The sequence below is a fragment of the Lactuca virosa genome, chromosome 2, assembly GCF_052849685.1.
Source record: "Lactuca virosa cultivar CGN04683 chromosome 2, Lactuca_virosa_CGN04683_v6, whole genome shotgun sequence".
Classification (NCBI taxonomy): Eukaryota; Viridiplantae; Streptophyta; class Magnoliopsida; order Asterales; family Asteraceae; genus Lactuca; species Lactuca virosa.
This window is the reverse complement of record NC_136427.1, coordinates 289,075,387-289,147,475: the sequence shown is the minus strand read 5'-3', so window position 1 is coordinate 289,147,475 and position 72,089 is coordinate 289,075,387.

Sequence of the window (72,089 nt, the reverse complement as noted above, 5' to 3'; positions counted from 1 at the left end):
AGGCTGGGTCTTTACGTTAAACGGAGGAGCAATTTCTTGGAAGAGTTCCAAGCAAGAGACAGTGGCTGATTCAACTTGCGAATCAGAGTATATAGCAGCTAGCGAGGCAGCAAAGGAGGCGATATGGCTGAAGATCTTCATTGGAGACCTTGGAGTTGTACCAGCTATTAAAGAGCCAATGGAAATTTTCTGTGATAGTGAAAGTGCAGTTGCCTTAGCCAAGGAACCAAGGGATCACGGGAGATCCAGACACATCGACAGAAAATACCATTTCATCAGACATCGAATAGAAGAAGGACTCCTCGTGGCAAAGAGGGTATCATCGGATGAGAATCTAGCAGATCCCCTCACGAAGGGACTGACTCGGGTTAAGCATCTCCAGCATGCTCGGAGCATAGGGCTGAAGATGATGTTAGATTTAGTAGTTAGATAACCTTGAAATTTGTAAAGTGTAATTGACATTAGATGATGAATAAAAGGTGTTTTATTTATGAGTAAAGTGTTGCTATCTCTTGTCGATCGTTTACTATATTTCTTTTGCATGTTTTGACTTCCAGAATAATTATGTTTGGTATATCATATTATTCGAACCTCCATAGTCGGTCATATGTCGGAAGTAGGTATGAATCAAGACTGTCATGATTGGTTGCAGAGGTCTAAGTTGTTGGACATGGCTACAACACTCATGAGTGCTCATAAGTTCTGAGCATTGGACTCAACCCACGCTCACTGGAATCACTTCATGGAATTTATCTCGAGTGATCGTGAGACGGTAATATCATATAAGTCTTCAAACCTAGAGATATGATTTTTTACTTATGAGTTTTTTACTCCAAAAGTCCTATGAGGACTTCTACCCTTTTGAAATGCACCAAGATCTGATGGAAAGATACCATCAAAGTGCACGACAAGAGAGGTATGAAATCATATGCTCTATCATAACAACCATGATGAAGGACGGGGAATCCGTCACGAGCCACATGCAGAAAATGAAAAGGTATGTGGATCGGTTGCTGAAGCTTAATGTGAACTTCCCTGAGGAGCTTGCAATAGATATCATTTTGCACTCCTTACCATCGTGCTATGATTAATTCCGCATGATATATCACATGAATAAGGAAGAGGTCACACTCAGCAAACTTCAGGGACTCCTCAAGACCGCAGAAACAGGTCTTAAGGGTAAGTCGGTTGTTAACACTCCTACTCCAAACTCCGCCCCGGTTTTGGCAATCGGGAAAGGTAGAGGAAAGAAGAGGAAGAGCTCTTCGAAGGGTACCAAGGCTAGGACCCTTGATGGCTCTTCTTCAAGTGGAACCAAGAAAGGTTTTGTCACTCCTTCTTCTGACCCTAAAGAGGCTGAATGCTTCTATTGCCATGAAAAATCACATTGGAAGCGGAACTGCCCAAAGTACCAGCAAGATGTGAAGGATGGGAAAGTTAAACCCAACCATGCAGGTATTTACACTATCTTATCTAATAACTCACCCCATTCTAACTCTTGGGTCCTTGATACCGGTTGTGGTATTCATATCTGTTCTGATTTGCAGGGACTAAGAAGAAGTGAGAATGTGGAGCATGGAAGAATAAACTTAATCATGGGGAATAGGAAAGCTTTACCTGTCACCAAGATTGGAGTTTATACTTTATCGCTAAGTAGTGGGTTTAGTTTAGATTTGAATAAATGTTGTTATTCGCCAGAAATGGCAAGAAATATTATTTCCTTTCATGCATTGTATAAACAAGGTTTCACCTTTTCATTTGATAATGAAGTTGGTTCGATTAATGCTTTCTTTAATAATGTTCTTTATTTTAAAGCATTACCTTGTGATGGTGTGTATGAAACTGTATCTGTGGTTGATAACTTAGGAAATAATGTATTGTGTATTGATTCTGTTAATGATAATAACTTGGATAAAGCATCATTATGGCATTGTCGTCTTGGACATATAAGCAAGAAACGGATAGGCCAACTCCAAAAGGATGGAGTATCGGAGTCATTTGACCTAAAGTCAGATGATAGTTGCGAATCATGCTTACTTGGAAAAATGACAAAGTCACCCTTCACAGGTTCTTGTGAGAGGGGTGAAGGTTTGTTGGATCTTATACACACGGATGTGTGTGGGCCCTTCAAACATGCCACAAGGGATGCTAATCGTTATTATTTGACTTTTACTGATGATTACAGTAGATATGGATATGTCTACTTAATCAAGCATAAGTCAGAGACTTTTGAGAGGTTTAAAGAGTTTAAACAGGAAGTCGAGAATCAATTGGGCAGGAACATTAAGATGCTTCGATCCGATCGAGGTGGTGAGTATCTTAGTTCAGAGTTCCTCGACTATCTTAGGGAATGTGGGATTGTCTCCCAATTGACACCTCCCAGGACACCGCAGTTGAATGGTGTAGCTGAGAGGCGTAATCGAACCTTGTTGGATATGGTTCGTTCCATGATGAGTCGAGCTTCGCTACCAATCTCATTTTGGGGGTATGCCTTAGAGACTGCCGCCCATATCCTTAATCTAGTTCCCACAAAGAAAGTTTCAAAAACTCCTCATGAGATGTGGACTGGCAAAGTACCCAAACTAGACCACATTAAGATTTGGGGTTGCGAGGCTTTCGTGAGACGCGAGACTCATGATAAGCTCGAACCTCGAAGTGAGAGGTGTATTTTCATCGGCTACCCACATAAATCCTTTGGTTACCTCTTCTACAGACCTAGTGAGAATGTGGTCTTTGTAGCTAGGAGGGCTTTCTTTCGAGAGAGAGAGTTCATAAGCCAAGGAGACAGTGGGAGGCAAGTTGACCTTGAAGAAATTCAAGAGTCAAGTGGTGAAGGAACTTCAAACCCTAGCACTCAACTTGAGGAGGAAACTCCTGTTGAGCCAATTGACAAGTCTGTACCTCTGAGGCGTTCCACAAGGGTTAGGAATGCACCTGAGCATTACTATGAATTCCATATTACTGCGGAAGGTGATACACTTATCAGTGATGAGACACTGATAGGTCTGGATGAACCTAACAGTTACGCGGAAGCCATGGCAGGCCCTGAGTCAGCCAAGTGGAAAGAGGCAATGGACAACGAGATACAGTCCATGTATGACAATCAAGTTTGGAACTTGGTTGAGAATGTACCAGGTCGTAAGACTATAGGGTGCAAATGGATCTTCAAGAAGAAGACCGACGTGGATGGTAATGTACACACTTATAAGGCATGACTGGTTGCAAAGGGTTTCTCACAAACTCCGGGAGTTGATTATGATGAGAGCTTTTCTCCAGTGGCCAAGATTAAGTCTATTAGGGTTCTGTTAGCCATAGCCGCATTTCATGACTATGAAATATGGCAAATGGATGTCAAAACCGCTTTCCTTACTGGAAAGTTGGCTGAGGATGTTTACATGAGTCAGCCAGAGGGTTTTGTCAACACAGAGTACACTAATAGAGTGTGTAAGCTTGAGAAATCCATTTATGGGTTAAAGCAAGCACCTCGCAGATGGAATCTTTGCTTTGATGAGAAAGTCAAGGAATTTGGCTTTTCTAGGAGTGAAGATGAATCTTGTGTATAGTTAGCTTTTTGGTATTGTATGTGGATGACATACTACTCATAGGAAATGACATCCCAACTCTGCAGGAAGTTAAGTCCTGGCTTGGGAAGTGTTTCTCTATGAAGGACCTAGGAGAAGCTGCCTATATTCTAGGGATAAGGATCTTGAGAGACCGGAGTAAAAGACTAATTGGACTTAGTCAGAGTACTTACTTGGATAAGGTGTTGAAGAGATTCGGCATGCAGGACTCCAAGAAAGGAGAGTTACCCATCCAGAGTAATGCCAGATTGAGTAAGACACAAAGCCCTAGTACTGAGGCTGAGATAGCAGAAATGAGTCGAATACCTTATGCTTCGGCTGTAGGATCGATCATGTATGCTATGACGTGTACTCGACCTGATGTAGCCTTTTCTTTGAGCATGGTTAGCAGGTATCAGGGGAACCCTGGCAAGGCACACTGGACTGCGGTAAAGAATATCCCCAAGTACCTACGGAGGACTAAGGACTGGGTCCTTACCCTCGGTGGGAGTGAAGACTTGAGAGTTGTAGGGTATAGTGATGCTAGCTTTCAGACTGATAGGGATAATTTCCGCTCTCAGTCAGGCTGGGTCTTTACGTTAAACGGAGGAGCAATTTCTTGGAAGAGTTCCAAGCAAGAGACAGTGGCTGATTCAACTTGCGAATCAGAGTATATAGCAGCTAGCGAGGCAGCAAAGGAGGCGATATGGATGAAGAACTTCATTGGAGACCTTGGAGTTGTACCAGCTATTAAAGAGCCAATGGAAATTTTCTGTGATAGTGAAAGTGCAGTTGCCTTAGCCAAGGAACCAAGGGATCACGGGAGATCCAGACACATCGACAGAAAATACCATTTCATCAGACATCGAATAGAAGAAGGACTCCTCGTGGCAAAGAGGGTATCCTCGGATGAGAATCCAGCAGATCCCCTCACGAAGGGACTGACTCGGGTTAAGCATCTCCAGCATGCTCGGAGCAGAGGGCTGAAGGATGATATTAGATTTAGTAGTTAGATAACCTTGAAATTTGTAAAGTGTAATTGACATTAGATGATGAATAAAAGGTGTTTTATTTATGAGTAAAGTGTTGCTATCTCTTGTCGATCGTTTACTATATTTCTTTTGCATGTTTTGACTTCCAGAATAATTATGTTTGGTATATCATATTATTCGAACCTCCATAGTCGGTCATATGTCGGAAGTAGGTATGAATCAAGACTGTCATGATTGGTTGCAGAGGTCTAAGTTGTTGGACATGGCTACAACACTCATGAGTGCTCATAAGTTCTGAGCATTGGACTCAACCCACGCTCACTGGAATCACTTCATGGAATTTATCTCGAGTGATCGTGAGACGGTAATATCATATAAGTCTTCAAACCTAGAGATATGATTTGTTACTTATGAGTTGGTTATGCATTGATTGTACGAAAACGCATTGGTAACTCGATGTTATAAAACGTGCTCTTGTGTATAATTCAATGAGTAGTAGAACAAACATATGAGTCGAAGTTTATATGTTCCTTCTTGGATTAGAAGCTGATATCTGGGCCCCTCGATGATTTTGGTTTGACCTATGTACCGGGCCCGGTCAGAACTAAGTTGATGCGTTCAATTAAGTTCTTTGTCAAACAAATCGGAAATCGGGAAACAAACTGCTGGACAATAAGTAAGACATTGTTCCATGTATTTGTCCGGCTGATATCTAGAACAGAGGATTATATGATCACTTATCTTAAATGGCGTATCATCATCTTCTCAGTTCCGAGAGACCTTGAAAGAGCAACGATTGCCGATCGGTTCCTGAAGTATTGCAGTTATAGTTATTAGACTTATCCAAGTGGGAGACTGTTGGATAAGGTGTCTAAGTCCATAACTATTTCTGGTATGTACTTGACCCGACCCGGCATGGTCCATTTGGGTTGCATGGCACCATGCAATTGGATAAACTAAAATGAGAGAAATAACACTTATGGTTTATTAATATATTATAAGTTCTAATATATTAATAATATTATTTAATTAGTTTGATCAAGAATTAATTTAGAATTAATTAAGTGATCAAAAGATAACTAATTTAATATATGGGTAGATTATGTAAATCTTCCATATCTTATATAGTGGGCTAAGAGGCTCCATGGATTATTAAGTTGGGTTCCACCCATAGGATGCTCCATGGATGCTCCATGGGAGTTACAAACCCATGGGTCATGGAAATGAAGAGTCATGACACATTAGGGTTTACATGGTGTAACCCTAGATGTGTCAACACTATATAAGAAACCCATTCTCCACCAAAATCGTGTACACATAAGAAACAAGAGGGCTAGGCCGATTTTAGAAGTGTGTATTCTCTCTAAAGTCATTCCAAAAGCATTTGGTGTTGTGTGAAGCATTTGAGGCATCACACTTGGGGTGCTAGGCTCACAAGGTTTCAACGATCATAAGCAACAACAAGGTAAGTTATTCTATCTTTCATGCAAGTTAAAATTTGTTCCCCATGTATGCTAGATAGGAATATAACCTTGGAATTCAACTTTGCATGATAATTAGACAAACATAGATCCAAGGTTATTAGGGTTGCATGTACACTTAGGAAGTGTTAGAATGCTCAAAACCCATCAGTGGTATCAGAGCCAGGTTCGTTTGTTGTTTTTTTTTTGTGTGCAAACAGCTTGAAAAAAAATTGCTTTTCTGTTTTCTGCTCGTATGAAAGTTTGCACATTTGTTGCTGAAAATGGACTAGAAACATTACCCTAAACTGTTTTGATGTTTGAAAGCTTGTTTTAGATGGTGTAATGTTTATGTGAATCCATTTACAATGGCAATTATTAAAATTACAAGTTTTTTTTTTAAGTGTAATTTTTGATTCTTGAAAGTGTTCATATTCATGTTCTTGAACTTATGAAGATTAGATGATCATAGGAATTGTTTGTAACCTTCATGGTAGTTTAATTCATGATCATAATGTGTTTTAATGGAGTCCATAACTTGTCCTCAAGTTATGGAAAACCAAACGTCTCACTTTTATTAAAGCCATTAAAAGAACACAAGAGTTATAAAAATGAAGAGTCTTCATTTTTATTACTCAATTAATTCATAAGTTATAAGAAATGAAAAGTTTTGGAAGTTTACAAAACTTGCCCTCAAGTTTTGGAACATGTAAAGTCTTGATTAAAACTTTAGTTCCAACCCTTAGAATTTTAAAAGTTAAAATTCAACCCTTATACTTTATAATATTATAAGTTACTAATATATATATGTATAACGTCAAGTCGTCTTACCGCTAGTACGTCTCATTCACGAAGCCGGTCTATAAGGGGGGTATAAGGTTGTTGCCTATAAAATGACAACTTAATTGGTGTCTACTCTCACCCACCGCTTCCTTGATCGGTGGAGGGTCGTTAGCCGAACGGGTAAGACAAGGACTTATAAATTCTCATTAAAAGTATGATGAATATTATAAAGTAACTAAATGCTTTTATTAAATTCCCAATCTTAGTTACTTTAGGAAAATGTGAATAAGGTGCTAATCCATGAAATTACACTTTACACTTTGTTTAAGTCGTTGGTGGAGCGTGTGTGGTTAACCGACATACTAACTTGGACTTAACAAGGTAGGTAAAGGGTGACTTAAGGTTTACCATAGCATCGGTGCAGCGTGTGTGGTTTACCGGCACATCGATTGAGTGATAAACCTTGAGGGTACCAAGTGATTTGCATGGTTACTTCACACCTCGTTTTGTGATCCTCGGTATCCCAGTCACAAAATTTGGAGGGCACACTCGAGATTGAAACATGCCTTTGAAAAGTTCATTGAATCTCAAAAGAATCTAGGAATTTCTAAGAACCAATTAAAAACCTAATATCTATATTTCGTTTTTCATGGTGGAAATTGGTGAATCGTCATTCACCTACCTTTCAAATATGTTATAGCTTGGATTACGGCATACCTCTTCTAAGTTATAATATATTGTGATTGGATTCTAGCCTTAATATTATATTTGGGTGTTTTATTAAGGACTCTCTTAATATCTAAACTAATCTTGTTCTCTTCTTTCATATGTCTTCAAACAATGCTGCTTCTGGCTCTAATCCTAAGGGCTCCTTTACCCTTATGAACTTGTGTTGGAAAGTCACTTTTGATGGATCCAACTTCAATGAATGGATCAGAAATATCAGGATGATTACCCGCTACGAGGACAAAGAATATGTCCTTGACAAGGAGCTTAAGGAGATTGATGAGACAACTGCAACTCCCCAGGAGATCGCTGACTTCCAGGCACATGAAAGGGATGCTACAAAAGTGGCATGCATCATGTTGGCCACCATGACAGCGGAACTCCAAAAGTCCTATGAGGACTTCTATCCTTTTGAAATGCACCAAGATCTGATGGAAAGATACCATCAAAGTGCACGACAAGAGAGGTATGAAATCATATGCTCTATCATAACAACCATGATGAAGGACGGGGAATCCGTCACGAGCCACATGCAGAAAATGAAAAGGTATGTGGATCGGTTGCTGAAGCTTAATGTGAACTTCCCTGAGGAGCTTGCAATAGATATCATTTTGCACTCCTTACCATCGTGCTATGATCAATTCCGCATGATATATCACATGAATAAGGAAGAGGTCACACTCAGCAAACTTCAGGGACTCCTCAAGACCGCAGAAACAGGTCTTAAGGGTAAGTCGGTTGTTAACACTCCTACTCCAAACTCCGCCCCGGTTTTGGCAATCGGGAAAGGTAGAGGAAAGAAGAGGAAGAGCTCTTCGAAGGGTACCAAGGCTAGGACCCTTGATGGCTCTTCTTCAAGTGGAACCAAGAAAGGTTTTGTCACTCCTTCTTCTGACCCTAAAGAGGCTGAATGCTTCTATTGCCATGAAAAGTCACATTGGAAGCGGAACTGCCCAAAGTACCAGCAAGATGTGAAGGATGGGAAAGTTAAACCCAACCATGCAGGTATTTACACTATCTTATCTAATAACTCACCCCATTCTAACTCTTGGGTCCTTGATACCGGTTGTGGTATTCATATCTGTTCTGATTTGCAGGGACTAAGAAGAAGTGAGAATGTGGAGCATGGAAGAATAAACTTAATCATGGGGAATAGGAAAGCTTTACCTGTCACCAAGATTGGAGTTTATACTTTATCGCTAAGTAGTGGGTTTAGTTTAGATTTGAATAAATGTTGTTATTCGCCAGAAATGGCAAGAAATATTATTTCCTTTCATGCATTGTATAAACAAGGTTTCACCTTTTCATTTGATAATGAAGTTGGTTCGATTAATGCTTTCTTTAATAATGTTCTTTATTTTAAAGCATTACCTTGTGATGGTGTGTATGAAACTGTATCTGTGGTTGATAACTTAGGAAATAATGTATTGTGTATTGATTCTGTTAATGATAATAACTTGGATAAAGCATCATTATGGCATTGTCGTCTTGGACATATAAGCAAGAAACGGATAGGCCAACTCCAAAAGGATGGAGTATCGGAGTCATTTGACCTAAAGTCAGATGATAGTTGCGAATCATGCTTACTTGGAAAAATGACAAAGTCACCCTTCACAGGTTCTTGTGAGAGGGGTGAAGGTTTGTTGGATCTTATACACACGGATGTGTGTGGGCCCTTCAAACATGCCACAAGGGATGCTAATCGTTATTATTTGACTTTTACTGATGATTACAGTAGATATGGATATGTCTACTTAATCAAGCATAAGTCAGAGACTTTTGAGAGGTTTAAAGAGTTTAAACAGGAAGTCGAGAATCAATTGGGCAGGAACATTAAGATGCTTCGATCCGATCGAGGTGGTGAGTATCTTAGTTCAGAGTTCCTCGACTATCTTAGGGAATATGGGATTGTCTCACAATTGACACCTCCCAGGACACCGCAGTTGAATGGTGTAGCTGAGAGGCGTAATCGAACCTTGTTGGATATGGTTCGTTCCATGATGAGTCGAGCTTCGCTACCAATCTCATTTTGGGGGTATGCCTTAGAGACTGCCGCCCATATCCTTAATCTAGTTCCCACAAAGAAAGTTGCCAAAACTCCTCATGAGATGTGGACTGGCAATGTACCCAAACTAGACCACATTAAGATTTGGGGTTGCGAGGCTTTCGTGAGACGCGAGACTCATGATAAGCTCGAACCTCGAAGTGAGAGGTGTATTTTCATCGGCTACCCACAGAAATCCTTTGGTTACCTCTTCTACAGACCTAGTGAGAATGTGGTCTTTGTAGCTAGGAGGGCTTTCTTTCGAGAGAGAGAGAGTTCATAAGCCAAGGAGACAGTGGGAGGCAAGTTGACCTTGAAGAAATTCAAGAGTCAAGTGGTGAAGGAACTTCAAACCCTAGCACTCAACTTGAGGAGGAAACTCCTGTTGAGCCAATTGACAAGTCTGTACCTCTGAGGCGTTCCACAAGGGTTAGGAATGCACCTGAGCATTACTATGAATTCCATATTACTGCGGAAGGTGATACACTTATCAGTGATGAGACACTGATAGGTCTGGATGAACCTAACAGTTACGCGGAAGCCATGGCAGGCCCTGAGTCAGCCAAGTGGAAAGAGGCAATGGACAACGAGATACAGTCCATGTATGACAATCAAGTTTGGAACTTGGTTGAGAATGTACCAGGTCGTAAGACTAGAGGGTGCAAATGGATCTTCAAGAAGAAGACCGACGTGGATGGTAATGTACACACTTATAAGGCACGACTGGTTGCAAAGGGTTTCTCACAAACTCCGGGAGTTGATTATGATGAGACCTTTTCTCCAGTGGCCAAGATTAAGTCTATTAGGGTTCTGTTAGCCATAGCCGCATTTCATGACTATGAAATATGGCAAATGGATGTCAAAACCGCTTTCCTTAATGGAAAGTTGGATGAGGATGTTTACATGAGTCAGCCAGAGGGTTTTGTCAACACAGAGTACCCTAATAGAGTGTGTAAGCTTGAGAAATCCATTTATGGGTTAAAGCAAGCACCTCGCAGATGGAATCTTTGCTTTGATGAGAAAGTCAAGGAATTTGGCTTTTCTAGGAGTGAAGATGAATCTTGTGTATAGTTAGCTTTTTGGTATTGTATGTGGATGACATACTACTCATAGGAAATGACATCCCAACTCTGCAGGAAGTTAAGTCCTGGCTTGGGAAGTGTTTCTCTATGAAGGACCTAGGAGAAGCTGCCTATATTCTAGGGATAAGGATCTTGAGAGACCGGAGTAAAAGACTAATTGGACTTAGTCAAAGTACTTACTTGGATAAGGTGTTGAAGAGATTCGGCATGCAGGACTCCAAGAATGGAGAGTTACCCATCCAGAGTAATGCCAGATTGAGTAAGACACAAAGCCCTAGTACTGAGGCTGAGATAGCATAAATGAGTCGAATACCTTATGCTTCGGCTGTAGGATCGATCATGTATGCTATGACGTGTACTCGACCTGATGTAGCCTTTTCTTTGAGCATGGTTAGCAGGTATCAGGGGAACCCTGGCAAGGCACACTGGACTACGGTAAAGAATATCCTCAAGTACCTACGGAGGACTAAGGACTGGGTCCTTACCCTCGGTGGGAGTGAAGACTTGAGAGTTGTAGGGTATAGTGATGCTAGCTTTCAGACTGATAGGGATAATTTCCGCTCTCAGTCAGGCTGGGTCTTTACGTTAAACGGAGGAGCAATTTCTTGGAAGAGTTCCAAGCAAGAGACAGTGGCTGATTCAACTTGCGAATCAGAGTATATAGCAGCTAGCGAGGCAGCAAAGGAGGCGATATGGCTGAAGAACTTCATTGGAGACCTTGGAGTTGTACCAGCTATTAAAGAGCCAATGGAAATTTTCTGTGATAGTGAAAGTGCAGTTGCCTTAGCCAAGGAACCAAGGGATCACGGGAGATCCAGACACATCGACAGAAAATACCATTTCATCAGACATCGAATAGAAGAAGGACTCCTCGTGTCAAAGAGGGTATCATCGGATGAGAATCCAACAGATCCCCTCACGAAGGGACTGACTCGGGTTAAGCATCTCCAGCATGCTCGGAGCATAGGGCTGAAGGATGATATTAGATTTAGTAGTTAGATAACCTTGAAATTTGTAAAGTGTAATTGACATTAGATGATGAATAAAAGGTGTTTTATTTATGAGTAAAGTGTTGCTATCTCTTGTCGATCGTTTACTATATTTCTTTTGCATGTTTTGACTTCCAGAATAATTATGTTTGGTATATCATATTATTCGAACCTCCATAGTCGGTCATATGTCGGAAGTAGGTATGAATCAAGACTGTCATGATTGGTTGCAGAGGTCTAAGTTGTTGGACATGCCTACAACACTCATGAGTGCTCATAAGTTCTGAGCATTGGACTCAACCCACGCTCACTGGAATCACTTCATGGAATTTATCTCGAGTGATCGTGAGACGGTAATATCATATAAGTCTTCAAACCTAGAGATATGATTTGTTACTTATGAGTTGGTTATGCATTGATTGTACGAAAACGCATTGGTAACTCGATGTTATAAAACGTGCTCTTGTGTATAATTCAATGAGTAGTAGAACAAACATATGAGTCGAAGTTTATATGTTCCTTCTTGGATTAGAAGCTGATATCTGGGCCCCTCGATGATTTTGTTTTGACCTATGTACCGGGCCCGGTCAGAACTAAGTTGATGCGTTCAATTAAGTTCTTTGTCAAACAAATCGGAAATCGGGAAACAAACTGTTGGACAATAAGTAAGACATTGTTCCATGTATTTGTCCGGCTGATATCTAGAACAGAGGATTATATGATCACTTATCTTAAATGGCGTATCATCATCTTCTCAGTTCCGAGAGACCTTGTAAGAGCTACGATTGCCGATCAGTTCCTGAAGTATTGCAGTTATAGTTATTAGACTTATCCAAGTGGGAGACTGTTGGATAAGGTGTCTAAGTCCATAACTATTTCTGGTATGTACTTGACCCGACCCGGCATGGTCCATTTGGGTTGCATGGCACCATGCAATTGGATAAACTAAAATGAGAGAAATAACACTTATGGTTTATTAATATACTATAAGTTCTAATATATTAATAATATTATTTAATTAGTTTGATCAAGAATTAATTTAGAATTAATTAAGTGATCAAAAGATAACTAATTAAATATATGGGTAGATTATGTAAATCTTCCATATCTTATATAGTGGGCTAAAAGGCTCCATGGATTATCAAGTTGGGTTCCACCCATAGGATGCTCCATGGATGCTCCATGGGAGTTACAAACCCATGGGTCATGGAAATGAAGAGTCATGACACATTAGGGTTTACATGGTGTAACCCTAGATGTGTCAACACTATATAAGAAACCCATTCTCCACCAAAATCGTGTACACATAAGAAACAAGAGGGCTAGGCCGATTTTAGAAGTGTGTATTCTCTCTAAAGCCAATCCAAAAGCATTTGGTGTTGTGTGAAGCATTTGAGGCATCACACTTGGGGTGCTAGGCTCACAAGGTTTCAACGATCATAAGCAACAACAAGGTGAGTTATTCTATCTTTCATGCAAGTTAAAATTTGTTCCCCATGTATGCTAGATAGGAATATAACCTTGGAATTCAACTTTGCATGATAATTAGACAAACATAGATCCAAGGTTATTAGGGTTGCATATACACTTAGGAAGTGTTAGAATGCTTCAAACCCATCAAAAGGTTCTATTAATGCTTTTCTTAATGGTGTTTTCTATTTTGAAGCATTGCCTTGTAATGGAATATATGAAACTGTGATGGTTGTAGACAATTTAGGAAATGATGTTTTGTATATCAATTCTTCCAATGATTTGGATAAAGCATGCTTGTGGCATTGTCGTCTTGGACATGTCAACAAGAAACGCATAGCCCAACTCCAAAAGGATGGAGTGTTGGAGTCATTCAACCTTAGAGATGATGACGTGTGCGAGTCTTGTTTACTTGGAAAGATGACCAAGTCACCCTTCACTGGATCTTATGAAAGGGTGAGGGTTTATTGGATCTCATACATACAGATGTGTGTGGGCCCTTTAGATCCACCATAAGGGATGTGAGCCGCTTCTATGTGACTTTCACTGATGATTATAGCAGATATGGCTATATCTACTTAATCAAGCATAAGTCAAAGACCTTTGAAAAGTTCAAAGAGTTTAAGAAGGAAGTGGAGAATCAGTTGGGCAGGAAAATTAAGATGCTTCAATCTGATCGAGGTGGAGAGTACCTTAGTCTTGAATTCCACAACTACCTCAAGGAATGCGGAATCGTTTCACAATTGACGCCACCTAGGACACCACAGTTGAATGGTGTAGCTGAGAGGCGTAATCGAACCTTGCTAGACATGGTTCATTCCATGATGAGTCGTGCTTCACTACCTATCTCATTCTCGAGGTATGCCTTAGAGACTGCCGCCCATATCCTTAACTTAGTCCCTACAAAGAAGGTTGCCAAAACACCTCAAGATATATGGACAGGGAAAGCCCCCTTGTTGGCACATATCAAGGTTTAGGGTTGCGAGGCTTTCATAAGACGAAAGACTCACGACAAGCTCGAACCTCGTAGTGAGCGATGTATTTTTATCGGTTACCCGCAGAAGTCTTTTGGATATCTCTTCTATAGACCAAGTGACAATGTTGTCTTCGTTGCGAGGAGAGGGGTTTTCCGAGAGCGAGAACTCATAAGCCAATGAGACATTGGGAGGCAAATCTATCTTGAAGAGATTCAAGAATCGAACGATGAAGGAACCTCTAACACTGGCGCTCAACCTGAGGAGGAAACTCCTGATTGACGAGTCCTTACCTCTTAGACGTTCCAGTAGACTTAGTGTTCCACCTGTGTTATATGGTTTTCATATAACAAGTGAAGGTGATACGTTTATTAGTGACAGTACACAAATAAATTTGGATGAACCTAACAACTACAAAGAAGCCATGGCAGGCCCGGAGTCTGCGAAATGGAAAGAGGCTATGGATAGCGAGATTCAGTCCATGTATGACAACCAAGTCTGGGATTTGGTTGACAATGTGCCAGGTCGTAAGACGGTCGGGTGCAAATAGATCTTCAAGAAGAGGACCGACATAGATGGGAAGGTACACACTTATAAAGCGCGATTGGTTGCGAAGGGATTTACTCAAACTCCAGTAGTTTACTATGATGATACCTTCTCACCAGTTGCGAAGATAAAGTCTATTAGGGTGATGCTAGCCATTGCTGCATTTCATGACTATGAAATACGGCAAATGGATGTCAAAACCGCTTTCCTTAATGGGAAGTTGGCTGAGGATGTTTACATGAGTCAGCCAGAGGGTTTTGTCGATGTGAAGCATCCTAGTAGAGTGTGTAAGCTTGAGAAATCCATCTATGGATTGAAGCAAGCATCTCGCAGATGGAATCTTTGTTTCGATGAGAAAGTCAAAGAGTTTGGTTTTCTGCGAAGCGAGGATGAGTCATTTGTATATGTCAAATCCAGTGGGAGTATAGTTAGCTTTCTAGTATTGTATGTCGATGACATACTACTCAGAGGAAACGACATCCCGACCCTGAAGGAAGTTAAGTCCTAGCTTGGGAAGTGTTTCGCTATGAAGGACCTCGGAGAGGTTGCCTATATTCTGGGAATATGGATAGTGAGAAACAGGAGTAAGAGACTAATAGGACTTAGTCAGAATACTTACTTGGATAAAGTACTAAATCATTTTAGTATGGAGAATTCTAAGAAAGGGGAGTTACCAATCCAAAGCAACGCCAAACTGAGTAAGTCTCAGAGCCCGAGTACAGAGACCGAGATAGTAGAGATGAGTCGAATACCTTACGCTTCCGCAGTTGGCTCAATCATGTATGATATGACTTGTACTCGCCATGATGTGGCCTTCTCTTTGAGCATGGACAGTAGATATCAGGGGAACCCTGGCAGAGCACATTGGACCGCAGTCAAGAATATTCTTAAGTACCTTCGGAGGACCAAGGAATGGTTTCTAGTCCTCGGTGGGAGTGATGACTTAAGGGTGCGAGGGTATAGTGATGCCAGTTTTCAGACAGACCGAGATAATTATCGATCTCAGTCAGGCTGGGTCTTTACCCTAAATGGAGGAGCAGTGACTTGGAAAAGTTCCAAGCAGGAGACCGTAGCTGATTCAACGTGTGAATCAGAGTATATAGCGGCGAGCGAAGCGTCAAAGGAGGCGATATGGTTGAAGAACTTCATTGGAGACCGTGGAGTTGTGCCAGCCATAAAGGAGCCTATGGAGATATTATGCGATAATGAAGGAGCGGTTGCCTTGACCAAGGAACCGAGGGATCATGGCAGATCTCGACATATCGACAGGAAATATCACTTTATTAGACATCGGGTAGAAGAGGGACTCCTCGTAGTGAAGAGGGTATCGTCAGAGGATAACCCAGCAGATCCCCTTACGAAGGGACTGAGTGGGGTTAAGCACTTGCAGCACGCTTGGAGCATTGGGCTGAAGGACGATATTAATTTAGATTAGATAGCTTTGAAACGTGTAATAGATAAACTGAAATTAACATTTGATGATTAAATAAAGGTGTATTACTTATAAGTAAAGTCACTGTCTTATGTTAATCATTTACCTATTGTTTCACTTTGCATGTTTTTGACTTCTTGAATAATAAGATTATTCGAACAGTCCACAGTCGCTCATACTTTGGAAGTAGGTATGAAAGAAGACTGTCATGAACTGGTTTGTAGACTGTCTAAAGTGTATTAGACATAGCAAAAGTTTGCTACAACGTTCATGAGTGCTTATGAACTAAGATTTGAGCATTGGATTAAACCCACGTTTGATGGTATCGCTTCATGGAATTAATCGTGAGTGATCACAAGACGATAATATCATATAGTCTTTAAACCTAGATATATGGTTTATTGTTTACAAGTTAGTTGTGCATTGATAATGCGTAAACGTATAAGTAACTTGATGTTATAAAACACATTGTTGTGCATGATTTGATGAGTGAATAGTAAATGCATATAAGTCGAAGTTTATCTGTTCCTTTTATCCTATGAGGCTAAAAGCGATATCTGGGCCCCTCGATGATTTGGTTTGACTTATGTGTCGGGCCCGGTCAGGACTGAATTGATGTGTTCAATTGAGTTCTATGTCAGACGAATCAAAGATCGAGAAACAAACTGATGGACAATAAGTATGACTATGTTCCACGTATTTGTCCGCATGATATCTAGAACGGAGGATTATACGATCCCTTATCTAAAGGACAGGTTACTGATGAGATCAGAGTTCGATAACGTCTTTGAGAGCTATGATTGCTAATCGGATCCTAAAGTCGTACTTGCATTTATAGTTACTAGACTTATCCAAGTGGGAGACCGTTGGATTAGTGTCTAAGCCTGTAACTATATTTGGTATGTACTTGACCCGGTTGTGCATGGTCCTTTTGGGTTGCCTTTACCGAAGCAGCTGGACAGGATGATTTATGGAGAGAGAGAGAGAGGTTATTATGGTTTATTAATATATTATATGAATAATATATTAAAAGAGAAATCATATAGTTTAATTAATATTGGTCAATAATTAATTAAGAATTAATTTTGTGGCTAAAAGAGATTAATTAAATAAAGGGGGACTGGAACTGTCAATTATAAGATAATTGATTTTGGGTTGTGAATCCTTATGGAATTAAGGGGGCGAAATCTAAAGTGGAAGCCCACTCTAATTTCGTCCAAGGGGCCTTATTCCAGAAGGTTATTGAAGCTGCATAGGGCCTAAGTTATCCAATTAGGGTTTTGACTGAAACCCTAGCAGCTCAACTATTTAAGGAACCCCTAGGGCTACAGATTTCGGCCATTTGAGAAACCCTAGAGTTACTATAGCCGAAATTGTGCCTCCTCCTCCCTCTCTTCTAGATCATCTTCTTGCTTTGGTGTTTGTAAGCCATTAGAGGTATTACACTTGTGATACTAAGCTCTTGAAGATTGAAGATTCTTGCAACTATTGAAAGGTATCATCTCAACTTGTTTTATTATAGATCTCGATTTTCATAGTATGCTAGTTTAGGGTTTGCAAGCTTTGAATGAATTGCATGTACAATAGAGAAACCTAGATCCAAAGCTTTAGGGTTTTGCATGTGCACATAGGATGTTCTTTTGCTCAAAACCCATCAAATATATTTTGGGAATTAATTAACAGTTTAATCAGGAATGTTCCAGAACCCTTATGGAATTAGGATTAGATGAAAATCACTCCATCTCACATTGGAAAAGTAGTGAATTTCTTGGTTAGATCCTTATCCCAGATGGGAAGGAGTACAAAACCTAGGAAGGCAACCAAGGCTATAAATAAGGCCTTAGGGATTTCATTCTTCCTTGTACCTTAGCTTGAAGTTTCGCCAACCCTTCTTCCTCCTCCCATAGGTACGATTTCTAACCTCTTAGGGTTTGTGAAATTGACCATTCTCTTAGTTATTTTTTATTCCACTCTTTGGTGTCATTGGGTGTGATACCATTAGAGGGATTCTGTTTTGGGTCCTCTCATCCAAGCAAATACGTGGAGGACGAGATCACAAGCATGGAGATCAAGGGCTAAGAGAGGTATGTTTTTTCTTATTTGTATTTACGTTTCATATGGTAGATGTAATTACTATGAAACCATAGATCCTAGGGTGCATGTATACTTAGGTACATCGTAGTTTTGATTTTTTTCGCTACCTAGTTTAGAGTGTATTTGATGCGTAGAAAACCCAACAGTAACACTATTGAAGCAACATACTATTAAACAACTAATAAACCCTAGTAGACATCAAATTCCTAATTAGAGATACATACCTTTTTGTTGATTCAAATCAAACTAATCAAAGTCTTCTTGTCTCTTTGGAAAGCTTAGCTCCAATAGTGTGCGAGCCTCTAATGGTTCACACCCAAAATACAAGAAACCCTAGGATTGAAGGAGAGAGGGGAGAGAGTAGGAGAATTTTGTTCTCTCATTTTAGGTATGAGAGAGCCACGAAAATTAGGTGCCCAAGGGTCCTATTTATAGTCTATGTAACTTAGGGATAAATCAAGATTTGAATGACTAAATAATAGATTTAATCCCAATCCAAATCCCTTCCTAATATACTATCAGGAGGCTTCTTGAAACCCTAAAAGAGCTCCCAAAATGTCCATATGATGGACTATTCTAGAATTGCCTCTTTTGTTCAACTATTGAACGATTACAATTCACCCCTTGCATCTTTAATTAATTTAAATTAACCCCGGATTAATTCCAGATTAATTTTGATTAATCATTAATCAATTATCACATATTTCTAATTAATTTATTACTCATATAAAAAATTAACAAATCATTAACTAAAATTTTCTAATTAATATATTTATCACATAATATATTAACAAAATCTTTTATCTCTCTCATTTGATCAATACAAACCATTTTCTGGTTATGAGGGCAGCCCAAAAAGGATTTTACTTTTATTCATCAACACTATACCAATTGAATATTTTAGTTAGGAGCTTAGACACTTAATCCAACAGTACTAACAATTGGATATTTAATGATCATTATTAATTATTAAATTATTTTCTTGATACTTTGACAATTCGATAGGTAGTTGACAATATTAAAATTTCAGACAAATGAACACTAAAATCTCTTCCCCTGATTACAGATTAATGAATAAGGAATTTATCAAACTAGACCGCTTTGAAGGTCAAAACTACATTCGCTATGCTGACAAGGTTAAGTTTACGTTTGTTGTGGTTAAGATTATGTCACACCCCCGAACCGATAAAACGGCGGAAACGTTTGAGGGCGGATGACGTCATGTACAGTATCATAACAATTGTATAATAGAGATCAAAGCATTACAACCATTATATTGATAAAAAGTATTTACATTGTGTTTGAATCATTGTTTGACTCCAAAAGCATACAACAAAATATAAGACGTAACAATACTAAGCTCTGTCTTCACAAAACCTGTGTGGGTACCTGTCTACTGATTTACTGAGAATACAAGTGGTTTTGAAAAAGAGTGTCAACATTTAAGTTGGTGAGTTCATAAGCATTTTGTATAAGAAAGTGTGTCTTTGTTTCTTGAAAATGGTAGTGTGTTCTTCCAGAAAATCCAATATTTTCTTTTAGATGTAATGTAGTCTTAAACACCCTAAGACTGAAAATGTATAAGTATTATTGTACTCTGAAGTAATATAACGTAGTTTTATATCTTTATAAAACCATTTGTATGCATGTTTCCAGAAATGTAAATTGTATTGTACTAGAGAATAGTGTACTGTAGTTGTATCTGTGTAAAGCATTTTGAATGTAAACTGTATTGTACTAGAGAATAGTGTACTGTAGTTTTATATAAATAAAACTATTTGAAGATATGTATTTATTCGTAAACCAAACGTATTGATAATACCCCTTGTGAGTTATTATAACCATGCTAATGACCTAGATGGTCTGCTACGCTGTTCTTCAGACGTCGGAATGGTACGACATTTGTCACCCCAGACCTGCCGGTCTAACTGTAGTTAACAGTTTAGGTGCGGGATTGTCAGTCCCGCATAGATTTATACACAAGTGTCACGCTCTCCCTCTAGGAGAGTGTGGTTATAATACAGGGATTATAGTATGTATTGTGGTAAGTACGGTGAAGGAATGTGTCACAAAGCCGCATTAACGTTTTACGTGTAGTATAATGAAAAGTCATTTTGTAATGTAAAAGTATTATCCTTCCTTAGTAGTTACGTAGTGTAAAAATAATTATGCCTTTAAATAATAATTTTTGGTATTGTATCCCGACTTGGTAAAATAGAGTGTATGTCCCATAAACTATACCTATTATAGTTTATAAAAATGTTCGTTGAAATAATGAATCTTTTGTACGCTATTATCAATTTACCATGATAATAATATGAAATGAAATAATTATATGTATGTTTATATAATTATACCCTTTTTGTTCGACATGTTACAAAAGGGATAAAGTTTTATTGTAATCAAATTTGTTCCCATATGTATATTTATATTTTGTAAAAAAAATAAATGTAACGATCTGTATATTAACATAATTTTTCTTGTGTTATACTTGTATTCCCCCCTCCCCTAAAACATAGGAAAAATCCTGAAAACTGTAGGGGTATTAACTCACCTCGGGTGTGTTCTTGGTTAGATAACGAAATGATAGGAATGTTCTTCAAGTTAGAACACGCGAAGATAATTGTATCCTAATAGTCTCTAACGCATAATAACATGTATAAATTAGTTGAACTAATATATAAGTGTTATAAAAACACTAGATTAAATAGGGGGACTTACAATGTTTTCAGAGAATCAAACTATTTAAAATAGTTTTTCTGGGAAAATTTGATGAGTTCCTGGGAATATCTTGATGATGTTCTTGGAAAGCTTGAAGATTTGAAGACGTATGTATGGGTTTTGAGAGAAAATTTGGAAGGTTTTTGAAGTGAAAATGAGACTTATGCTTGAGGATTTCGGTTATACATATACACACACACACACACACACATATATATATATATATATATATATATATATATATATATTAAGGTAAAAGTGATGTGATATATGCATTGGAATGTGTATTTTATCATCTTGAATAGTGTGTCACCGTTTAAAATCAAGGTTTTCGGCCTATCCTAACCGAAATCATAAGTGATTTCGGTCCAAGCTTCAACCAAGATCAAGGTCTTCGGTCCAAAGGAGATTTCGGTCCAAGTGGTTCTCGGTCTAGGTGGGTCCTCGATAAGGGTTCTTGGTGGAGTGGTTCTCGGCCTAAGAGAGTTCTCGGTTATGCCTTTGACTTCGGTCCTAATTGTTCACAAATGAGGTTTTCGGTATTGGTGGTTTTTGATTCCAAAAACCGAAAACCTTAAAAGAAATATTAATTTTCCTTATTTAATTTAAACTATTTATTTGGAAATTTTTAACATTGTCTTTTGTTGGCACAATTGACTTTTTGTTTGACTTTCTTTGACTTTTATTGACCCGAAATAATCGGTTGTTACAGATTAAATTTAATTTGTACCCTAGATTTCTCCTATGCTATCTAACGATGTATTTAAAGCGGAAAATTAAGGAACCAACCCTAAAAGAAAATTCAAATATGGAAAAATATTAGGTCTCTACACATAAAGTTTGAGGGCTTATGCCTCAACTACATCAAGAACTTCTTATCTGACCGCTTCTGTGATCTATATACGCCGATCATGGATCATAGAGAGCTCTGAAGAGATTTGGATCTAAAGTACGAGGCACATGAGGAAGGTACTAACAAGTTCCTTGTGTCCAAGTACTTAGAGTGCCAAATAGTCGATACAAGGCCAATCTTGGAGTAGCTACATAAACTCCATATCTTAGTCAACAAGATGACCATGTTTTCCATCTCTCTCTCAAAGCTCTTCCAACTTGGTGTGATTATGTGTAACGCCCGTGTTTCTAGGGCTAGGCATTAATGTTGTTGTACTAGTCTAGGTTAACCTTTGTAAACTCATTTTGAAATAATAAGAACGTGTTAATTGAGTATTATGTGTTTTGTGCTTAATTGTGTGTCTTAATTTAATTAAGAATAAAAATAAGCGTCAAAATGAAATGTTAGATAAAGCCGATATCTATGGATAATGTAGTAGTAGTTGAAACGAGGTTTCCGAATATATAAAGAATGCTGAAATCCGAGTTATAACGAAGAAGTTATGACCTGTCGAAGTTTCGCGACGGAACCGGCACAACGCTGCATGACGTAAAATGTGAAATTGCGATAGAGTGACTTTTAGCCTTAGTGATCTAAACGAAAGTCGTAGAATACGTTAAACCGAGAGCGTGCATAAAAGAATGCCCAAATCTGACTTCGTATGAGGAAGTTATGATTTTTCTAAGTTTCGACTTAGCAGTATGCAGCCCGAAGTTCGAATATGAGATCGAGTGATTTCTAGCCGAAACAATCTAAACGAGAATCGAAGATCTCGTCAATAGTAGTGCAACGGTAAAAAGACAGACGAAAACGGACGTCGGATGAAGAAGTTATGATTTTATAACGAAGTTTTCCTGTCTCGGCCTACTAAAAATAATATAATAAAAATAAATTCAAAATTAGCCGACAGAGTCTAAATGAAAGTTGTAGAGCGTAGTCTCACCTACGCGTGGATATAAAGAACGTCGAAAACGGAGTTCGTATGAGGAAGATATGAATTTTTGAAGTTTATTAAATAATTAAAGTATTAAATTTAATTATAAAACCCAATATTATCTGAAGGGGAGAGTCACCGGACTTATCCGGGTTACGCCCAGCGTAGAGCTGTATGCCCAGCGTACAGCGAAGTATGACCCGCCTCGCACTCGAGTACTCCGAAATATGTAAGCAGTGACGATCCGAGGCGTACGCCCCGCGTAGCTGAGCATTACGCTGAGGCTTCAGCCTCTATAAAAGGCATGCGAGGGCAGCCGAGATCTTTTGCTCCATTCTTCATTTCTCTCTCATTTTTACCTCGTTTTTCGTGCCAGAATTATCCCGAAGCCCCGGTATCATTCCCGAGCCCCGAAGCAAGTTCCGAAGTCCCGAAGATCCCGAGAAGTAAAGTTTCCGAGCCGAAACTCTGCCCGCGAGAAGCCCGGTTTTCAAGAAAAACATCCCGGTTTTATCGGAAAAGTTTATTTTAAGAGACGAGGTGCTGTCCGATCATTTTCTTATCATGTGAGTGTATATTCGTTTTCTTCTAACACATAGATATGAAGTATTCTTTATAAAATACGTGCTACATGTTTATATATTATTTGTTTATTTGAACTATTTGTTGAATGAATGTTTTGTACAGGCTTTAAGCTGTATATAAATGTATATATTTTATCTACTGATATGTTGGGTAGAACATGGGTAGACAGTTGGTGTGTGAAGAAATAAAATGATGAGAGGCCTCGATGTCGTTGTTGATCTAGTCATCTAGCGGAGTATGGATGACGACCACAGACTCATTCTAGACAGTCCAGTGGAACACTAGCAGGCTCATAACCTGTAGGTGTTGTGAACGATGTGTTCACCGGTGTACTCTATCCCCCTCATGGTTGCCTTTAGGACATCTATTGCTAAGGAAGCCCCTTTGCAGTAATGTCCGTCCCCATGAAAATCCTAGATTAGGTCCCTTGTAATAGTTGTTGTTTTAGGGACATAAAGTGAGGATAACGGGAATGGATAATCGGGTTATTGTTGGTTGGTGAAATTAAATATAATTATTTATTGTGGGTTGAAAACCCTATATGCTCACCAGGCTCCCAAGTCTGACCCACTCAGTTTCTTTATATTACAGGTAGTGGCGCAAGGGCATAAGTTGGATGACATTGCCAAGATATTTTTTTGGATTATAGACATGTTGTTATATGTAATTGTTGAAAGGTCAATTTTGTATTGTTTATGCTTTTGGTCTGTATCGGAACATGAAACCGGTATTTTCTGGCCGTGATTTTGGGGATGTCACAGTTGGTATCAGAGCATTAGTTTAAGCGAACTAGGAAATTGTAGGATTTCTAAACTTAAACTTAGAATGCTAAGCGATGATTTTGAGGTGCGAGCACTAGTTTATTTTAGGAAAATTGCCTAAAATGCTTTTATGTGCTAAATGTTATATGTTTGCCATATATGATATTAGTTGTTCGGATCTATTGTCTGTTGCCGACCGGATCTGGAAACCTTATGTGTTTAGGATTCTAAGCGTGCGTCGACGATATTAGAACTAGCATATAAACGTTTCGGAGTGATTTGGATAATTATCTATCGTGAAGAAGGATCTAAATTCACCTTGTTCGGTGTATAGATCAACGATGGCAAGAACAAGAAGTGGCGCTGGAAACGCAAACGAAAACAGGAATCGACCACCTGTAATCGAGCAAATACCTGTTGTAGCTGCTGCACCTGAGCCGGTGACGATGGATGGTGTGCAATTGATGATTCAGACAATGTTGGATCGTCAGATGGAAGAAACTAGACGTCTGCTACAACGAAATCATGAAGAACTTTCAATCCAAGTTGAGGAGCCCGAAGTGAATGGAGGTCCGTCGGAAGGTGGAAACTTCAGTGGTACCATTGGTCAAGCCAACCCACCAATTGTTACACAAGATAATCGTGATGGAGGAAATGATGGAAGAGGATGTAAATACAAGGATTTTATGGCATCTAAGCCACCGTGTCTATCCGGAAGCCCGACGCCGGTGCAAGTTATAGACTGGATCTTCGAAATGGAGACAATGTTTGAGAGTTGCGAATTCAGCAACAAGCAGAAGACCGCTCTTGCGATCCCTTTGTTGAAATCTGGCGTGTTGAGTTGGTGGAAGTTGTTAGCTAACTCGATGCCCAAGGGAGAAGCGAGCAAGATGTCTTGGGAAGACTTTGTGGAACAACTGAAACTGCAATACTGCTCCGAGCAGGACCTTCTGGAAATCAATAATGAGTTTCAGAATTTGAAAAAGGGAAAAATGAGCGTTACCGAATACGCTGCAAGTTTCACAGAAAAGATGAAGCTTATCCCATACCTAGTTCCAACAGAACTCTCAAAGGTCAATAAGTTTGTCCTCGGACTACCAGCGGACTATGGTCCAATGGTTAAGCAAGCAACCACATTGAAAGCCGCCATCTGGGCTGCTAAGAATGTTGAGACTCAGATCAGGGAGAAGGGTCTGGAGAGATCAGAGGTTGGTGAGAAGAGAAAGTTGGATGGGCCTTCAGGGTCCAACAAGAAAAAGAAATTCTCGAAGTCTAGCTCGAGAGGAGGAGGAGGCGAAGCGAAGTGGTGCGACAAATGCAAAAAGAAGCATCATGGGAAATGTGATGGGGAAGTCACATGCTTTAAATGTGGAAAGCCAGGGCACTATGCCAACGAATGCACCCTCACCAAGAAAGTTTGTTATGGGTGTGGGGAGGAGGGGCACATCTCGAGGGATTGTCCGAAAAAGAAGGAGGCAGCAAAACCCAACATTCCGCCAAAGCCGAAGGCGAGAGCCTTCCAGATGACACTGGAAGCTGCTAAAGAAGAAGTTGATGTCGCTTCAGGTACCTTTCTCGTAAACAATTTGCCTGCCCAAATTTTATTTGATTCTGGAGCCAACTACTCCTTTATTTTGCATGAATTTGGTAGAAAGCTAGCTTTGCCTATTGATAGACTAGATAATGCTTTATTAGTCGAAGTTGCTAGTGGCAAGTTTGTACCTGTTAGCCATCGTATGAAAAACATCTTAATCGACCTGAATGGGAATAAGTTCCACGAGGAATTTTTGCCTATCGAACTAAACGGTTTCGACATCGTGCTGCGAATGGATTGGCTTAGCGCCAATGACGCCGAGATATTGTGCCGAAAGAAGATAGTAAAAGTAAACCCGCCAGGGAAGGAGTCATTTATGGTGTACGGGGACAAACGCAGGGTAAGTTGTGGAATCATTTCGCTAATGAAAGCCAGAAAGTGTTTAGCCAAAGGATGTACATCATATTTGGCATTCGTGATTGACGCAAAGAAGGAGAAAAAAGAGATGAAGAGCATTCCTGTCGTGTGTGAGTATCCGGAAGTATTTCCCGAAGATCTTCCTGGATTACCGCCTGATCGACAAGTAGAATTCCGTATCGACTTGTTACCAGGAACGACGCCAATAGCAAAATCACCTTACCGATTAGCACCAACGGAGATGAAGGAGCTGATGATGCAACTTCAGGAGTTATTGGACAAAGGTTTCATAAGACCTAGTTCATCACCCTGGGGAGCTCCGGTGTTATTCGTGAAAAAGAAAGACGGGAGTATGAGAATGTGCATCGATTACAGAGAGCTGAACAAGGCAACAATAAAGAATAGATATCTGTTGCCAAGGATTGATGACCTGTTCGATCAACTACAAGGCTCAAGTTATTTTTCAAAGATCGACCTAAGGTCAGGATATCATCAGCTGAAGGTAAGAGAGCAGGATATAGAGAAGACTGCATTCAGAACATGATATGGACACTACGAGTTTTTGGTTATGTCGTTCGGACTAACCAATGCTCCAGCAGCATTCATGGATTTAATGAACAGGGTTTGTAATCCGTTCGTCGATAAATCTGTGATAGTGTTCATAGACGACATTCTGATTTACTCGAAAAGCCAAGAGGAGCATGGCAGACACTTGCGAGAAGTGTTAGAAGTCTTGAAGAAAGAGAAGTTGTATGCTAAGTTCTCCAAATGTGATTTTTGGATTCGAGAAGTCCAATTCTTGGGTCACGTGGTCAACCAAGAAGGGATAATGGTTGATCCAGCAAAGATTGAAGTTGTGATGAAGTGGGAACAACCAAAAAGTCCCACGGAGGTCCGAAGCTTTTTAGGATTAGCCGGATACTACCGAAGGTTCATCCAAGGCTTTTCTTCGATCGCTACTCCGTTAACAGCTTTGACTCACAAAGGAGCTACTTACGCTTGGAGTGATAAACACAAAGAAGCATTCGAGTTGCTAAAGAAGAAGCTGTATGAAGCACCGATTCTTTCTCTACCCGATGGAGTTGAAGACTTAGCTGTCTATAGCGATGTGTCTGGTGTTGGGTTAGGTTGTGTTTTAACCCAAAAAGAAAAGGTGATAGCATATGCGTCTCGACAGCTGAAAGAGCATGAAAAGAACTACCCCACTCATGATTTGGAGTTGGCAGCGGTAGAATTTGCTCTGAAAATATGGAGGCATTACCTCTATGGCTCGAAGTGCAAACTTTTCACTGATCATAAGAGTCTCCAATATCTCTTTAATCAGAAAGAATTGAATATGAGGCAAAGACGCTGGCTAGAATTACTTAAGGACTACGACTGCGAGATACTTTACCACCCCGGTAAAGCCAATGTTGTCGCTGATGCTCTCAGTCGGAAGGTCAATCTTGAAAGAAAAAGGCCAAGAGCGTTGCGAATAGAAGTTGTCTCGACAATTGTGGAGAGTATAAAGAAAGCTCAAGCAGAAGCTTCAGAGAAGAATGACCGGAAGGAGGAACGTTTGGGCAAAACGTTGGTGTTCGGTACAAACGGTCATGGACTGAAGGTATTCCAAGATTGTATTTGGGTACCCAAGTTAGGAGGAATAAGAGATCTTCTGATGGAAGAAGCTCACAAAACCATGTACTCAATTCATCCGGGCAGCACTAAAATGTATAGGGACCTAAAACCCTATTACTGGTGGCCGACGATGAAGCTCGACATTGCGAAGTATGTGGCGGAGTGTGTGACCTGTGCGAGAGTCAAAGCACAACATCAGAAACCATACGGGAGTTTAGAACCTTTACCTGTGCCTATGGGTAAATGGGAAGACATTGCTATGGATTTTGTCACTAAACTACCCAGGACAAAGAGTGGTCACGACATGATTTGGGTGTCGTTGATCGATTCACTAAGAGTGCGCGTTTCATAGCAGCCAATGAAAAATGGTCTATGGATAAGCTTGCGAATTCTTACGTGAAGGAAATTGTGAGGCTTCACGGTGTTCCGTTAACGATTGTATCAGATTGTGACAGCCGTTTCACCTCAAGATTTTGGAGAAGTCTACAAGAGGAATTGGGTACCAAGTTATGTTTGAGTACAGCTTACCATCCACAGACTGATGGTCAGAGCGAAAGAACGATACAAACACTTGAAGATATGCTGAGAGCATGTACCTTGGAATTCCAAGGTAACTGGGATGAACATTTACCTTTGGTAGAATTTTCCTACAATAATAGTTTCCACTCGAGCATAAAGATGGCACCTTATCAAGCCTTGTACGGACAAAAGTGTCGTACGCCGTCTTGTTGGCTTGAGGCTGGGGAAAAGTAGTTTATGGGACCGGAGATAGTCCATCAAACTGCTGAAAAGTTGAAAATAATTAAGGAGAGAATGTTAGCAGCTCAGGATCGTCCAAAGAGCTATGCTGACAAGAAAAGAAGACCGATGACTTTTGAAGTTGGAAATTCGGTTTTGCTTAAAGTCTCGCCGTGGAAGGGACTTATAAGATTTGGTAAAAGGGGAAAATTAAGTCCAAGATTCATTGGACCGTTCAAAGTTCTTCAGAGGATTGGGAATCAAGCATACAAGCTCGAACTACCAGAAGAACTGAGTGGAATTTATAACACTTTTCATGTGTGTTATTTGAGGAAGTTCACGGGAGAAATTCCCGACATGATTCCACTTTCTGGGTTGAGAATTGATGAGAACAAAAGGTTAGTTGAAGAACCGGAGGCAATCGTTGACCGAAAGACTAAGAATTTACGACGTATGATGGTCAAATAAGTGCTTGTCCGTTGGAAACATGCGAATGGGCCAAATCTCACCTGGGAAACGGAGAGTGACATGATGAGTCGCTATCCGCATTTGTTTGTTGATGTGTGATTCCAGGGACAGAATCATTCTAAGGTGGGGAGAGTTGTAACACCCGTGTTTTTAGGGCTAGGCATTAATGTTGTTGTAATAGTCTAGGTTAACCTTTGTAAACTCATTTTGAAATAATAAGAACGTGTTAATTGAGTATTATGTGTTTTGTGCTTAATTGTGTGTCTTCATTTAATTAAGAATAAAAATAAGCGTCAAAATGAAATATTAGATAAAGCCGATATCTATGGATAATGTAGTAGTAGTTGAAACGAGGTTTCCGAATATATAAAGAATGCTGAAATCCGAGTTATAACGAAGAAGTTATGACCTGTCGAAGTTTCGCGAAGGAACCGGCACAACGTTGCGTGACGTAAAATGTGAAATTGCGATAGAGTGACTTTTAGCCTTAGTGATCTAAATGAAAGTCGTAGAATACGTTAAACCAAGAGCGTGCATAAAAAGAATGCCCAAATCTGACTTCGTATGAGGAAGTTATAATTTTTCTAAGTTTCGACTTAGCAGTATGCAGCCCGAAGTTCGAATATGAGATCGAGTGATTTCTAGCCGAAACAATCTAAACGAGAATCGAAGATCTCGTCAATAGTAGTGCAACGGTAAAAAGACAGACGAAAACGGACGTCGGATAAAGAAGTTATGATTTTATAACGAAGTTTTCCTGTCCCGGCCTACTAAAAATAATATAATAAAAATAAATTCAAAATTAGCCGACGGAGTCTAAATGAAAGTTGTAGAGCGTAGTCTCACCTACGCGTAGATATAAAGAACGTTGAAAACGGAGTTCGTATGAGGAAGATATGAATTTTTGAAGTTTATTAAATAATTAAAGAATTAAATTTAATTATAAAACCCGATATTATTCGAAGGGGAGAGTCACTGGACTTATCCGGGATACGCCCAGCGTACAGCGAAGCATGACCCGCCTCCCACTCGAGTATTCCGAAATACGTAAGCAGTGATGATCCAAGGCATACGCCCCGCGTAGCTGAGCATTACGCCCAACGTAATGTGAGGCTTCAGCCTCTATAAAAGGCATGCGAGGGCAGCCGAGATCTTTTGCTCCATTATTCATTTCTCTCTCATTTTTACCTCGTTTTTCGTGCCAGAATTATCCCGAAGCCCCAGTATCATTCCCGAGCCCCGAAGCAAGTTCCGAAGTCCCGAAGATCCCGAGAAGTAAAGTTTCCAAGCCGAAACTCTGCCCGCGAGAAGCCCGGTTTTCAAGAAAAACATCCCGGTTTTATCGGAAAAGTTTATTTTAAGAGACGAGGTGCTGTCCGATTATTTTCTTATCATGTGACTGTGTATTCGTTTTCTTCTAACACATAGATATGAAGTATTCTTTATAAAATACGTGCTACATGTTTATATATTATTTGTTTATTTGAACTATTTGTTGAATGAATGTTTTGTACAGGCTTTAAGCTGTATATAAATGTATATATTTTATCTACTGATATGTTGGGTAGAACATGGGTAGACAGTTGGTGTGTGAAGAAATAAAATGATGAGAGGCCTCGATGTCGTTGTTGATCTAGTCATCTAGCGGAGTATGGATGACGACCACGGACTCATTCTAGACAGTCCAGTGGAACACTAGCAGGCTCATAACCTGTAGGTGTTGTGAATGATGTGTTCACCGGTGTACTCTATCCCCCTCATAGTTGCCTTTAGGACATCTATTGCTAAGGAAGCCCCTTTGCAGTAATGTCCGTCCCGATGAAAATCCTAGATTAGGTCCCTTGTAATAGTTGTTTTAGGGACATAAAGTGAGGATAACGGGAATGGATAATCGGGTTATTGTTGGTTGGTGAAATTAAATATAATTATTTATTGTGGGTTGAAAACTCTATATGCTCACCAGGCTCCCAAGCCTGACCCACTCAGTTTCTTTGTATTACAGGTAGTGGCGCAAGGGCATAAGTTGGATGACATTGTCAAGATATTTTTTTGGATTATAGACCTGTTGTTATATGTAATTGTTGCAAGGTCTATTTTGTATTGTTTATGCTTTTGGTCTGTATCGTAACATGACATCCCGAGATTTTGTTATATAATGAAAAATACATTTCTTTATGAAATGCTTTGATAAATGCATATCATATTTTGTTTTGGGAACAAATTCCGCAACTCTTTTAATCAAAGGATTACTCTGATTTTATTTAAAAGCATAAATGAAACCGGTCTTTTCTGGCCGTGATTTTGGGGATGTCACAGTTGGTATCAGAGCATTAGTTTAAGCAAACTAGGAAGTTGTAGGATTTCTAGACTTAAACTTAGAATGCTAAGCGATGATTTTGAGGTGCGAGCACTAGTTTGTTTTAGGAAAATTGCCTAAAATGCTTTTATGTGCTAAATGTTATATGTTTGCCATATATGATATTATTTGTTCGGATCTATGGTCTGTTGCCGACCGGATCTGGAAACCTTATGTGTTTAGGATTCTAAGCGTGCGTCGACGATATTAGAACTAGCATATAAACGTTTCGGAGTGATTTGGATAATTATCTATCGTGAAGAAGGATCTAAATTCACCTTGTTCGGTGTATAGATAACCGATGGCAAGAACAAGAAGTGGCGCTGGAAACGCAAACGAAAACAGGAATCGACCACCTGTAATCGAGCAAATACCTGTTGTAGCTGCTGCACCTGAGCCGGTGAGGATGGCTGGTGTGCAATTAATGATTCAGACGATGTTGGATCGTCAGATGGAAGAAACTAGACGTCTGCTACAACAAAATCGTGAAGAACTTTCAATCCAAGTTGAGGAGCCCGAAGTGAATGGAGGGCCGTCGGAAGGTGGAAACTTCAGTGGTACCATTGGTCAAGCCAACCCACCAATTGTTAGACAAGATAATCGTGATGGAGGAAATGATGGAAGAGGATGTAAATACAAGGATTTTATGGCATCTAAGCCACCGTGTCTATCCGGAAGCCCGACGCCGGTGCAAGTTATGGACTGGATCTCCGAAATGGAGACAATGTTTGAGAGTTTGCAGCAACAAGCAGAAGACCGCTCTTGCGATCCCTTTGTTGAAATCTGGCATGTTGAGTTGGTGGAAGTTGTTAGCTAACTCGATGCCCAAGGGAGAAGCGAGCAAGATGTCTTGGGAAGACTTTGTGGAACAACTGAAACTGCAATACTGCTCCGAGCAGGACCTTCTGGAAATCAATAATGAGTTTCAGAATTTGAAAAAGGGAAAAATGAGCGTTACCGAATACGCTGCAAGTTTCACAGAAAAGATGAAGCTTATCCCATACCTAGTTCCAACAGAACTCTCAAAGGTCAATAAGTTTGCCCTCGGACTACCAGCGGACTATGGTCCAATGGTTAAGCAAGCAACCACATTGAAAGCCGCCATCTGGGCTGCTAAGAATGTTGAGACTCAGATCAGGGAGAAGGGTCTGGAGAGATCAGAGGTTGGTGAGAAGAGAAAGTTGGATGGGCCTTCAGGGTCCAACAAGAAAAAGAAATTCTCGAAGTCTAGCTCGAGAGGAGGAGGAGGCGAAGCGAAGTGGTGCGACAAATGCAAAAAGAAGGATCATGGGAAATGTGATGGGGAAGTCACATGCTTTAAATGTGGAAAGCCAGGGCACTATGCCAACGAATGCACCCTCACCAAGAAAGTTTGTTATGGGTGTGGGGAGGAGGGGCACATCTCGAGGGATTGTCCGAAAAAGAAGGAGGCAGCAAAACCCAACATTCCGCCAAAGCCGAAGGCGAGAGCCTTCCAGATGACACTGGAAGCTGCTAAAGAAGAAGCTCATGTCGCTTCAGGTACCTTTCTCGTAAACAATTTGCCTGCCCAAATTTTATTTGATTATGGAGCCAACTACTCCTTTATTTTGCATGAATTTGGTAAGAAAGCTAGCTTTGCCTGTTGATAGACTAGATAATGCTTTATTAGTCGAAGTTGCTAGTGGCAAGTTTGTACCTGTTAGCCATCGTATGAAAAACATCTTAATCGACCTGAATGGGAATAAGTTCCACGAGGAATTTTTGCCTATCGAACTAAACGGTTTCGACATCGTGCTGGGAATGGATTGGCTTAGCGCCAATGACGCCGAGATATTGTGCCGAAAGAAGATAGTAAAAGTAAACCCGCCAGGGAAGGAGTCATTTATGGTGTACGGGGACAAACGCAGGGTAAGTTGTGGAATCATTTCGCTAATGAAAGCCAGAAAGTGTTTAGCCAAAGGATGTACATCATATTTGGCATTCGTGATTGACGCAAAGAAGGAGAAAAAGAGATGAAGAGCATTCCTGTCGTGTGTGAGTATCCGGAAGTATTTCCCGAAGATCTTCCTGGATTACCGCCTGATCGACAAGTAGAATTCCGTATCGACTTGTTACCAGGAACGACGCCAATAGCAAAAGCACCTTACCGATTAGCACCAACGGAGATGAAGGAGCTGATGATGCAACTTCAGGAGTTATTGGACAAAGGTTTCATAAGACCTAGTTCATCACCCTGGGGAGCTCCGGTGTTATTCGTGAAAAAGAAAGACGGGAGTATGAGAATGTGCATCGATTACAGAGAGCTAAACAAGGCAACAATAAAGAATAGATATCTGTTGCCAAGGATTGATGACCTGTTCGATCAACTACAAGGCTCAAGTTATTTTTCAAAGATCGACCTAAGGTCAGGATATCATCAGCTGAAGGTAAGAGAGCAGGATATAGAGAAGACTGCATTCAGAACACGATATGGACACTACGAGTTTTTGGTTATGTCGTTCGGACTAACCAATGCTCCAGCAGCATTCATGGATTTAATGAACAGGGTTTGTAATCCGTTCCTCGATAAATCTGTGATAGTGTTCATAGACGACATTCTGATTTACTCGAAAAGCCAAGAGGAGCATGGCAGACACTTGCGAGAAGTGTTAGAAGTCTTGAAGAAAGAGAAGTTGTATGCTAAGTTCTCCAAATGTGATTTTTGGATTCGAGAAGTCCAATTCTTGGGTCACGTGGTCAACCAAGAAGGGATAATGGTTGATCCAGCAAAGATTGAAGTTGTGATGAAGTGGGAACAACCAAAAAGTCCCACGGAGGTCCGAAGCTTTTTAGGATTAGCCGGATACTACCGAAGGTTCATCCAAGGCTTTTCTTCGATCGCTACTCCATTAACAGCTTTGACTCACAAAGGAGCTACTTACGCTTGGAGTGATAAACACAAAGAAGCATTCGAGTTGCTAAAGAAGAAGCTGTATGAAGCACCGATTCTTTCTCTACCCGATGGAGTTGAAGACTTAGCTGTCTATAGCGATGCGTCTGGTGTTGGGTTAGGTTGTGTTTTAACCCAAAAAGAAAAGGTGATAGCATATGCGTCTCGACAGCTGAAAGAGCATGAAAAGAACTACCCCACTCATGATTTGGAGTTGGCAGTGGTAGTATTTGCTCTAAAAATATGGAGGCATTACCTCTATGGCTCGAAGTGCAAACTTTTCACTGATCATAAGAGTCTCCAATATCTCTTTAATCAGAAAGAATTGAATATGAGGCAAAGACGCTGGCTAGAATTACTTAAGGACTACGACTGCGAGATACTTTACCACCCCGGTAAAGCCAATGTTGTCGCTGATGCTCTCAGTCGGAAGGTCAATCTTGAAAGAAAAAGGCCAAGAGCGTTGAGAATAGAAGTTGTCTCGACAATTGTGGAGAGTATAAAGAAAGCTCAAGCAGAAGCTTCAGAGAAGAATGACCGGAAGGAGGAACGTTTGGGCAAAACGTTGGTGTTCGGTACAAACGGTCATGGACTGAAGGTATTCCAAGATCGTATTTGGGTACCCAAGTCAGGAGGAATAAGAGATCTTCTAATGGAAGAAGCTCACAAAACCATGTACTCAATTCATCCGGGCAGCACTAAAATGTATAGGGACCTAAAACCCTATTACTGGTGGCCGACGATGAAGCTCGACATTGCGAAGTATGTGGCGGAGTGTGTGACCTGTGCGAGAGTCAAAGCACAACATCAGAAACCATACGGGAGTTTAGAACCTTTACCTGTGCCTATGGGTAAATGGGAAGACATTGCTATGGATTTTGTCACTAAACTACCCAGGACAAAGAGTGGTCACGACATGATTTGGGTGGTCGTTGATCGATTCACTAAGAGTGCGCGTTTCATAGCAGCCAATAAAAAATGGTCTATGGATAAGCTTGCGAATTCTTACGTGAAGGAAATTGTGAGGCTTCACGGTGTTCCGTTAACGATTATATCAGATCGTGACAGCCGTTTCACCTCAAGATTTTGGAGAAGTCTACAAGAGGAATTGGGTACCAAGTTATGTTTGAGTACAGCTTACCCTCCACAGACTGATGGTCAGAGCGAAAGAACGATACAAACACTTGAAGATATGCTGAGAGCATGTACCTTGGAATTCCAAGGTAACTGGGATGAACATTTACCTTTGGTAGAATTTTCCTACAATAATAGTTTCCACTCGAGCATAAAAATGGCACCTTATCAAGCCTTGTACGGACAAAAGTGTCGTACGCCGTCTTGTTGGCTTGAGGCTGGGGAAAAGCAGTTTATGGGACCGGAGATAGTCCATCAAACTGCTGAAAAGTTGAAAATAATTAAGGAGAGAATGTTAGCAGCTCAGGATCGTCCAAAGAGCTATGCTAACAAGAAAAGAAGACCGATGACTTTTGAAGTTGGAAATTCGGTTTTGCTTAAAGTCTCGCCGTGGAAGGGACTTATAAGATTTGGTAAAAGGGGAAAATTAAGTCCAAGATTCATTGGACCGTTCAAAGTTCTTCAGAGGATTGGGAATCAAGCATACAAGCTCGAACTACCAGAAGAACTGAGTGGAATTCATAACACTTTTCATGTGTGTTATTTGAGGAAGTTCACGGGAGAAGTTCCCGACATGATTCCACTTTCTGGGTTGAGAATTGATGAGAACAAAAGGTTAGTTGAAGAACCGGAGGCAATCGTTGACCGAAAGACTAAGAAGTTACGACGTATGATGGTCAAATTAGTGATTGTCCGGTGGAAACATACGAATGGGCCAAATCTCACCTGGGAAACGGAGAGTGACATGATGAGTCGTTATCCACATTTGTTTGTTGATGTGTGATTCCGGGGACGGAATCATTCTAAGGTGGGGAGAGTTGTAACGCCCGTGTTTCTAGGGCTAGGCATTAATGTTGTTGTAATAGTCTAGGTTAACCTTTGTAAACTCATTTTAAAATAATAAGAACGTGTTAATTGAGTATTATGTGTTTTGTGCTTAATTGTGTGTCTTAATTTAATTAAGAATAAAAATAAGCATCAAAATGAAATGTTATATAAAGCCGATATCTATGGATAATGTAGTAGTAGTTGAAACGAGGTTTCCGAATATATAAAGAATGCTGAAATCCGAGTTATAACAAAGAAGTTATGACCTGTCGAAGTTTCGCGACGGAACCGGCACAACGCTGCATGACGTAAAATGTGAAATTGCGATAGAGTGACTTTTAGCCTTAGTGATCTAAACGAAAGTCGTAGAATACGTTAAACCAAGAGCGTGCATAAAAAGAATGCCCAAATCTGACTTCGTATGAGGAAGTTATGATTTTTCTAAGTTTCGACTTAGCAGTATGCAGCCCGAAGTTCGAATATGAGATCGAGTGATTTCTAGCCGAAACAATCTAAACGAGAATCGAAGATCTCGTCAATAGTAGTGCAACGGTAAAAAGACAGACGAAAACGGACGTCGGATAAAGAAGTTATGATTTTATAATGAAGTTTTCCTGTCCCGGCCTACTAAAAATAATATAATAAAAATAAAGTCAAAATTAGCCGACGGAGTCTAAATGAAAAGTTGTAGAGTGTAGTCTCACCTACGCGTGGATATAAAGAATATCGAAAACGGAGTTCGTATGAGGAAGATATGAATTTTTGAAGTTTATTAAATAATTAAACTATTAAATTTAATTATAAAACCCGATATTATCCGAAGGGGAGAGTCACCGGACTTATCCGGGTTACGCCCAGCGTAGAGCTGTACGCCCAGCGTACAGCGAAGCATGACCCGCCTCGCACTCGAGTACTCCGAAATACGTAAGCAGTGACGATCCAAGGCGTACGCCCCGCGTAGCTGAGCATTACGCCCAGCGTAATGCGAGGCTTCAGCCTCTATAAAAGGCATGCGAGGGCAGCCGAGATCTTTTGCTCCATTCTTCATTTCTCTCTCATTTTTACCTTGTTTTTCGTGCCAGAATTATCCCGAAGCCCCGGTATCATTCCCGAGCCCCGAAGCAAGTTCCGAAGTCCCGAAGATCCCGAGAAGTAAAGTTTCCGAGCCGAAACTCTGCCCGCGAGAAGCCCGGTTTTCAAGAAAAACATCTCGGTTTTATCGGAAAAGTTTATTTTAAGAGACGAGGTGCTGTCCGATCATTTTCTTATCATGTGAGTGTATATTCGTTTTCTTCTAACACATAGATATGAAGTATTCTTTATAAAATACGTGCTACATGTTTATATATTATTTGTTTATTTGAACTATTTGTTGAATGAATGTTTTGTACAGGCTTTAAGCTGTATATAAATGTATATATTTTATCTACTGATATGTTGGGTAGAACATGGGTAGACAGTTGGTGTGTGAAGAAATAAAATGATGAGAGGCCTCGATGTCGTTGTTGATCTAGTCATCTAGCGGAGTATGGATGACGACCACAGACTCATTCTAGACAGTCCAGTGGAACACTAGCAGGCTCATAACCTGTAGGTGTTGTGAACGATGTGTTCACCGGTGTACTCTATCCCCCTCATGGTTGCCTTTAGGACATCTATTGCTAAGGAAGCCCCTTTGCAGTAATGTCCGTCCCCATGAAAATCCTAGATTAGGTCCCTTGTAATGGTTGTTGTTTTAGGGACATAAAGTGAGGATAACGGGAATGGATAATCGGGTTATTGTTGGTTGGTGAAATTAAATATAATTATTTATTGTGGGTTGAAAACCCTATATGCTCACCAGGCTCCCAAGCCTGACCCACTCAGTTTCTTTGTATTACAGGTAGCGGCGCAAGGGCATTAGTTTAAGCGAACTAGGAAATTGTAGGATTTCTAGACTTAAACTTAGAATGCTAAGCGATGATTTTGGGGTGCGAGCACTAGTTTATTTTAGGAAAATTGCCTAAAATGCTTTTATGTGCTAAATGTTATATGTTTGCCATATATGATATTATTTGTTCGGATCTATGGTCTGTTGCCAACCGGATCTAGAAACCTTATGTGTTTAGGATTCTAAGCGTGCGTCGACGATATTAGAACTAGCATATAAACGTTTCAGAGTGATTTGGATAATTATCTATCGTGAAGAAGGATCTAAATTCACCTTGTTCGGTGTATAGATCAACGATGGCAAGAACAAGAAGTGGCGCTGGAAACGCAAACGAAAACAGGAATCGACCACCTGTAATCGAGCAAATACCTGTTGTAGCTGCTGCACCTGAGCCGATGACGATGGCTGGTGTGCAATTGATGATTCAGACGATGTTGGATCGTCAGATGGAAGAAACTAGACGTCTGCTACAACAAAATCGTGAAGAACTTTCAATCCAAGTTGAGGAGCCCGAAGTGAATGGAGGGCCGTCGGAAGGTGGAAACTTCAGTGGTACCATTGGTCAAGCCAACCCACCAATTGTTAGACAAGATAATCGTGATGGAGGAAATGATGGAAGAGGATGTAAATACAAGGATTTTATGGCATCTAAGCCATCGTGTCTATCCGGAAGCCCGACGCCGGTGCAAGTTATGGACTGGATCTCCGAAATGGAGACAATGTTTGAGAGTTTGCAGCAACAAGCAGAAGACTGCTCTTGCGATCCCTTTGTTGAAATCTGGCATGTTGAGTTGGTGGAAGTTGTTAGCTAACTCGATGCCCAAGGGAGAAGCGAGCAAGATGTCTTGGGAAGACTTTGTGGAACAACTGAAACTGCAATACTGCTCCGAGCAGGACCTTCTGGAAATCAATAATGAGTTTCAGAATTTGAAAAAGGGAAAAATGAGCGTTACCGAATACGCTGCAAGTTTCACAGAAAAGATGAAGCTTATCCCATACCTAGTTCCAACAGAACTCTCAAAGGTCAATAAGTTTGCCCTCGGACTACCAGCGGACTATGGTCCAATGGTTAAGCAAGCAACCACATTGAAAGCCGCCATCTGGGCTGCTAAGAATGTTGAGACTCAGATCAGGGAGAAGGGTCTGGAGAGATCAAAGGTTGGTGAGAAGAGAAAGTTGGATGGGCCTTCAGGGTCCAACAAGAAAAAGAAATTCTCGAAGTCTAGCTCGAGAGGAGGAGGAGGCGAAGCGAAGTGGTGCGACAAATGCAAAAAGAAGCATCATGGGAAATGTGATGGGGAAGTCACATGCTTTAAATGTGGAAAGCCAGGGCACTATGCCAACGAATGCACCCTCACCAAGAAAGTTTGTTATGGGTGTGGGGAGGAGGGGCACATCTCGAGGGATTGTCCGAAAAAGAAGGAGGCAGCAAAACCCAACATTCCGCCAAAGCCGAAGGCGAGAGCCTTCCAGATGACACTGGAAGCTGCTAAAGAAGAAGTTGATGTCGCTTCAGGTACCTTTCTCGTAAACAATTTGCCTGCCCAAATTTTATTTGATTCTGGAGCCAACTACTCCTTTATTTTGCATGAATTTGGTAGAAAGCTAGCTTTGCCTATTGATAGACTAGATAATGCTTTATTAGTCGAAGTTGCTAGTGGCAAGTTTGTACCTGTTAGCCATCGTATGAAAAACATCTTAATCGACCTGAATGGGAATAAGTTCCACGAGGAATTTTTTCCTATCGAACTAAACGGTTTCGACATCGTGCTGCGAATGGATTGGCTTAGCGCCAATGACGCCGAGATATTGTGCCGAAAGAAGATAGTAAAAGTAAACCCGCCAGGGAAGGAGTCATTTATGGTGTACGGGGACAAACGCATGGTAAGTTGTGGAATCATTTCGCTAATGAAAGCTAGAAAGTGTTTAGCCAAAGGATGTACATCATATTTGGCATTCGTGATTGACGCAAAGAAGGAGAAAAAAGAGATGAAGAGCATTCCTGTCGTGTGTGAGTATCCGGAAGTATTTCCCGAAGATCTTCCTGGATTACCGCCTGATCGACAAGTAGAATTCCGTATCGACTTGTTACCAGGAACGACGCCAATAGCAAAATCACCTTACCGATTAGCACCAACGGAGATGAAGGAGCTGATGATGCAACTTCAGGAGTTATTGGACAAAGGTTTCATAAGACCTAGTTCATCACCCTGGGGAGCTCCGGTGTTATTCGTGAAAAAGAAAGACGGGAGTATGAGAATGTGCATCGATTACAGAGAGCTGAACAAGGCAACAATAAAGAATAGATATCTGTTGCCAAGGATTGATGACCTGTTCGATCAACTACAAGGCTCAAGTTATTTTTCAAAGATCGACCTAAGGTCAGGATATCATCAGCTGAAGGTAAGAGAGCAGGATATAGAGAAGACTGCATTCAGAACATGATATGGACACTACGAGTTTTTGGTTATGTCGTTCGGACTAACCAATGCTCCAGCAGCATTCATGGATTTAATGAACAGGGTTTGTAATCCGTTCCTCGATAAATCTGTGATAGTGTTCATAGACGACATTCTGATTTACTCGAAAAGCCAAGAGGAGCATGGCAGACACTTGCGAGAAGTGTTAGAAGTCTTGAAGAAAGAGAAGTTGTATGCTAAGTTCTCCAAATGTGATTTTTGGATTCGAGAAGTCCAATTCTTGGGTCACGTGGTCAACCAAGAAGGGATAATGGTTTATCCAGCAAAGATTGAAGTTGTGATGAAGTGGGAACAACCAAAAAGTCCCACGGAGGTCCGAAGCTTTTTAGGATTAGCCGGATACTACCGAAGGTTCATCCAAGGCTTTTCTTCGATCGCTACTCCATTAACAGCTTTGACTCACAAAGGAGCTACTTACGCTTGGAGTGATAAACACAAAGAAGCATTCGAGTTGCTAAAGAAGAAGCTGTATGAAGCACCGATTCTTTCTCTACCCGATGGAGTTGAAGACTTAGCTGTCTATAGCGATGCGTCTGGTGTTGGGTTAGGTTGTGTTTTAACCCAAAAAGAAAAGGTGATAGCATATGCGTCTCGACAGCTGAAAGAGCATGAAAAGAACTACCCCACTCATGATTTGGAGTTGGCAGCGGTAGTATTTGCTCTGAAAATATGGAGGCATTACCTCTATGGCTCGAAGTGCAAACTTTTCACTGATCATAAGAGTCTCCAATATCTCTTTAATCAGAAAGAATTGAATATGAGGCAAAGACGCTGGCTAGAATTACTTAAGGACTACGACTGCGAGATACTTTACCACCCCGGTAAAGCCAATGTTGTCGCTGATGCTCTCAGTCGGAAGGTCAATCTTGAAAGAAAAAGGCCAAGAGCGTTGAGAATAGAAGTTGTCTCGACAATTGTGGAGAGTATAAAGAAAGCTCAAGCAGAAGCTTCAGAGAAGAATGACCGGAAGGAGGAACGTTTGGGCAAAACGTTGGTGTTCGGTACAAACGGTCATGGACTGAAGGTATTCCAAGATTGTATTTGGGTACCCAAGTTAGGAGGAATAAGAGATCTTCTGATGGAAGAAGCTCACAAAACCATGTACTCAATTCATCCGGGCAGCACTAAAATGTATAGGGACCTAAAACCCTATTACTGGTGGCCGACGATGAAGCTCGACATTGCGAAGTATGTGGCGGAGTGTGTGACCTGTGCGAGAGTCAAAGCACAACATCAGAAACCATACGGGAGTTTAGAACCTTTACCTGTGCCTATGGGTAAATGGGAAGACATTGCTATGGATTTTGTCACTAAACTACCCAGGACAAAGAGTGGTCACGACATGATTTGGGTGTCGTTGATCGATTCACTAAGAGTGCGCGTTTCATAGCAGCCAATGAAAAATGGTCTATGGATAAGCTTGCGAATTCTTACGTGAAGGAAATTGTGAGGCTTCACGGTGTTCCGTTAACGATTGTATCAGATCGTGACAGCCGTTTCACCTCAAGATTTTGGAGAAGTCTACAAGAGGAATTGGGTACCAAGTTATGTTTGAGTACAGCTTACCATCCACAGACTGATGGTCAGAGCGAAAGAACGATACAAACACTTGAAGATATGCTGAGAGCATGTACCTTGGAATTCCAAGGTAACTGGGATGAACATTTACCTTTGGTAGAATTTTCCTACAATAATAGTTTCCACTCGAGCATAAAGATGGCACCTTATCAAGCCTTGTACGGACAAAAGTGTCGTACGCCGTCTTGTTGGCTTGAGGCTGGGGAAAAGCAGTTTATGGGACCGGAGATAGTCCATCAAACTGCTGAAAAGTTGAAAATAATTAAGGAGAGAATGTTAGCAGCTCAGGATCGTCCAAAGAGCTATGCTGACAAGAAAAGAAGACCGATGACTTTTGAAGTTGGAAATTCGGTTTTGCTTAAAGTCTCGCCGTGGAAGGGACTTATAAGATTTGGTAAAAGGGGAAAATTAAGTCCAAGATTCATTGGACCGTTCAAAGTTCTTCAGAGGATTGGGAATCAAGCATACAAGCTCGAACTACCAAAAGAACTGAGTGGAATTAATAACACTTTTCATGTGTGTTATTTGAGGAAGTTCACGGGAGAAATTCCCGACATGATTCCACTTTCTGGGTTGAGAATTGATGAGAACAAAAGGTTAGTTGAAGAACCAGAGGCAATCGTTGACCGAAAGACTAAGAATTTACGACGTATGATGGTCAAATAAGTGCTTGTCCGTTGGAAACATGCGAATGGGCCAAATCTCACCTGGGAAACGGAGAGTGACATGATGAGTCGCTATCCGCATTTGTTTGTTGATGTGTGATTCCGGGGACAGAATCATTCTAAGGTGGGGAGAGTTGTAACACCCGTGTTTTTAGGGCTAGGCATTAATGTTGTTGTAATAGTCTAGGTTAACCTTTGTAAACTCATTTTGAAATAATAAGAACGTGTTAATTGAGTATTATGTGTTTTGTGCTTAATTGTGTGTCTTCATTTAATTAAGAATAAAAATAAGCGTCAAAATGAAATATTAGATAAAGCCGATATCTATGGATAATGTAGTAGTAGTTGAAACGAGGTTTCCGAATATATAAAGAATGCTGAAATCCGAGTTATAACGAAGAAGTTATGACCTGTCGAAGTTTCGCGAAGGAACCGGCACAACGTTGCGTGACGTAAAATGTGAAATTGCGATAGAGTGACTTTTAGCCTTAGTGATCTAAATGAAAGTCGTAGAATACGTTAAACCAAGAGCGTGCATAAAAAGAATGCCCAAATCTGACTTCGTATGAGGAAGTTATAATTTTTCTAAGTTTCGACTTAGCAGTATGCAGCCCGAAGTTCGAATATGAGATCGAGTGATTTCTAGCCGAAACAATCTAAACGAGAATCGAAGATCTCGTCAATAGTAGTGCAACGGTAAAAAGACAGACGAAAACGGACGTCGGATAAAGAAGTTATGATTTTATAACGAAGTTTTCCTGTCCCGGCCTACTAAAAATAATATAATAAAAATAAATTCAAAATTAGCCGACGGAGTCTAAATGAAAGTTGTAGAGCGTAGTCTCACCTACGCGTAGATATAAAGAACGTTGAAAACGGAGTTCGTATGAGGAAGATATGAATTTTTGAAGTTTATTAAATAATTAAAGAATTAAATTTAATTATAAAACCCGATATTATTCGAAGGGGAGAGTCATTGGACTTATCCGGGATACGCCCAGCGTACAGCGAAGCATGACCCGCCTCCCACTCGAGTATTCCAAAATACGTAAGCAGTGACGATCCAAGGCATACGCCCCGCGTAGCTGAGCATTACGCCCAACGTAATGCGAGGCTTCAGCCTCTATAAAAGGCATGCGAGGGCAGCCGAGATCTTTTGCTCCATTATTCATTTCTCTCTCATTTTTACCTCGTTTTTCGTGCCAGAATTATCCCGAAGCCCCTGTATCATTCCCGAGCCCCGAAGCAAGTTCCGAAGTCCCGAAGATCCCGAGAAGTAAAGTTTCCAAGCCGAAACTCTGCCCGCGAGAAGCCCGGTTTTCAAGAAAAACATCCCGGTTTTATCGGAAAAGTTTATTTTAAGAGACGAGGTGCTGTCCGATTATTTTCTTATCATGTGACTGTGTATTCGTTTTCTTCTAACACATAGATATGAAGTATTCTTTATAAAATACGTGCTACATGTTTATATATTATTTGTTTATTTGAACTATTTGTTGAATGAATGTTTTGTACAGGCTTTAAGCTGTATATAAATGTATATATTTTATCTACTGATATGTTGGGTAGAACATGGGTAGACAGTTGGTGTGTGAAGAAATAAAATGATGAGAGGCCTCGATGTCGTTGTTGATCTAGTCATCTAGCGGAGTATGGATGACGACCACGGACTCATTCTAGACAGTCCAGTGGAACACTAGCAGGCTCATAACCTGTAGGTGTTGTGAACGATGTGTTCACCGGTGTACTCTATCCCCCTCATAGTTGCCTTTAGGACATCTATTGCTAAGGAAGCCCCTTTGCAGTAATGTCCGTCCCGATGAAAATCCTAGATTAGGTCCCTTGTAATAGTTGTTTTAGGGACATAAAGTGAGGATAACGGGAATGGATAATCGGGTTATTGTTGGTTGGTGAAATTAAATATAATTATTTATTGTGGGTTGAAAACTCTATATGCTCACCAGGCTCCCAAGCCTGACCCACTCAGTTTCTTTGTATTACAGGTAGTGGCGCAAGGGCATAAGTTGGATGACATTGTCAAGATATTTTTTTGGATTATAGACCTGTTGTTATATGTAATTGTTGCAAGGTCTATTTTGTATTGTTTATGCTTTTGGTCTGTATCGTAACATGACATCCCGAGATTTTGTTATATAATGAAAAATACATTTCTTTATGAAATGCTTTGATAAATGCATATCATATTTTGTTTTGGGAACAAATTCCGCAACTCTTTTAATCAAAGGATTACTCTGATTTTATTTAAAAGCATAAATGAAACCGGTCTTTTCTGGCCGTGATTTTGGGGATGTCACAGTTGGTATCAGAGCATTAGTTTAAGCAAACTAGGAAGTTGTAGGATTTCTAGACTTAAACTTAGAATGCTAAGCGATGATTTTGAGGTGCGAGCACTAGTTTGTTTTAGGAAAATTGCCTAAAATGCTTTTATGTGCTAAATGTTATATGTTTGCCATATATGATATTATTTGTTCGGATCTATGGTCTGTTGCCGACCGGATCTGGAAACCTTATGTGTTTAGGATTCTAAGCGTGCGTCGACGATATTAGAACTAGCATATAAACGTTTCGGAGTGATTTGGATAATTATCTATCGTGAAGAAGGATCTAAATTCACCTTGTTCGGTGTATAGATAACCGATGGCAAGAACAAGAAGTGGCGCTGGAAACGCAAACGAAAACAGGAATCGACCACCTGTAATCGAGCAAATACCTGTTGTAGCTGCTGCACCTGAGCCGGTGAGGATGGCTGGTGTGCAATTAATGATTCAGACGATGTTGGATCGTCAGATGGAAGAAACTAGACGTCTGCTACAACAAAATCGTGAAGAACTTTCAATCCAAGTTGAGGAGCCCGAAGTGAATGGAGGGCCGTCGGAAGGTGGAAACTTCAGTGGTACCATTGGTCAAGCCAACCCACCAATTGTTAGACAAGATAATCGTGATGGAGGAAATGATGGAAGAGGATGTAAATACAAGGATTTTATGGCATCTAAGCCACCGTGTGTATCCGGAAGCCCGACGCCGGTGCAAGTTATGGACTGGATCTCCGAAATGGAGACAATGTTTGAGAGTTTGCAGCAACAAGCAGAAGACCGCTCTTGCGATCCCTTTGTTGAAATCTGGCATGTTGAGTTGGTGGAAGTTGTTAGCTAACTCGATGCCCAAGGGAGAAGCGAGCAAGATGTCTTGGGAAGACTTTGTGGAACAACTGAAACTGCAATACTGCTCCGAGCAGGACCTTCTGGAAATCAATAATGAGTTTCAGAATTTGAAAAAGGGAAAAATGAGCGTTACCGAATACGCTGCAAGTTTCACAGAAAAGATGAAGCTTATCCCATACCTAGTTCCAACAGAACTCTCAAAGGTCAATAAGTTTGCCCTCGGACTACCAGCGGACTATGGTCCAATGGTTAAGCAAGCAACCACATTGAAAGCCGCCATCTGGGCTGCTAAGAATGTTGAGACTCAGATCAGGGAGAAGGGTCTGGAGAGATCAGAGGTTGGTGAGAAGAGAAAGTTGGATGGGCCTTCAGGGTCCAACAAGAAAAAGAAATTCTCGAAGTCTAGCTCGAGAGGAGGAGGAGGCGAAGCGAAGTGGTGCGACAAATGCAAAAAGAAGTATCATGGGAAATGTGATGGGGAAGTCACATGCTTTAAATGTGGAAAGCCAGGGCACTATGCCAACGAATGCACCCTCACCAAGAAAGTTTGTTATGGGTGTGGGGAGGAGGGGCACATCTCGAGGGATTGTCCGAAAAAGAAGGAGGCAGCAAAACCCAACATTCCGCCAAAGCCGAAGGCGAGAGCCTTCCAGATGACACTGGAAGCTGCTAAAGAAGAAGCTCATGTCGCTTCAGGTACCTTTCTCGTAAACAATTTGCCTGCCCAAATTTTATTTGATTATGGAGCCAACTACTCCTTTATTTTGCATGAATTTGGTAAGAAAGCTAGCTTTGCCTGTTGATAGACTAGATAATGCTTTATTAGTCGAAGTTGCTAGTGGCAAGTTTGTACCTGTTAGCCATCGTATGAAAAACATCTTAATCGACCTGAATGGGAATAAGTTCCACGAGGAATTTTTGCCTATCGAACTAAACGGTTTCGACATCGTGCTGGGAATGGATTGGCTTAGCGCCAATGACGCCGAGATATTGTGCCGAAAGAAGATAGTAAAAGTAAACCCGCCAGGGAAGGAGTCATTTATGGTGTACGGGGACAAACGCAGGGTAAGTTGTGGAATCATTTCGCTAATGAAAGCCAGAAAGTGTTTAGCCAAAGGATGTACATCATATTTGGCATTCGTGATTGACGCAAAGAAGGAGAAAAAGAGATGAAGAGCATTCCTGTCGTGTGTGAGTATCCGGAAGTATTTCCCAAAGATCTTCCTGGATTACCGCCTGATCGACAAGTAGAATTCCGTATCGACTTGTTACCAGGAACGACGCCAATAGCAAAAGCACCTTACCGATTAGCACCAACGGAGATGAAGGAGCTGATGATGCAACTTCAGGAGTTATTGGACAAAGGTTTCATAAGACCTAGTTCATCACCCTGGGGAGCTCCGGTGTTATTCGTGAAAAAGAAAGACGGGAGTATGAGAATGTGCATCGATTACAGAGAGCTAAACAAGGCAACAATAAAGAATAAATATCTGTTGCCAAGGATTGATGACCTGTTCGATCAACTACAAGGCTCAAGTTATTTTTCAAAGATCGACCTAAGGTCAGGATATCATCAGCTGAAGGTAAGAGAGCAGGATATAGAGAAGACTGCATTCAGAACACGATATGGACACTACGAGTTTTTGGTTATGTCGTTCGGACTAACCAATGCTCCAGCACTATTCATGGATTTAATGAACAGGGTTTGTAATCCGTTCCTCGATAAATCTGTGATAGTGTTCATAGACGACATTCTGATTTACTCAAAAAGCCAAGAGGAGCATGGCAGACACTTGCGAGAAGTGTTAGAAGTCTTGAAGAAAGAGAAGTTGTATGCTAAGTTCTCCAAATGTGATTTTTGGATTCGAGAAGTCCAATTCTTGGGTCACGTGGTCAACCAAGAAGGGATAATGGTTGATCCAGCAAAGATTGAAGTTGTGATGAAGTGGGAACAACCAAAAAGTCCCACGGAGGTCCGAAGCTTTTTAGGATTAGCCGGATACTACCGAAGGTTCATCCAAGGCTTTTCTTCGATCGCTACTCCATTAACAGCTTTGACTCACAAAGGAGCTACTTACGCTTGGAGTGATAAACACAAAGAAGCATTCGAGTTGCTAAAGAAGAAGCTGTATGAAGCACCGATTCTTTCTCTACCCGATGGAGTTGAAGACTTAGCTGTCTATAGCGATGCGTCTGGTGTTGGGTTAGGTTGTGTTTTAACCCAAAAAGAAAAGGTGATAGCATATGCGTCTCGACAGCTGAAAGAGCATGAAAAGAACTACCCCACTCATGATTTGGAGTTGGCAGTGGTAGTATTTGCTCTGAAAATATGGAGGCATTACCTCTATGGCTCGAAGTGCAAACTTTTCACTGATCATAAGAGTCTCCAATATCTCTTTAATCAGAAAGAATTGAATATGAGGCAAAGACGCTGGCTAGAATTACTTAAGGACTACGATTGCGAGATACTTTACCACCCCGGTAAAGCCAATGTTGTCGCTGATGCTCTCAGTCGGAAGGTCAATCTTGAAAGAAAAAGGCCAAGAGCGTTGAGAATAGAAGTTGTCTCGACAATTGTGGAGAGTATAAAGAAAGCTCAAGCAGAAGCTTCAGAGAAGAATGACCGGAAGGAGGAACGTTTGGGCAAAACGTTGGTGTTCGGTACAAACGGTCATGGACTGAAGGTATTCCAAGATCGTATTTGGGTACCCAAGTCAGGAGGAATAAGAGATCTTCTAATGGAAGAAGCTCACAAAACCATGTACTCAATTCATCCGGGCAGCACTAAAATGTATAGGGACCTAAAACCCTATTACTGGTGGCCGACGATGAAGCTCGACATTGCGAAGTATGTGGCGGAGTGTGTGACCTGTGCGAGAGTCAAAGCACAACATCAGAAACCCTACGGGAGTTTAGAACCTTTACCTGTGTCTATGCGTAAATGGGAAGACATTGTTATGGATTTTGTCACTAAACTACCCAGGACAAAGAGTGGTCACGACATGATTTGGGTGGTCGTTGATCGATTCACTAAGAGTGCGCGTTTCATAGCAGCCAATAAAAAATGGTCTATGGATAAGCTTGCGAATTCTTACGTGAAGGAAATTGTGAGGCTTCACGGTGTTCCGTTAACGATTGTATCAGATCGTGACAGCCGTTTCACCTCAAGATTTTGGAGAAGTCTACAAGAGGAATTGGGTACCAAGTTATGTTTGAGTACAGCTTACCATCCACATACTGATGGTCAGAGCGAAAGAACGATACAAACACTTGAAGATATGCTGAGAGCATGTACCTTGGAATTCCAAGGTAACTGGGATGAACATTTACCTTTGGTAGAATTTTCCTACAATAATAGTTTCCACTCGAGCATAAAAATGGCACCTTATCAAGCCTTGTACGGACAAAAGTGTCGTACGCCGTCTTGTTGGCTTGAGGCTGGGGAAAAGCAGTTTATGGGACCGGAGATAGTCCATCAAACTGCTGAAAAGTTGAAAATAATTAAGGAGAGAATGTTAGCAGCTCAGGATCGTCCAAAGAGCTATGCTGACAAGAAAAGAAGACCGATGACTTTTGAAGTTGGAAATTCGGTTTTGCTTAAAGTCTCGCCGTGGAAGGGACTTATAAGATTTGGTAAAAGGGGAAAATTAAGTCCATTCATTGGACCGTTCAAAGTTCTTCAGAGGATTGGGAATCAAGCATACAAGCTCGAACTACCAGAAGAACTGAGTGGAATTCATAACACTTTTCATGTGTGTTATTTGAGGAAGTTCACGGGAGAAGTTCCCGACATGATTCCACTTTCTGGGTTGAGAATTGATGAGAACAAAAGGTTAGTTGAAGAACCGGAGGCAATCGTTGACCGAAAGACTAAGAAGTTACGACGTATGATGGTCAAATTAGTGATTGTCCGGTGGAAACATACGAATGGGCCAAATCTCACCTGGGAAACGGAGAGTGACATGATGAGTCGCTATCCACATTTGTTTGTTGATGTGTGATTCCGGGGACGGAATCATTCTAAGGTGGGGAGAGTTGTAACGCCCGTGTTTCTAGGGCTAGGCATTAATGTTGTTGTAATAGTCTAGGTTAACCTTTGTAAACTCATTTTAAAATAATAAGAACGTGTTAATTGAGTATTATGTGTTTTGTGCTTAATTGTGTGTCTTAATTTAATTAAGAATAAAAATAAGCATCAAAATGAAATGTTATATAAAGCCGATATCTATGGATAATGTAGTAGTAGTTGAAACGAGGTTTCCGAATATATAAAGAATGCTGAAATCCAAGTTATAACAAAGAAGTTATGACCTGTCGAAGTTTCGCGACGGAACCGGCACAACGCTGCATGACGTAAAATGTGAAATTGCGATAGAGTGACTTTTAGCCTTAGTGATCTAAACGAAAGTCGTAGAATACGTTAAACCAAGAGCGTGCATAAAAAGAATGCCCAAATCTGACTTCGTATGAGGAAGTTATGATTTTTCTAAGTTTCGACTTAGCAGTATGCAGCCCGAAGTTCGAATATGAGATCGAGTGATTTCTAGCCGAAACAATCTAAACGAGAATCGAAGATCTCGTCAATAGTAGTGCAACGGTAAAAAGACAGACGAAAACGGACGTCGGATAAAGAAGTTATGATTTTATAATGAAGTTTTCCTGTCCCGGCCTACTAAAAATAATATAATAAAAATAAAGTCAAAATTAGCCGACGGAGTCTAAATGAAAAGTTGTAGAGTGTAGTCTCACCTACGCGTGGATATAAAGAATATCGAAAACGGAGTTCGTATGAGGAAGATATGAATTTTTGAAGTTTATTAAATAATTAAACTATTAAATTTAATTATAAAACCCGATATTATCCGAAGGGGAGAGTCACCGGACTTATCCGGGTTACGCCCAGCGTAGAGCTGTACGCCCAGCGTACAGCGAAGCATGACCCGCCTCGCACTCGAGTACTCCGAAATACGTAAGCAGTGACGATCCAAGGCGTACGCCCCGCGTAGCTGAGCATTACGCCCAGCGTAATGCGAGGCTTCAGCCTCTATAAAAGGCATGCGAGGGCAGCCGAGATCTTTTGCTCCATTCTTCATTTCTCTCTCATTTTTACCTTGTTTTTCGTGCCAGAATTATCCCGAAGCCCCGGTATCATTCCCGAGCCCCGAAGCAAGTTCCGAAGTCCCGAAGATCCCGAGAAGTAAAGTTTCCGAGCCGAAACTCTGCCCGCGAGAAGCCCGGTTTTCAAGAAAAACATCCCGGTTTTATCGGAAAAGTTTATTTTAAGAGACGAGGTGCTGTCCGATCATTTTCTTATCATGTGAGTGTATATTCGTTTTCTTCTAACACATAGATATGAAGTATTCTTTATAAAATACGTGCTACATGTTTATATATTATTTGTTTATTTGAACTATTTGTTGAATGAATGTTTTGTACAGGCTTTAAGCTGTATATAAATGTATATATTTTATCTACTGATATGTTAGGTAGAACATGGGTAGACAGTTGGTGTGTGAAGAAATAAAATGATGAGAGGCCTCGATGTCGTTGTTGATCTAGTCATCTAGCGGAGTATGGATGACGACCACAGACTCATTCTAGACAGTCCAGTGGAACACTAGCAGGCTCATAACCTGTAGGTGTTGTGAACGATGTGTTCACCGGTGTACTCTATCCCCCTCATGGTTGCCTTTAGGACATCTATTGCTAAGGAAGCCCCTTTGCAGTAATGTCCGTCCCCATGAAAATCCTAGATTAGGTCCCTTGTAATAGTTGTTGTTTTAGGGACATAAAGTGAGGATAACGGGAATGGATAATCGGGTTATTGTTGGTTGGTGAAATTAAATATAATTATTTATTGTGGGTTGAAAACCCTATATGCTCACCAGGCTCCCAAGTCTGACCCACTCAGTTTCTTTATATTACAGGTAGTGGCGCAAGGGCATAAGTTGGATGACATTGCCAAGATATTTTTTTGGATTATAGACATGTTGTTATATGTAATTGTTGAAAGGTCAATTTTGTATTGTTTATGCTTTTGGTCTGTATCGGAACATGAAACCGGTATTTTCTGGCCGTGATTTTGGGGATGTCACAGTTGGTATCAGAGCATTAGTTTAAGCGAACTAGGAAATTGTAGGATTTCTAAACTTAAACTTAGAATGCTAAGCGATGATTTTGAGGTGCGAGCACTAGTTTATTTTAGGAAAATTGCCTAAAATGCTTTTATGTGCTAAATGTTATATGTTTGCCATATATGATATTAGTTGTTCGGATCTATGGTCTGTTGCCGACCGGATCTGGAAACCTTATGTGTTTAGGATTCTAAGCGTGCGTCGACGATATTAGAACTAGCATATAAACGTTTCGGAGTGATTTGGATAATTATCTATCGTGAAGAAGGATCTAAATTCACCTTGTTCGGTGTATAGATCAACGATGGCAAGAACAAGAAGTGGCGCTGGAAACGCAAACGAAAACAGGAATCGACCACCTGTAATCGAGCAAATACCTGTTGTAGCTGCTGCACCTGAGCCGGTGACGATGGATGGTGTGCAATTGATGATTCAGACAATGTTGGATCGTCAGATGGAAGAAACTAGACGTCTGCTACAACGAAATCATGAAGAACTTTCAATCCAAGTTGAGGAGCCCGAAGTGAATGGAGGTCCGTCGGAAGGTGGAAACTTCAGTGGTACCATTGGTCAAGCCAACCCACCAATTGTTACACAAGATAATCGTGATGGAGGAAATGATGGAAGAGGATGTAAATACAAGGATTTTATGGCATCTAAGCCACCGTGTCTATCCGGAAGCCCGACGCCGGTGCAAGTTATAGACTGGATCTTCGAAATGGAGACAATGTTTGAGAGTTGCGAATTCAGCAACAAGCAGAAGACCGCTCTTGCGATCCCTTTGTTGAAATCTGGCGTGTTGAGTTGGTGGAAGTTGTTAGCTAACTCGATGCCCAAGGGAGAAGCGAGCAAGATGTCTTGGGAAGACTTTGTGGAACAACTGAAACTGCAATACTGCTCCGAGCAGGACCTTCTGGAAATCAATAATGAGTTTCAGAATTTGAAAAAGGGAAAAATGAGCGTTACCGAATACGCTGCAAGTTTCACAGAAAAGATGAAGCTTATCCCATACCTAGTTCCAACAGAACTCTCAAAGGTCAATAAGTTTGTCCTCGGACTACCAGCGGACTATGGTCCAATGGTTAAGCAAGCAACCACATTGAAAGCCGCCATCTGGGCTGCTAAGAATGTTGAGACTCAGATCAGGGAGAAGGGTCTGGAGAGATCAGAGGTTGGTGAGAAGAGAAAGTTGGATGGGCCTTCAGGGTCCAACAAGAAAAAGAAATTCTCGAAGTCTAGCTCGAGAGGAGGAGGAGGCGAAGCGAAGTGGTGCGACAAATGCAAAAAGAAGCATCATGGGAAATGTGATGGGGAAGTCACATGCTTTAAATGTGGAAAGCCAGGGCACTATGCCAACGAATGCACCCTCACCAAGAAAGTTTGTTATGGGTGTGGGGAGGAGGGGCACATCTCGAGGGATTGTCCGAAAAAGAAGGAGGCAGCAAAACCCAACATTCCGCCAAAGCCGAAGGCGAGAGCCTTCCAGATGACACTGGAAGCTGCTAAAGAAGAAGCTCATGTCGCTTCAGGTACCTTTCTCGTAAACAATTTGCCTGCCCAAATTTTATTTGATTCTGGAGCCAACTACTCCTTTATTTTGCATGAATTTGGTAGAAAGCTAGCTTTGCCTGTTGATAGACTAGATAATGCTTTATTAGTCGAAGTTGCTAGTGGCAAGTTTGTACCTGTTAGCCATCGTATGAAAAACATCTTAATCGACCTGAATGGGAATAAGTTCCACGAGGAATTTTTGCCTATCGAACTAAACGGTTTCGACATCGTGCTGGGAATGGATTGGCTTAGCGCCAATGACGCCGAGATATTGTGCCGAAAGAAGATAGTAAAAGTAAACCCGCCAGGGAAGGAGTCATTTATGGTGTACGGGGACAAACGCAGGGTAAGTTCTGGAATCATTTTGCTAATGAATGCCAGAAAGTGTTTAGCCAAAGGATGTACATCATATTTGGCATTCGTGATTGACGCAAAGAAGGAGAAAAAGGAGATGAAGAGCATTCCTGTCGTGTGTGAGTATCCGGAAGTATTTCCCGAAGATCTTCCTGGATTACCGCCTGATCGACAAGTAGAATTCCGTATCGACTTGTTACCAGGAACGACGCCAATAGCAAAAGCACCTTACCGATTAGCACCAACGGAGATGAAGGAGCTGATGATGCAACTTCAGGAGTTATTGGACAAAGGTTTCATAAGACCTAGTTCATCACCCTGGGGAGCTCCGGTGTTATTCGTGAAAAATAAAGACGGGAGTATGAGAATGTGCATCGATTACAGAGAGCTGAACAAGGCAACAATAAAGAATAGATATCCGTTGTCAAGGATTGATGACCTGTTCGATCAACTACAAGGCTCAAGTTATTTTTCAAAGATCGACCTAAGGTCAGGATATCATCAGCTGAAGGTAAGAGAGCAGGATATAGAGAAGACTGCATTCAGAACACGATATGGACACTACGAGTTTTTGGTTATGTCGTTCGGACTAACCAATGCTCCAGCAGCATTCATGGATTTAATGAACAGGGTTTGTAATCCGTTCCTCGATAAATCTGTGATAGTGTTCATAGACGAGATTCTGATTTACTCGAAAAACCAAGAGGAGCATGGCAGACACTTGCGAGAAGTGTTAGAAGTCTTGAAGAAAGAGAAGTTGTATGCTAAGTTCTCCAAATGTGATTTTTGGATTCGAGAAGTCCAATTCTTGGGTCACGTGGTCAACCAAGAAGGGATAATGGTTGATCCAGCAAAGATTGAAGTTGTGATGAAGTGGGAACAACCAAAAAGTCCCACGGAGGTCCGAAGCTTTTTAGGATTAGTCGGATACTACCGAAGGTTTATCCAAGGCTTTTCTTCGATCGCGACTCCATTAATAGCTTTGACTCACAAAGGAGCTACTTACGCTTGGAGTGATAAACACAAAGAAGCATTCGAGTTGCTAAAGAAGAAGTTGTATGAAGCACCGATTCTTTCTCTACCTGATGGAGTTGAAGACTTCGCTGTCTATAGCGATGCGTCTGGTGTTAGGTTGGGTTGTGTTTTAACCCAAAAAGAAAAGGTGATAGCATATGCGTCTCGACAGCTGAAAGAGCTTGAAAAGAACTACCCCACTCATGATTTGGAGTTGGCAGCGGTAGTATTTGCTCTAAAAATATGGAGGCATTACCTCTATGGCTCGAAGTGCAAACTTTTCACTGATCATAAGAGTCTCCAATATCTCTTTAATCAGAAAGAATTGAATATGAGGCAAAGACGCTGGCTAGAATTACTTAAGGACTACGACTGCGAGATACTTTACAACCCCGGTAAAGCCAATGTTGTCGCTGATGCTCTTAGTCGGAAGGTCAATCTTGAAAGAAAAAGGCCAAGAGCGTTGAGAATAGAAGTTGTCTCGACAATTGTGGAGAGTATAAAGAAAGCTCAAGCAGAAGCTTCAGAGAAGAATGACCGGAAGGAGGAACGTTTGGGCAAAACGTTGGTGTTCGGTACAAACGATCATGGACTGAAGGTATTCCAAGATCGTATTTGGGTACCCAAGTCAGGAGGAATAAGAGATCTTCTGATGGAAGAAGCTCACAAAACCATGTACTCAATTCATCCGGGCAGCACTAAAATGTATAGGGACCTAAAACCCTATTACTGGTGGCCGACGATGAAGCTCGACATTGCGAAGTATGTGGCGGAGTGTGTGACCTGTGCGAGAGTCAAAGCACAACATCAGAAACCATACGAGAGTTTAGAACCTTTACCTGTGCCTATGGGTAAATGGGAAGACATTGCTATGGATTTTGTCACTAAACTACCCAGGACAAAGAGTGGTCACGACATGATTTGGGTGGTCATTGATCGATTCACTAAGAGTGCGCGTTTCATAGCAGCCAATGAAAAATGGTCTATGGATAAGCTTGCGAATTCTTACGTGAAGGAAATTGTGAGGCTTCACGGTGTTCCGTTAACGATTGTATCAGATCGTGACAGCCGTTTCACCTCAAGATTTTGGAGAAGTCTACAAGAGGAATTAGGTACCAAGTTATGTTTAAGTATAGCTTACCATCCACAGACTGATGGTCAGAGCGAAAGAACGATACAAACACTTGAAGATATGCTGAGAGCATGTACCTTGGAATTCCAAGGTAACTGGGATGAACATTTACCTTTGGTAGAATTTTCCTACAATAATAGTTTCCACTCGAGCATAAAGATGGCACCTTATCAAGCCTTGTACGGACAAAAGTGTCGTACGCCGTCTTGTTGGCTTGAGGCTGGGGAAAAGCAGTTTATGGGACCGGAGATAGTCCATCAAACTGCTGAAAAGTTGAAAATAATTAAGGAGGGAATGTTAGCAGCTCAGGATCGTCAAAAGAGCTATGCTGACAAGAAGAGAAGACCGATGACTTTTGAAGTTGGAGATTCGGTTTTGCTTAAAGTCTCGCCGTGGAAGGGACTTATAAGATTTGGTAAAAGGGGAAAATTAAGTCCAAGATTCATTGGACCGTTCAAAGTTCTTCAGAGGATTGGGAATCAAGCATACAAGCTCGAACTACCAGAAGAACTGAGTGGAATTCATAACACTTTTCATGTGTGTTATTTGAGGAAGTTCACGGGAGAAGTTCCCGACATGATTCCACTTTCTGGGTTGAGAATTGATGAGAACAAAAGGTTAGTTGAAGAACCGGAGGCAATCGTTGATCGAAAGACTAAGAAGTTACGACGTATGATGGTCAAATTAGTGATTGTCCGGTGGAAACATGCGAATGGGCGAAATCTCACCTGGGAAACGGAGAGTGACATGATGAGTCGCTATCCGCATTTGTTTGTTGATGTGTGATTCCGGGGACGGAATCATTCTAAGGTGGGGAGAGTTGTAACGCCCGTGTTTCTAGGGCTAGGCATTAATGTTGTTGTAATAGTCTAGGTTAACCTTTGTAAACTCATTTTAAAATAATAAGAACGTGTTAATTGAGTATTATGTGTTTTGTGCTTAATTGTGTGTCTTAATTTAATTAAGAATAAAAATAAGCGTCAAAATGAAATGTTATATAAAGCTGATATCTATGGATAATGTAGTAGTAGTGGAAACGAGGTTTCCGAATATATAAAGAATGCTGAAATCCGAGTTATAACGAAGAAGTTATGACCTGTCGAAGTTTCGCGACGGAACCGGCACAACGCTGTGTGACGTAAAATGTGAAATTGCGATAGAGTGACTTTTAGCCTTAGTGATCTAAACGAAAGTCGTAGAATACGTTAAACCAAGAGCGTGCATAAAAAGAATGCCCAAATCTGACTTCGTATGAGGAAGTTATGATTTTTCTAAGTTTCGACTTAGCAGTATGCAGCCTGAAGTTCGAATATGAGATCGAGTGATTTCTAGCCGAAACAATCTAAACGAGAATCGAAGATCTCGTCAATAGTAGTGCAACGGTAAAAAGAAAGACGAAAACGGACGTCGGATAAAGAAGTTATGATTTTATAACGAAGTTTTCCTGTCCCGGCCTACTAAAAATAATATAATAAAAATAAAAGTCAAGATTAGCCGACGGAGTCTAAATGAAAGTTGTAGAGCGTAGTCTCACCTACGCGTGGATATAAAGAACGTCGAAAACGAAGTTCGTATGAGGAATATATAAATTTTTGAAGTTTATTAAATAATTAATGTATTAAATTTAATTATAAAACCCGATATTATCCGAAGGGGAGAGTCACCGGACTTATCCGGGTTACGCCCAGCGTAGAGCTGTACGCCCAGCGTACAGCGAAGCATGACCCGCCTTGCACTCGAGTACTCCGAAATACGTAAGCAGTGACGATCCAAGGCGTACGCCCCGCGTAGCTGAGCATTACGCCCAGCATAATGCGAGGCTTCAGCCTCTATAAAAGGCATGCGAGGGCAGCCGAGATCTTTTGCTCCATTCTTCATTTCTCTCTCATTTTTACCTTGTTTTTCATGCCAGAATTATCCCGAAGCCCCGGTATCATTCCCGAGCCCCGAAGCAAGTTCCGAAGTCCCGAAGATCCCGAGAAGTAAAGTTTCCGAGCCGAAACTCTGCCCGCGAGAAGCCCGGTTTTCAAGAAAAACATCCCGGTTTTATCGGAAAAGTTTATTTTAAGAGACGAGGTGCTGTCCGATCATTTTCTTATCATGTGAGTGTATATTCGTTTTCTTCTAACACATAGATATGAAGTATTCTTTATAAAATACGTGCTACATGTTTATATATTATTTGTTTATTTGAACTATTTGTTGAATGAATGTTTTGTACAGGCTTTAAGCTGTATATAAATGTATATATTTTATCTACTGATATGTTGGGTAGAACATGGGTAGACAGTTGGTGTGTGAAGAAATAAAATGATGAGAGGCCTCGATGTCGTTGTTGATCTAGTCATCTAGCGGAGTATGGATGACAACCACGGACTCATTCTAGACAGTCCAGTGGAACACTAGCAGGCTCATAACCTGTAGGTGTTGTGAACGATGTGTTCACCGGTGTACTCTATCCCCCTCATGGTTGCCTTTAGGACATCTATTGCTAAGGAAGCCCCTTTGCAGTAATGTCCGTCCCGATGAAAATCCTAGATTAGGTCCCTTGTAATAGTTGTTGTTTTAGGGACATAAAGTGAGGATAACGGGAATGGATAATCGGGTTATTGTTGGTTGGTGAAATTAAATATAATTATTTATTGTGGGTTGAAAACCCTATATGCTCACCAGGCTCCCAAGTCTGACCCACTCAGTTTCTTTGTATTACAGGTAGCGGCGCAAGGGCATAAGTTGGATGACATTGTCAAGATATTTTTTTGGATTATAGACCTGTTGTTATATGTAATTGTTGCAAGTTCTATTTTGTATTGTTTATGCTTTTGGTCTGTATCGGAACATGACATCCCGAGATTTTGTTATATAATGAAAAATATATTTCTTTATGAAATGCTTTGATAAATGCATATCATATTTTGTTTTGGGAACAAATTCCGCAACTCTTTTAATCAAAGGATTACTCTGATTTTATTTAAAAGCATAAATGAAACCGGTCTTTTCTGGCCGTGATTTTGGGGATGTCACATTATGGAAAAGTTTCCACCCTCGAGGAAAAGATTTTTCCAGAAGGATGATGCACAAGTATGATGACTACACATTGGATGATATGTTGAAGCACTTTCCAATTGAAGGGGAAACACCCAAAAATAACAAACAAAGTAAAGTCGAAGTGTGTATGCACCACGGGTTTTCTCGTGGTTTAAATCAAATGAGGAAAAATGACTTCAAAGAACAAAAGAGAATTGGTACCCAAGAAAAGGGAGTTCAAGATAGTGAGGCGTGTATATATGTATGCATGTGTGTGTGTGATGGTCAACATTAATAAAAATTGAATACATTCAAAAAAGTTGAATAATTATAAAATAAATACTAAAGATGAACTTGGACATTACATTACTATATAACAATAACATTACATTAGTTAGATGACCGTTATTTGCTAAATAACGAATCAACAATACACATACTAGATAACAACATATATTTTTTATAATATATAATAAACTATATGTCACACCCCCGAACCAGACGGCGGAAACGTCCGGGGGCTTGCGCGTGACTTCATCTTGTAATATCATCACAATTGTATATAATTGAAACAATACAACATCATCATCATGCATATCAGATACTACCAACATTGTTTACATCAAGTATAGTATAGTATCAAAAGTTACATGCCAAAATATTTAATGTATGATGATAACAAAATATAACAAATTCCACCATTTCCTGCTGACCTTTCTGCTTAACGATTCCCTGAGAATACAAGTTATTTGAAAAACGTCAACATATATAATGTTGGTGAGTTCATAAGCATATTTGAATGAAAAGTTTTGAATTGTTTGTAAACACCAGAAAATCCGATATTTTCTAAAAATGGTTTGAATGTGATGTATCAAAATCAAGTATTAATGCATGTATGTTTTCTGTATTTAGAATGTATATATGGAATGTAATCCAGATAAAAACTCTGTGTTTTCTGTAGCAAGTAAAAGGTATGGTTTAGCTATGTATTACCCCAGAAAATCCTATATTTTCTGCTTATAAAAGTGTTGTGGTCTCAACCCTAAGACCGAATATCAGTGTGTGTATGTTTTTGTATCAACAAGATTTTACAGGTGTTCCATTAAATTATGTTGAAGAGGATCTCTATGTGAGCCGCTTTAACCATACTTGATTATGACAAATTTTTCCTGTCGTGGCGTTTCTTAGGCGCTGGCTTGATTTAGGTAAGGTTTGTCACCCTAGACAGGCCTACTCTAGCTGTAGCGAACAGCTCAGGTGTGGGGGAGTCACCCCCGTATAGATCTATACACAAACTCCCGCTCTCCCTCCAGGAGACTTTGGTTATAACTGCAGGCTACGATCATACACTCTAAGGTGTCAACCGACATGTCTCACTAGATCATTAATTGTTTTCACGCAAGTATTGAATTACGCTATGTATAATGTTTTCGCATATATAGTTAAGATTTGCAAAGCCCAGAAAGAATATGTATATGAATGTATAAGGCCCAACAGACATGTAATGGAGCAGCTATGGGCCGCTAACATGTAATAAACACATTAGGCCCAACAAACATGTAAATTGGCCGCAAAGGCCCAAATGGACATGTAATGAATATATTAGTCCCAATATCACGAAATCAACATTTTTGGCCCAAAATATATATAAAATATTATTTTCGGCTCATTATTGTAAGGATTTACATTTTCAGCCCATTTGTTTTATAAAATGACACTTTTCGACTCAAGTTTTATAAAAATGACATTTTCGGCCCATGATTATAAAAATTTACATTTTTATCGCACTTTTCATAGAAATTACGTTTTTGGCCCAAGTTTTGGAAAATTTCATTTTTAACCCATGAAAACCGTAGGTTTACATTTTAGATTCAAACTTGAGTTAAATGACAATTTACTCCATAAAAATCGAGATTTTTACAATTTAGGCCTAATAAAACCGAAAAGCCCATTTTTATGGCCCAATATACAAAAAAATTGCATTTTTGGCCCTTTTATTTCCAAGAATATCATAAAAACTCATTTTTGTATAAAAGTGACTCTTTTAGTCCTTGTAAAATCGAAAGTGTCATAAAAATCTCATCTTTTTGTTTATTTGTCAAAAATGGCCCTATTTCAAGATTTTGTTTCATTTTTCCAACAATCATCACATATGTACACTTTCATTTCCATGTTATGGTGTGTAAAGTGTTATGGTTTGTAAATTTCACAATTTTTTGTTATAGATTTCGAGATCTATCATATTTCATCACAAAATCACAACATCAACCAAGAAAATCACACATAACATGCACTAATACATAGATCTACACATATGTACTTGTATTCTGCCCCCAAAACAAAGTAAAACCGAAAAAAGGGGGGTATGAACTCACTTTGAGGTTTGGATTCGGTTTTGTGAAGATTTCGGCCCTAGCAAGCTCCTTGAGGGGGTTTTCGAACTCTATGAAGTTTAAGAGTATAAATCATGAAATGTTATGGGTTAAGAAGAGATTTTTGAAGAAATAAAAGAAGCTAAACCATAGATCCAAGTAAGAAATTACCAAAGATGATGATCTTGATGAAAAACCTTCTTAAAAATACCCACAAATCTCGAAAATTTTAGAGGAAGGAGGAGAAGCTCTTGAGAGTGTTTGAAGGTGTTTGAAAGAAACAATGGAGGTGGTGTGGTGGGGGTTTCGGCCGAGGGTAATAAGAAGAGGGGGAGAGAGATTGAAGTGATGTTTGCATGGAAGACCACCATGCAAACATGAGGTGTCTTATGCATATAATTCGTCATTTCTTTTTTTTTTTTGTTTATATGCATAATGGGCCGAGAATTGGGCTAAAGAGAGATGAGGATGAAATGATTTGGGCCCATTATTGGCTTTGTTCGAATTTATGAAGCCCAAAATTATCTTTTGGCCCATTGGGCCCTTATGAGGGGTTGACGGCCCAGTAGAAGTCCAATAGGTAATTTACTGCCCATTAGGACTAATGGAATCTTTTATGGCCTAAGAAGGCCCATTAGGGATAAGAGAGCCCTTTTAGGTCCACATGGCCCAAAATGCTAAAGTTTTACGAGTGTGGGTTTAATTAGAGCCCAAGTAGGGTTTCTGGGCCCAAGATAGTCAAGTTGAAGGTTTATTGGTCCATTAGGCCCAATAAGAGAATCCTAGTTCATATTAAACTTGAACCGGAATTTTTAGGGTTTTCAACACATAATTGACTATAAGAGGTGTATTGTATAAGATTTTGAGCTTTACTGAAGAATGTTGATTAATATTGTTGTCATTGAATGAGCATAGGTTACACTGTAAAATTAGGGTTATAGTATCGCAGTAGAGAATGTTTACATGAGACTAGAATTTCCTAGCCAAAATGCTATTTGTGACATCATCCCCCCGTTAGAGGGAATTTCGTCCCGAAATTCTTTTGAAAGATGGACTCAAGAATGAGAGAATAGATGAGGGTACTTTTGCTTCATCTGGTCTTCGCGTTCCCATGTGAATTCTGGTCCACGCTTTGCGTTCCATCGAACCTTCACAATAGGAATGCAGCTCTGTTTCGTACGCTTCACTTCTCTATCCATAATTTCGACTGGTTCTTTGATGAACAGGAGATTCTCGTTTATTTCGATCTCCTCTAAGGGAATGACAAGAGTTTCATCTGACAAGCACTTTTTCAAGTTCGAGACGTGGAACATGGGGTGTACATTGCTGAGCTCCGAAGGTAGCTGCAACTTATAGGCTACCGGACCAATTCGGGCGAGAATCTCGAACGGTCCGATGTATCGCGGGTTCAGTTTTCCCCGTTTCCCAAAGTGGATCATTCCTTTCCAGGGAGAGACTTTCAGTAGTACCCGGTCTCCGACTTGGAATTCCAGAGGCTTTCGCCGTTTGTCAGCATAGCTTTTCTGTCGATCTCGCGATGCTTGAAGTCGGGCTTTGATTTGGATTATCTTTTCGGTCGTTTCTCGAATGATCTCTAGCCCTGTGAGAGTGTTGTCTGGTAATTGTCCTTTCGCTAGTTGAGTGTCACCCACCTCAACCCAGCCTAGAGGCGATCTGCATTTTCGACCATCAAGAGCCTTGAAAGGAGCAACCTTGATGCTCGTGTCATAACTGTTGTTGTATGAGAATTCAACCAAGGGCAAGTGGGTATCCCATGACTTAACGAAGTCAATCACACAGGCTCGTAGCATGTCCTCGAGTGTTTGTATGGTTCGTTCACTTTTACCATCAGTTTGAGGGTGATAAGTGGTGCTCATGTCCAATTGTGTTCCCATTGCCTTCTGAAGTGACTGCCAAAACCGTGAGGTAAACCTACTATCTCGATCCGAGATAATAGACACTGACACTCCATGAAGTCTTACGATCTCCTTGATGTAAATTCGCGTCAGCTTTTCCATCTTTTAAGATTCTTTTATTGGAAGGAAATGAGCGGATTTTGTTAACCTATCAACGATTACCCATATAGCATCCAACCCGTCTGCTGTCTTTGGTAATTTGGTCACGAAGTCCATAGTAATCCTTTCCCATTTCCACTCGGGTATCACTGACTGTTGCAATAGTCCCGAGGGCTTTTGGTATTCCACTTTCACCTTGGTGCAAGTGAGACACTTGCCTACGTAAGTGGCGATCTTTGCATTCATATTTGGCCACCAATAATGTTGCTTTATGTCCAGGTACATCTTATCTGAACCCGGATGGATGGAATAGCGCGTCTTGTGGGATTCATTCATGATCACTCCTCTGAATCCCCCAAGTTTAGGTACCCAGATTCTGTTCATGAAATAGTAAGCTCCGTCCTCCTTGACTTCAAAGTTCTTGTCCATCCCACGCAGCGTTTCATTTGCGACGTTCTCCGGCTTCAATGCATCTGTTTGGGCTTCCTTGATTTGCGAGGTTAGGTGGGATTGGATTGTTATTGATAAGGTATTCACCTGACGACCCGAGTATTCTTTTCTGCTCAGGGCGTTGGCTACCACGTTAGCTTTTCCCGGGTGGTACTTGATCTCACACTCGTAATCATTTAGCAGCTCAACCCATCTTCGCTGCCTCATGTTTAATTCCTTCTGATTCAGAATGTGCTGGAGGCTTTTGTGGTCGGTAAAAATGGTGCACTTTGTACCGTAGAGGTAGTGCCTCCAAATCTTTAGGGCGAAGACCACCGCTCCCAGCTCGAGATCATGAGTGGTGTAATTTACTTCGTGTGTCTTTAGCTGTCTGGACGCGTAGGCTATCACCATCCCACGCTGCATGAGGACACAGCCCAACCCTTGATTCGAAGCATCGCAGTAGACTACGAAATCTTCGGTTCCCTATGGTAAGGATAGCACTGGCGTGCTACAAAGGGCTCGCTTTAGGGTTTGGAAGTCGGCTTCTTGCTTCTCTGTCCAGTTGGAAGACACACCCTTTTGTGTCAGCGCGGTAAGGGGTTTGGCTATCTTATAGAAATTCTGAATAAACCTCCGGTAGTAGCTTGCGAGACCCAAGAATTGACGGATTTCTGTTGGGGTTCTCGGGATAGCCCAGCCTTCAATGGCCTTTATCTTGGAAGGATCTACGTTAATCCCTTCCTTGCTGACTACATGACCCAAAAAGTTTACACTGCGGATCCAGAATTCGCATTTGGAAAGCTTCGCATAAAGTCTTTCAGCTCTTAGGGTTTCTAAGATTTCGCGGAGATGTTGACCATGCTCTTCTTTGCTTCGAGAGTAAATGAGAATATCGTCGATGAAGACAATCACGAATTTATTAAGAAATGGGCGACAAATTCGATTCATGAGGTCCATAAATGCAGCGGGGGCATTTGTTAGACCGAAGGAAATCACGACAAATTCGTAATGACCGTATCGTGTTCGAAAAGCAGTTTTGGGAATATCCTCTTCCCGAACTCAGAGTTGATGATAACCGGATCTCAGATCTATTTTTGAGAAATAACTAGCTCCTTGAAGCTGGTCAAATAGATCGTCGATTCGTGGAAGTGGGTACCGATTTTTGATGGTGAGCTTGTTTCATTCTCTATAATCGATGCACATTCTAAAGGATCCGTCCTTTTTCTTGACAAACAAGACCGGAGCTCCCCAAGGTGAGAAGCTTGGTCGGATGAACCCTTTGCTCAGCGGCTCGCTTAGTTGGTTGGATAACTCCTGCATTTTGGCGGGAGCTAACCTGTAGGGTGATTTGGCAATTGGTGTGGCTCCTGGTATTAGGTCGATTCGGAATTCGACCTGTCTTTCTGGGGGTATTCCCGGAAGGTCTTTGGGAAACACATCCGGGTAGCCACATGCCACTGGAATGTCTTGAATGTTTACTTCTTCTTTGGTCTTATCCACCACATGAGCGAGGAATGCGTAGTTCTTCTTGTGTAGGCACTTTTGTGCCTTGATGCACGAGATAAGGCGAATATTGGCGTCAGGTTTATCATCATATATTATTAGGGTTTCGTGATTGGGGAGATGAAGGCGAACGGCCTTCTCGCAACACATAATACCAGCATGGTGGGGGCTTAACCAATCCATGCCGATTATCACATCAAAACTCCTAATATTTACTGGCATCAAGTCTATTTGAAAGGAGTGATTGTTTAGTGTTAATGTGCACCCTACATAGATATCTTTGGTTGTTTCAGTTTTCCCATTAGCCATTTCCACTGTGAAGGCTTCGTTGAGCTTCTGGGGTTGTTGATTTAGTAAGTGTTTGAATTTATTACTAACGAAACTTCGCTCCGCCCCACTATCAAATAAGATGCATGCATACGAGTTGTTAAGTAGGAACGTACCAGTAACAACTGTTGGGTCCTGCACTGCTTCGCCTTGACCCATTGTCAGCATTCTTCCTGCTGTTCCTGCCCCTGATTGTTTGCTTTGGGGCAGTTGCGCCGGAAATGGTCGGTTTCTCCACACCCATAGCAGGTGTAACTGGCCCCAACATTGTTGTTGTTGTTGTTGTTGTTGTTGTTTGATTGTGGGTTTTTTTGTGGATAAGTTCTACCGTACCTTGCAGTGTGACCCTTTCGGTTGCAGCTTGTGCAGTGCATCTCTCTACATTCTCCCTGATGGTGAAAATTGAATTTGTTGCACTTAGGAAGGGTCCATGAGTATTGCTTGGGATTATTTGGTGTGGATGAGGCTGGAGCATGTGGTGTTGTGGTAGCTTGAGTAGCAGCATGGACAGTCATAGTTTGTTGTTTCTTTGATGATTCAGAATTTTGTTTTCCCTTCCGCTTGTTGTTTTTCCCCTTCTTGTTCTCACCCTCTTTCTTAACTTCCGCTTCTCCTGCTTTGGCACCCTTTTTGTTGCCATGATCGTACAATTTCTTGGCCAGCCTCTTTGCACTATCATACGTCTCAGGGTTTGCTGCAATTACATTCCCTTGGATTGGCGCAGTTAATCCCCAGATGAATCTCTCGATCTTCTTCCCTTTAGATGTGATCATTCCAGGACACAAGAGAGACAGCTCACTAAACCTTGATATGTATGCATCGATGTCGTAGTTTTGAACCGTGAGGTTCCACGGTTCTTGTTCCATCTTCTGAATTTCGCCCCTTGGACAATATTCAGCCAACAACATTTCCTTAAGCTCCTCCCATGGCATCGCGTTCTCCACCGGGAGCGTCATGGCCTCTACGTGACCATTCCACCAAGAGAGAGCTTGATCAATGAATGTGCAGGCCGCAAACTTGACCTTGCACCCATCCGGACATCCGCAGATTTCAAAAAATGATTCCACCTTCTCTATCCATCGCTTCAGGGCTATTACGCCTCCCGTTCCATTGAAGTCCTTATAGGTGCAGGTTCTTGTGGTTCCATGGTTTGTTCCTTGATTTGTGCTTCCGGTTCCCTATCTGTTGCCTTCTCCGTTGCTTCCGTTGCGAATCTGCGCAAGTGCTGCAGTGACTGCAGCGGACACTGCTGCTTGGAATGGAACTGAGTTTATTTCTGGTGGGGTCGGTGTTGCGTTGTTTCCACGGTTGGGTCTTTGAGGCATCTTTCTGTCAAAGAACGGAACGATGTTGAGTACATATCGCATTCCGAGTTTAGAATTTCACAGATTCGGCGAATCGATTTGTGCATCTAAGTGATTCCATGTATTAACATAAAACAAGGAAATAAAACACATAGCAGATAACAACGTCACGATAAAACATAGAGCGTTTCCATTAATAATAATCGTTTTTAATACATGAAAATTTGCCAAAAGGCATACAGTACATGGGGAAACATATGATCCGACAGCATGACGACCCTATGAATTGTGTAATCACTTAAACATATGGTCGATGGTACATAGAGTAAAACATAAAAAGAAAATCATAGCGATAGTACATGAACAGGTACTAGTCGCGACGGGGTGGGTCTGGTGGTGCTGACGATGAGGTGGATGCGCCATGAAGTCTAGCCAAGTGGTGCTCGGCGTCCCGAAGTCGGGCTTCCAAAGCTGGCTGATGCATCTGGTAGTCCCTGACTACCTTGTGCGTCATCCTCTCTGTGCGCTCCATTGCGGCTCTCATAGCCACCATTTGGCCAGCGGTTGCCTGCGCATGTTCGCCGATGTCGCATGTCCTCCTCATTATCACAGGCAAGGCTCGGTCGGCAGGTCCACTGTGACTCAGGTCGTAGTAGTCCCGGTTCATACCAAATGGGGGTCGCACCCCTTGCTGGCGGCTCTATCTCCAGATGTCGTGTGCCCATGGGGGCGTAGGTTCATTGGGGCTCATCCGGTATGGGGGCACCCTGGCCATGTACGGAGGATTGATGACTTCGGACCCCGTGTCCGAGTCATCTGTGTCGCTGCCCTCTGCCTCCTCCTCGTCCGAGTCGGCTACCAGTTCTGCCGGTCCTTCCACAGGCTCCTCTTCATGCTCTTCTTCTGGTTCTTCCTCGGGTTCTTCCCCGCGTTCTAACCATCCACCATTTCCCTGATTGGGGAAATAGGGATCTCCATGATGATGAAATCCGGCCATAGAGTCTGCACAAGGGGTGTAAGACGTTGTAAGAAAAAAAAATGCATATAGTATTTCCAAAATACTCCTATAGTATTTTAATTATTTGTGTTTGAATTTCCTGAGAAGTTTTGGATACGAGGTAAGTTTTCTAGGTCAATTTCCCGCCATGATTACCCCCAAACACATGTTGGTCATATTTTGAATAAATATAGTTGATCAGGCTATATTTATCCCCAATATGACTACATAACTGCCCGGGTTTAATCACAGTGTTCCATTTCCAGAGACTTTTAGTGTTATAGTTTTAATGTATACCTACGTATGCATTTTATTCAGAGTGTTTTAGTCCCATTGTATTTATAGTTGCATATCAAGTATGATTAGATATGCCAGTTCACTATAAACAATGCTCTGATACCAATCTGTCACACCCCCGAACCAGACGGCGGAAACGTCCGGGGGCTTGCGCGTGACTTCATCTTGTAATATCATCACAATTGTATATAATTGAAAAAAGACAACATCATCATCATGCATATCAGATACAAACAGCATTGTTTACATCAAGTATAGTATAGTATCAAAAGTTACATGCCAAAATATTTAATGTATGATGATAACAAAATATAACAAATTCCACCATTTCCTGCTGACCTTTCTGCTTAACGATTCCCTGAGAATACAAGTTATTTTGAAAAACGTCAACATATATAATGTTGGTGAGTTCATAAGCATATTTGAATGAAAAGTTTTGAATTGTTTGTAAACACCATAAAATCCGATATTTTCTAAATATGGTTTGTACGTGATGTATCAAAATCAAGTATTAATGCATGTGTGTTTTCTGTATTTGGAATGTATATAGAATGTAATCCAGATAAAAAACTTTGTATTTTCAGTAGCAAGTAAACGGTATGGTTTAGCTATTTATTACCCCAGAAAATCCTATATTTTCTGCTTATAAAAGTGTTGTGGTCTCAACCCTAAGACCGAATATCAGTGTGTGTATGTTTTTGTATCAACAAGATTTTACAGGTGTTCCATTAAATTATGTTGAAGATGATCTCTATGTGAGCCGCTTTAACCATACTTGATTATGACAAATTCGCCTATCGTGGCGTTTCTTAGGCGTCGGCTTGATTTAGGTAAGGTTTGTCACCCTAGACTGGCCTAGTCTAGCTGTAGCGAACAGCTCAGGTGTGGGGGAGTCACCCCCATATAGATCTATACACAAACTCCCGCTCTCCCTCCAGGAGACTTTGGTTATAACTACAGGCTACGATCATACACTCTAAGGTGTCAACCGACATGTCTCACTAGATCATTAATTGTTTTCACGCAAGTATTGAATTACGCTATGTATAATGTTTTCGCATATATAGTTAAGATTTGCAAAGCCCAGAAAGAATATGTATATGAATGTATAAGGCCCAACAGACATGTAATGGAGCAGCTATGGGCCGCTAAGCATGTGATGTATGGATTGGGTCCAATAAGCATGTTAATGGGTCACAAAGGCCCAAATTAACATGTAATAAACACATAAGGCCCAACAAACATGTAAATGGGCCACAAAGGCCCAAATGGACATGCAATGAATATATTAGGCCCAATATCACGAAATCAACATTTTTTGCCCAAAATATATATAAAATATTATTTCCGACTCATTATTGTAAGGATTTACATTTTCAGCCCATTTTTTTATAAAATGACACTTTTCGACTCAAGTTTTATAAAAATGACATTTTCGGCCCATGATTATAAAATTTTACATTTTTATCTCACTTTTCATAGAAATTAAGTTTTTGGCCCAAGTTTTGGAAAAATTTCATTTTTAACCCATGAAAACCGTAGGTTTACATTTTAGATTCAAACTTGAGTTAAATGACAATTTACTCCATCAAAATCGAGATTTTTACAATTTAGGCCCAATAAAACCGAAAAGCCCATTTTTATGGCCCAATATACAAAAAAATTGCATTTTTGGCCCTTTTATTTCCAAGAATATCATAAAAACTCATTTTTGTATAAAAGCGACTCTTTTAGTCCTTGTAAAACCGAAAGTGTCATAAAAATCTCATCTTTTTGTTTATTTGTCAAAAATGGCCCTATTTCAAGATTTTGTTTCATTTTTCCAACAATCATCACATATGTACACTTTCATTTCCATGTTATGGCGTGTAAAGTGTTATGGTTTGTAAATTTCACAATCTTTTGTTATAGATTTCAAGATCTATCATATTTCATCACAAAATCACAACATAAACCAAGAAAATCACACATAACATGCACTAATACATAGATCTACACATATGTACTTGTATTCTCCCCCCAAAACAAAGTAAAACCGAAAACAAGGGGGTATGAACTCACTTTGAGGTTTGGATTCAGTTTTGATGAAGAATGAAGTGAAGATATCGGCCCTAGCAAGCTCCTTGAGGGGGTTTTTGAACTCTATGAAGTTTAAGAGTATAAATCATGAAATGTTATGGGTTAAGAAGAGATTTTTTAAGAAATCAAGAAGCTAAACCATAGATCCAAGTAAGAACTTACCAAAGATGATGATCTTGATGAAAAACCTTCTTGAAAATACCCACAAATCTCGAAAATTTTAGAGGAAGGAGGAGAAGTTCTTGAGAGTGTTTGAAGGTGTTTGAAAGAAACAATGGAGGTGGTGTGGTGGGGGTTTCGGACGAGGGTAATAAGAAGAAGGGGGAGAGAGATTGAAGTGATGTTTGCATGGAAGACCACCATGCAAACATGAGGTGTCTTATGCACATAATTCCTCATTTCTTCTTTTTTTTGTTTATATGCATAATGGGCCGAGAATTGGGCTAAAGAGAGATGAGGATGAAATGATTTGGGCCCATTATTGGCTTTGTTCAAATTTATGAAGCCCAAAATTATTTTTCGGCCCATTGGGCCCTTATGAGGGGTTTACGACCCAATAGAAGTCCAATAGGTAATTTACGGCCCATTAGGACTAATGGAATCATTTATGGCCCAACAAGGCCCATTAGGGATAAGAGAGCCCTTTTAGGTCCAAATGGCCCAAAATGCTAAAGTTTTACGAGTGTGGGTTTAATTAGAGCCCAAGTAGGGTTTCTAGGCCCAAGATAGTAAGTTGAAGGTTTATTGGTCCATTAGGCCCAATAAGAGAATCCTAGTTCATATTAAACTTGAACCGGAATTTTTAGGGTTTTCAACATATAATTGACTATAAGAGGTGTATTGTATAAGATTTTGAGCTTTACTGAAGAATGTTGATTAAGATTGTTGTCATTGAATGAGCATAGGTTACACTGTAAAATTAGGGTTGCAGTATCGCAGTAGAGAATGTTTACATGAGACTAGAATTTCCTAGCCAAAATGCTAGTTGTGACACTATAGATATTTTAAATATGATATCATAGAAGGAAGTTTATGCTCGTATTAGAACAAAAAAAATTATTTTCATTTAGGATACTTTGTTGGTCTTCTTGTATGCAAATGATGGATCAACACTTAATGATGTTGGTTGACATTTTTTTGCACCGTTAATATTTTTTTTTTCTTTTTGTCATTCTTCTTTGAAAATCATAATAACTTGTATGGTTACCTTCTTCGACAATATTCTTTATCATGAACACATAGTAATAGCAAAAGGAAAACATTGCACTAATAATCGGTATTGACTTGAGGTCAACACACTCATGTGTAGTTGTATGGAAACATAATCGAATCGGGATCATGATTAATGACCAACAACTCGAAATAGGGCAAGAATCACATTGCAAAAATCAGACAAGTACTTAAAGATATAATCTTAAAATCCTTAAAAATACCGAAATTAGTCGCCTCACAAGGCTTTAATGATAATCAGTTATGTCTAAATTGTTCAATAGTACGTCGGGAACGAGCAAAATATTACTACCTGTGAGGAAAAAAGTCTCACACATCCTTGGTGATTTTTAATTTGTAAAGGCCGTTGAATCCATCTTAAATGTCTCGCAAAGAATTCACATACAACACGGGTCGGACCCGGACCGAAGAGAAACCGGAAATCGTGTATTACCTTAC